This window comes from Salminus brasiliensis, chromosome 17 (genome assembly GCF_030463535.1).
Source record: "Salminus brasiliensis chromosome 17, fSalBra1.hap2, whole genome shotgun sequence".
NCBI classification, from domain to species: Eukaryota; Metazoa; Chordata; class Actinopteri; order Characiformes; family Bryconidae; genus Salminus; species Salminus brasiliensis.
The window spans coordinates 11,422,094-11,487,432 of NC_132894.1; the positions used below are offsets into that span (position 1 = coordinate 11,422,094).

Here is a 65,339-nt window from a genome sequence, read left to right on the forward strand (position 1 = left end):
AACTTTGAGTCAGTTCCTTAACATTGCTTCAGTTCATTAACATTGATTCAGTTTGTTAAGATTGGGGTTTAGCTCATTAACACTGATTTGGAGAAGTGCTTCTACTGAGTCACACTTCTTCTGCATATTCTAAATCTATTTTTAAATAATAAAAAAAAACATATGAAATAAACAGGAATTGCTGTACAATGTGTCGATTTTCTTTATATTTATATTATATTTATTCATATGTTTCTTTGAACAAAACCAACAAAATGTGTCACTTGACCCAGAGGGGGACCAAATCAGTCTTTTGCATATAGCAATCTTATTGTCCATTCATAAAATAAATAAACTAAGTAAACTAAATAAATACTTTATCAGTGATCGCAGTTCCAGTTAATGAAATTTTAATGATGCATACCATGTTTAGGCCATGTACCCTATACTAGCTGAGGAAATAACAGGATGTAAATAGGCGAACTAGGTCAGAGAGCCACGTTCACCATGTTTACACACATCCCATTGTGTACGAAGCTTATGTGGGAAGAGGTCAGCTTTGATTTTACAGAACAGCAGTAGGGCAACCTTGCAGTCCCTTTTCTAAGAAACTCTGTAGACTTCGTGATCTCGTTATGGGCCAGCCCAGCTGTACTTCTGAGAAAAGGGGAGGTTGCAGATGGGGAAGAGGCTAATGATTATTACAATAAGGAAATTATAGCCAGGATCAATGAAACTATAAAATCTCTTCCGACAATTATGTGGAGATCCATGCTTTTGGCAGGGTTAAATGGCAGGATGCAACTTCAAAGCTGAGATGTTGTGTACATGCAGGTAGCACATTACAAAACGTTCAAAAGCAGTCACAAACCCTTCCAGCAAACTACTGTTCTAGGGACAATTTGATTACAGACAACAATGTACTCGTGGGTGTACAGTGAAAATATAGCATTTGTTTTTTGTAACCCCCTCCTTAAAAGGTTGCAGTATAATTATTGGAACATGATCAGAACATGGTGAAAACATTTAAAATGTCTTTTGTGCAAATATTACTAGTAAAAATCAGTTATGTTATTCATTTAAGAAAAATGTACACTTATATGTTGCATGCATTGGTCATCTGCAAACAAACACAGAACCTCAATCTAAAAAAAAAAAGTTTGAGAAGGTGGTCATGTGTAAAAAATATTTTCTTTTATATAATTGAGTCCATGGGAAATGTAGTATGTGTAGTGAGTAACCATCATTGCCCTTCCCATAGAAGACTAGGGTTTCTTGGGCATGTCTCTGTAACACTACATTTGTCTACATGTGTACAAATAAGAGTGTCCCCCAAATTCTTTAATGTACATGTATTCAAAATTGAGTTAATTTAACTTGTGACGACAACTACTACTACACAACAAGGGTTCAACAAGGGCTTTTTTGTGCAATTCCATAAAAGAACCCCTTTACGTTCCATTTCATTGGATAGTCCGTTAAGCATCAAATTCCATGTCCAAGAAGAATCATCTAAGTTGACATAATTATGTAAAAGTTATTTTGCAAAAGGTGCAACCTGCAGCAGAAATCCAGCTGAAGACCAGCTGTTGCTGGTAGCTGGTTTCGGGTGGTCTAAGCTGATCTTTGATCGTCAAGGTGGTTGAAAAGCTGGTCATCACAAAAACATACCCTATGATGGCAAGTTAGCTAGTTAAGCAGCTCCTGACCAGCATAGTTGTGTTGCATTTGATTTCGGCCATGCTCGGTCATGCAGCATGGTCACACGGGTCGATCAGCTTGGTGAAGCTGATCAACAAGCTTGGTCATGATGGTTGTTTAGCTTGGTCAGGTTGATCATGCTTGTAGACAATGAGCTAATCCATCAAACCCCACTTAACCAGCTTAGATGTTTATTCTCTGCAAGGGTTCAAACCTTTTTTTTTGACATTATTTTTTCAGGGCAGTTTTTTTTTTTGTTTTTAACTTTAGTGCAGGAGACCCACTGCACAGTTTTAACTATATATAATATAGGTTCTTTGCAGCACTTTCATTTTAAAAGTGGAAGGTGCTTTTATCAGGAGTGCAAATACAGACCGTTAATCTTTTGTTAGAAAGGATTTGTTTAAAGTGAAAGTTAATGGTATGTTTTAAGCCAGAGATAACAAGGATACTGTCCATCTGGGACACCTACCCATCACATTGAGAGGACACATCATTTTCTTTTTTTATTTTATTTATTATTTTGTCTTTTTCTCCACCTGAATTGCTCTTCTGATTCTGTGATGAAAGAGGATATGCTGAGGTTATGTCAATACTACAATGAACAAGGAGGACCGAAATAATCCCAAAAGAGCACTGGGACACAGTGCTTGATAGAAACTGTCAGAAGGCGGCTTTTCAGGCTTTAACCCCCGTTATCGAATTAAAGCAAAGAATATTCAACAGAGTAAAACAACATTCAGGCCACAGCAACATTTAGTTCATTCTAGTAGAACAGACAATCTGTCTATATTCACTGACTGACCACTAGCTGTGAGAAGTCATTAGGTAACAAAAATATACAACTAGGTATGAAATACAGTGTGCTTCTTGATCTTTTGTTTGACCTTTATAAACACCTGGGGGGATTTCACAAAGTAGGACTTCTTAGTTAGCCTGATAGCTTCAGACCAAAGTGAATTACTGTCTAAAAAATGTTGAGCACTCACTTTTGGGATCAGGTTTGCTTACCTTACTTCACCTCATTCTATTGGCTTCTTTTGAGAGTCACGTGTTTCACTAAAAACTGATTAAGTTTGTTTCATTAACTAAAGAACAATTAAAACAACAGAAGACACAGAAACAAGTGGACAGACAAAAGTAGTATGAAGGTGAATTTGGTGAAAAAAGTCTGTAGCAGTCCACAGGCAAAGATCCTTTCCTTCAAATGACCTCTCTCATGAATAGGTTTCTCTTCAGCTTCCTCTGCTTTCATTCAAGAGGTGACCCAAGGGGGACAGAAAGGAACATCACACTGGCAAGACTTAGCCCTACCTTCTTGTCCGGGCCCCATGAGTATGGCTGTACAGCAGTGTCAACACTGGTCCTGGAGTATCCATGCTCTGAACATTTTAGCATATTTTCCAGCTCCAAACACACAAACCAACTAAAGAAGTGCTTGCTAATTTTTAATAATTGGTTAGGTACTTTAGAGCATGACCCCCCCCTCCCCCAAATCTGCAGGACAGTGCTACTCCAGAACCAGGACATCTGAGTATGTACTCTAAACTGTGGCCTCAATCTCTTGTGGATCATCGCCCTCTAGCAGGCTGTAGGAGGCATGACTTTGGAAGGGCCTCTGCAGTGGGTGGCAGAGGAGTTTAGCCATGCAGTTGTAGAGCTCGATGGCAGGGCTGCACAGCGACACTTCGAAGCGGTAGCACATCCCTTTAGAGTCCAAATTAGAGAACGATGCATAAATATCCTGCACAGAGAACATGGAGTCAGAGTATGAAGATAAACACTGTAACTCAGAACTCTGAACCAAAAACTGAACATATTTTACATTTTAGTGCTTATTATGGGTGTAAAAATGCACCAATGCATTGTAATACACTGGTTAAAAAATTCCTTTAGCTTTGGGCAAACCTTTAGTTTGGGTTTGGATTTTTAAATCCTACAAATGAAAAGTCCCACAACTTAAGTAAGGATAATACATGCTGTTAAGTAACACTTGTAAAACACTGCATTTTTAGTGAACGAATTATGTAACTAGTTAATTTTGTTTGGTAGCAACTTTTTAAATTACTGTTTTAACCTTTATAGTATGTTTAATATTTCATAATCCAGTCTGACTTCAGCCTGACCATTCAGCACTTAGTTCCTTTAAAAAAAACTACAGTCAAATCACTGTGTGTGTGTGTATTTGTATAATGTGGAACACATTTTAAACTGATAGCTGATTATCGATTACTTATGTGTAAAAATTGTTTTCTAGTGTGGTGATTTATTTAACTGGGGAGAAAAATCTTCTTTTCAAGTCAGCCCTGACCAAGACTCAATGAGCAGTGATTAGCTTTTCTAGCGTTTGTGCATTAAAGCATAAAACAGCATAAAACAGCAGTGGTTTAAGTAGAAGTGGTTTAAATCATTATTTTGTGACATATTAACTAACAAATACTTTTAACTGCTGTTCTGTGTACTATTTGTTGTTGCTGTGTAACATTTACAACAAGGCTCTGAGCTGAGCTAAGCTGAAATAATCTGAAGTTTTGGTGTACAAAACAAAAAAGAGCTTTATTTGAACTGATAAGTGTGGTAACATTACCAATTAGCAGCCAAAACAAGGCTTCCAATTCTAATTTTCCATTCCACCTTAAATAGTGCAGCTGTTATTGTGTACATTTCAACAGAAGAAGGTAAATGCTGCATCATTTAAGGCTGAACAGAAAGTTTGAGTAAGAGGACAACTTCAGCCTTAACATTACACTCAGAAATCAGTTCAAATCAAGCTCTTTTTTGTTTTATTCACTTTAATAAGGTTTAGGGTAGTTTTCGAGTTCCTCGAGGCAGCAGCTAAGAATATGTCTGTTAATGACACCTAGAGGGCACCAGAAGGCATTCTGCTCCAACAAAAACCAAGGATCACAAGTCCATCAAAAATGCCCAGATCGACCTCAAGTCCAAGTCACTGTTTCAGATCGGGACATCCTTACTTTTTGTGTTTGATATGTCTATATTTTACTACTGTGCCTTCTGTAATGTGTGTATTTAAACATATGTATGCAGAATCAGCATTTAATGAGGCACTGAACAATCTTCTAAAGACTCAATCTAAACTGATCTGAGGTCAGATATTCACAGTGAATATTTAGCAGGTCAAGTGCATAATGCAGAAATATCAGAAATAAAAGTACCCTCCAGCTGTTGTCATCCACGTGCTCATCTGTTCCATTATGAAGGTAAATGACATCGAAGAAGAAATAAGGAGAACGCAACATTTTCTGGAGAAAGAGAACAGGAACAGCTAGAAGTAAGCCAAAGAGTTCATGGCAACTTCAAGGCTTAAAAATCTAGTAAAGGCACGAGTCATGTTTACTCACGCTGACAGCATCTGACGGGTTGAACTGTAGCTGGCCTGCATGGCGACTGTAGATGAGAAGAGTACGAACCACAAAGGGAGGCGGAATCGTCTGAACATTGTCCATCAGAGGAAGCTCAATTTTCTGGAGACTAGAAGCAGAAGTTTTCGATCATGTAATAACATTGTTGTTAAAGGACCCAAAACCAGGCTCATAGTGCATTCTTTATGAAGGTCATATTTCATAAAATAAACTTACATTACATTGAGAAGATCTTCCAGGTCTAGATTCAAATGTTAAGGGATTAATGGTTTATGGTTAGCTGACAGATCTTCCATCTATTCTCCAGTGGAGCTATAAATACAATAATTCTGAGCATTACAGGCACCAAAAAGGATACTGAAGGATTCACAGACATTCGTTTCCAGGTCATACAAACAGCTGCATAACTCCCGTGGGTCAGAGGTGAAGCCTGACAACTGTACAACAGGCGCAAAAACAAGATCACCTATATACCAGACCAAACGGACAATGTGGGGTTTCTATTATTTTACACATCACCTGTGTTTTACTAAAGCACCTAACCCACACAGTCAGTATCCAATTCTTCTAGGTAGATGCAAACCATGTCAGAATACTCACCCATAAGGCATCATCATTGACCACCACCAAGGCAAACTCGTGTCTTTTGTCTATTTTATGCTTCGTTCTCACAAACATCTCAATCATCTTCTGGGAAATGTTGAGGGCATTTGTCTTGGATCTGAAGATGAGTAACACAGTGGTTAGATAAGCATATTTAAACTGGAGCCACAAGACTTTGCAAAGAAATGCACTTAAACCAGGCTAAAACATATTACCCATTGAAGGATTCCAGCTTCTGTAGAGACATCTCCTCTGATAAATCCAAACAGATGATCTGATTGAGAGATATAATGAACTCAATCACCACACTACCTCTAATCAAAATAATTCACTGAGCTCTTAAGTGCTTTACAGACTACTCGTCAGTCTTGAGAACTATTAAGATACTTTTTCACATATAGTATAGGCATATGGTATGAAGGTTTGTTGCCACAGGACATCCGTAATATTATTGGGTACATTCTGATATGTTACAGATGGGTGTGTGTCCATACAATTTACCTCACAACTTAAGAATTAGTATGGTACACATTCATAACATAGGTATCCATACCTTTGCTTCTGCACACAGGCCACATGACTTAAGTCATTTGAAGTCTTCTGATTTTATTTTAGATACTTTAGATAATTACTGACTTAATTAAGTCCACAGAGACTGCAAGTGCTTTATTTAGTTCCTATACAAGAGGAACGAGTAAAAACAGGGCCTGTCCCACAGGAAATAACCATATTTACCAACATCTCAGTTCATGGGGTTGACATAACGTGGGGTTATTTGTATAGTTTTTTTTATACCTAAAAGTAAAAGATCCTGTCCAATTAGTCAGTTTGACTTACCACTTTTTCAGGGCAGTTGACTCTAGGCACTCGTATCTGAAGCTCTGCAGGTGGAGGGATCTGGGGTGGCACAGTGGGCGGGGTGGCTTTGGGCCTGTCTTTGGCAGCAGACACCGGAGCGGCTACGCTGGCTGTAGTTGTGGCCACGGCGGCCGCAGCAGGAGCAGGGACAGTTGTGGTGATGGTGGATGTGGAACTCGGAGCACCGTCAGTACTAGAGGCCTCTCCCTCGCCCTCTACTCGACTGCCCACCGCAGGCTGGGGTGGTGGAGTGCTGGTTAAACTGCCATTACTGCTGCGTCTGTCCTCTGCTCCCTCAGGGTTTGATCGGGTCCTAGGTCGCTCCTCTCCATCTGCTGGGCCTGGATCTGAAGTCTCCATAGTGCCGAATCACTGGTCACATGCAGATGATGTTAAGAGCTGCTACAAGCAGGTTACATTTTTCACAAACACTAGCAAAAATACTGATGTTAGTACTTTAAGTATTTCCAAAAGATAGTTATCTTTATTAAAGTCCTGTCTGTGGAAAAAGGAAATCAGATTGTCCTTACTGAGGTTTCACATTCAAAATGAATTGCTGTTTTGGGCTGTGGTGTTGGTTCAGGACCCAGGCTACTTTGCTGTTAGTCACACATTTCACAATTATGCTTTAGCATTTTTTTTTTGACTCCTAAGTAACAGCAAACGCTGATTCTCATGCTAATAAACACTAGCTGTACTTCAACAGCCAGTTCAAAAAGGAACTTCTTTAGTACTCAAATTGTTGTTGTTCTATTTTTTTTTTTAAGTTAATATATATCAGTATATAGTCGCAGCCGTGCATAAACTTTGCTTTACCATATTTGGCTGTTTTTCATACACATCTGACAGTTTTGTCTTTACATTTCATCAAAAAAAAACAAGAAATGATCCAAAAATTACTTGGAATTAAATTGTTTTACATAGGGATGCACCGATACATTGGATTTCGGTCTCAATACTAACAAAATTAGCTGGATCAGGTATCAGATCATAAGTCTGTTTCAAAGACCGATCCGTTCACAGACCCGATTCTCGCACTGCCGGTATTCTAGACTTCATAACCCAGGAGCAGAGTGACCTACAGACATCATAGCAAACAGCAAGACTCCTTCTATCTAACCAGCATCCTGTCATCAACTATCAGCGAGTTATACAGCTCGACTTCCATATAAGGAGACCCCAGAAGCTGCAAGTTGTGAGCTCCTCTTTAGTCTCACACTTCTGTTCATTGGTCACTAAAATAAATAACTGCTGGACCTCGGCATAGTGTTGTCTGGGCTCTGGACTTTTATTCTGAAATTCAAAGCCTGTGAGCTCCTCTTTAGTCTCACAGGTTTTGAATTTCAGAATAAAAGTCCAGAGCCCAGACAACACTGTGCCGAGGTCCAGCAGTTATTTATTTTAGTGACCAATGAACAGAAGTTAAATCATTTATATCTGTGTTCATTTGTTATAGTTTACGTTAGTAAAGTAATAATTTTTTGTCCCAGATGGTGAGGTATCTGTATCATATTATGTATTATTATTATTATTATTATTATTATTTTAAATGAAAGCAAACATTAATGCACTGTTACTTTATATTTGATTAACATATATTAATGTAGTGATTGAAGTATTGTCACCAGACCGGGAATCAAAGCCCAGTCTCCCACATGGTGTAGTAGCTCACTGGCAGGTAGTGGTGTTATCTGTTGCGCAACACCAACCACTTATTTTTACTTCAGCAGAATATCATCGTTGTCCAATGAAAACCATGCATCTCCACAATGGTGACTTTACAGAAGAGAGGTAAAGGAAGAGGTATAAAATAGTCTTCACTTTGAATGGAAGTCAATGTAAAATGAGAGTCTATTCCAAGTAATTTAGCAAATTTCTATTGATTTCTTTATCCAGAATTCTTCACACAGTGTACAGAGCCGCTATAGGGCTCAAACCATAAAGAACAATATGATGATACATGATTTTCATTGGATAACAGCGATATGTAAATTGGCCAGAGGTGCCCATGCACCCGTATAAGAAGACTTAAACTTCAGAAAGCTTTAGGGCTCTTCCCTCCTCTATAAATCACCAAAACACAAAAAGACAACACATCCAGCACTGTCTACTGCCCTAAACATGCTGTGAAGAACCAAACATGTGGTTAAACGACAGATTCTCCACTCCAGGACTGTCACTGACAGGACGGTCACAGGCTGTCAACGAGAAAAGCAACACACCTCAAGCTGGATGGACATGAACCGGCTAGCTAAGTATTCTGAAACATCGTTTTAGAGCAAATAGGACAACAAGTATGACAATCAATTAAATAATAAAGGTACAAAGCTTTAAGAAACCAAATGACCCCGAAATCCTATCTGCTTAATGCAGTTATTTGTACAAAGGCAGTTGTTTACACCGGCTAACTAATTAGCATCAGTCTGCTAAACTCAATAGCCTGGAGCAACATTACTGTGATACGAGCAGCCAGAAAGGGTTTCCATAACGTACAGCACGAGGTAGAAAGGCCCAATTCCGTCCCACAGCGTCAACCCAAGGATATATTCAATTCCACAGTTTACCTAAAGCTTTAAATCACAGCTGGCTTCAGAGAAGAGCAGCTACTGTTCCTCAACACTTCCTCATTCGAGTCTACTTCACTGGAGGCTGGGAGCGCAGGCAGGAGCAGTCGCGCCATCTACGGGTCCAGCGATATACAGCCATCATCAACTCCTAATCTCAATTCCCAAAAACCTGCTGAACACATTAATCTAATGTCAAGGTTAGTGTCAACCAGCCATTCTGCCCCTCCCTGCCACAGTTAACACATTAACACAGTTAATGCTTCTCCTCTATATTACGCTGTATTACAACAGACATAGCCTTTCATTTCTGCTCCCTGTTTTAGTCTAGCTAGCTGGCTATATTTTACAGGAACAAAATTGTCAGATGTTTTGGACTGTACCTTCAAATTTCTACAGCCCCTTAAGTATCAAGATATACCAATAATATTTAGATACATAAAATATTCCTCTGATTTAATAAACGGTTTCCTCAATTTAACAATCCGTTCCCTCAGTTTAATAAATCCGTTTATAAACCAGTTCCCTCAGTTTAATAAATCCTTCCCTCAAAAATAATTTCCTCAATTTGTTAATGAATTTAATATTTATTAAATAATTCCCTCAATTTAACAATTTGTTCTATAACTTAAATAATTTAATAAAATTTTCTCAAATTATCAATGATTCCCCTCAATATCACAAATAATTCCTGCAATTCAACAACCAATTCCCTCAATTCAATGAATAATTCCCTTAATTTAACCATCTATTTTCTAAAATAAATAAACCTACCCATCACTGTAATAAATTATTCTCTTATGTTAACAACATTTTCCTTCAAATGAATAAACCGCTCCCTCTATTCAACAATCTGGAATAATGGCACAGAGGCAGACCAGATGTTCACTCAGAACTTAAAATAAATAGATAAATAAATAAATAAATAAATACATTGAAATAACAAGAACTATACAACAAAGCTCTTTGCAAAAGTTGTTCACCAGACTGCTCTTCTGCTGTTTATTTTGCTGTTCACTTTGATTATGTGGACTTCTTTTAGTAGAAAGACTTGATCGGCATAATAATATTACAATATTTATACTGCTTTTATCAGCAGCTGGAACATTTTAAAAGTGGAATTCCACCACGTTTTCTCTGCCTCCATGCTAGATTTGCAACCCTCTGAAGAATGGAGAAAACAATAAATGATGAATATTGGATAAAAGAACAGTTTACCAGATTTTAAACTCAAATGCTAAACCTTAAATGATCATGTCACGTAATATCATTTTATTTCTATTTCTATAAGTGCGTGGGTCAGGGTGGAACGCAAAATGCAAGAACATGGATTAAATTCTTACATCTAACTTAATGTTTTTATATTAGTTTCACATACATTGTTATACATCAGTGTGGGAACAGAAATTGACCTACATCTGAGCACAGCAAAGATACAGATCAGATACAACAGCAAAGTGTTGTTAATACAACATACTGTTTATTTAATTCTTTTTGAGATAACTTCATGTCTGTCTATGTGGACATGTACAAATGCTTGCATAAACAAATTGTACAAAATAATATTTTTTTCTTGCTTGCAATAAAACAAACTTACACCATGTTAACAAGTAAATCTGCGTCAATCCTGTCTTGAACAGAGACACTAAATCAAGTCCAAAGCAGGACTTCAACAGGAAAAGATCTCACAAGAGCATGGGTGGGGATTACCACCATGGCTTCCATTAGCTAGATACCAGATGTCTTTATCACTGTATGAGGGGAGAGTAAATCCTCTGTGGATTTCTTACAATGCTCAGAGCTGAATATCTAGCAGTAACTGGCTAGCAAAAAGGAGGGTTGGGTTTTCAAAAAAACAAAAAAAACAAAAAAAAACTTTTCCTGGTCTGACAGCAGCAGCGCATGCCAAGAGACAGGCAGAGTGTGGAACTACTCAAGACTATAATCACATAGAGCAAGAGGACAGCGGCAGCAGCAGCAGCAGCAGCAGCAGCAGCAGCCCCTGTTCATTGGCTTGGGCTGTACCTGTGTTCTTTAGCAAGGAGGAAGAGTAAAACAGCACAATGACAGAGGTGAGTCTTTTTAGCTTTGCGTGCTGACCTTTGACTGATTGACGTGACTTATTATTCTCACTGTTTTCCACAGGCTATTTTTAACAGCCTCTTCATTTATATTGAAACTTGTCTGGTCAATGCAAGAATGTTCAAGTACAAGTCAGGCCTAGACGTAGGAGCTTCAAAGTAGGGTTTGGAGAGGAACCATATTCATAAAGAACTTTCATATCTCATATCAGAGCAGTATGGCGTGACTGCACTGCCTGATTTTGGTATGTGTTTTTTCCACCTGCCATTTTGCAAGTTTAGTGACAACTTCAAGCACTGGTACAGCAGAAATTATCCCTTTTAGACTGCAGATGCCTGTGTATGGGGCCCACGCCTCAGTTCCTCATTTTTTCCATAACTAGCTACTTAAAAACTTTTTCAATTATTAAATGTACGGTATTTACAGAATAATATGTCTCAGGGGTAATAACATATTAATAAGCCTGCATGTTTGTTGGCTATGGCTAAAGATCAGATATCTTTACCTCTATAGCAATAATTAAACGAAGCAAGGATTAAGGATTTTTGTGAGCTGAATTTGTGGAGAGTGATTACAGAAGCAGGAAGTGGAGCTGCAGGATGCGCCTGCTTCCTCTGTTTCCTCTGTTCAAAACAACAGGCTGCAATCTGTACAGTGACTGTTTTTCATGTACCCTATACGTATTTCTGCTGACGCTCTTGTACTGTACCAGAATCACAGCACAGGAGTTCATCTGAAGGTCCTGATTCATACATGGGGGTGCCAGTTTTTAGGTGCACTTACAATTGCAATTACTGGCTGTAACCCATCTGCTGTTACACGTTTATCCACCACTGTCAACACCATCCATCACTGGATAGGGCCCATCACAAGAACATCAATGACTAGTGGTGGACCATTTTCAGCAGCACCTATATGGTAGCAGTATGTTGGTACAAGAGTAACAGACATTATGACACCGTCCACCTGTAGTGGTCCCTTTCTGTTGATGAGTTGATGAGGTTTTCCTACAAAGTGCACTTATAAGGGTGCTGTTCAGAAGTGTACCATTGCAAAAAGGTTTAAAATAAATAAATAATTAGAAGTGTTTATCCGCTTGAAGATACACTACTAGCATAACTGTTACATTAAATACAAAACATAATACAAAAGGTAGTGATTTAACGTGTGTCAGTGCGTCCAATCAAAAGCCAGGAAGGCCAGTCTGAGCTATAATTATACATGCAGTAGCTGGTTTGGCTAATCAGTGTTTCATTCAAGTTAAATCAGGTGACCTGCTGATGCAGTTGAACAAATCTGTGCTATGGCTGGGGGACATTAAGGAGAAATCTGAAGCCAAACCTTTGTATTTCACACCACCTTAGAAATCAAACAGATTTTTCAGAAAAACAAGAAATTATTTTTATTTTTTTATTTTTTTAATGCATTTAAGCTTTTTTGTGTTTATTGCAGTGTTATAGACACTGAAAACACTGAATATTCATGATGCAGTCGGGATGTGCAGTTGCAAATGATTTAAATATGTTACATTACATCATTGATTACATTGATGACATCAAATCACATTTGACCAATACTGATAAATGGTTTTAAACAGTTTGCTTAGGTGCAAAGACCATTGCACAGTACTGGGTTATACACTGGCATATAGACTCAGCATATATGTTGTATGAGATGTATTTGTATTTTCTCCCACAGAAGGCTGACAGTCTGGCATCTGCTGACTCTGAGCTAGCCCAGTGCGAGGAGGAGGTAGGCACGTTGCTCAAGATTTTAGCTGAGCTCAATGTGAAGATGGGCGCCTTGCAAAAACCACGGTAATCACAAACTCAATGCAGTTAAGACTTATACTAGATATTGCTCATATTACATTTATAGAAAACTTAAAGTGACAAAACACTTCCGCAGAAGAACCTCATGTTTCTCACTAGAATATTTCAGTGGATGGTTCTTTAAAGATATATATATATATATATATATATATATATATACAGTACAGGGCAAAAGTTTGGACACACCTTCTCATTCAATTCATTTCATTCGTCTCATTCGTTTTCTGTATTTTCATGACTATTGCATTCTCACTGAAGGCATCAAAACTATGAATGAACATATGAGGAGTTATGTATTTAACAAAAAAGGTGAAATAACTGAAAACATGTTTTATATTCTAGTTTCTTCAAAATAGCCACCCTTTGCTCTGATTACTGCTTTGCACACTCTTGGCATTCTCTCAATGAGCTTCAAGAGGTAGTCACCCGAAATGGTTTTCCAACAGTCTTGAAAGAGTTCCCAGAGGTGTTTAGCACTTGTTGGCCCCCTTTGCCTTCACTCTGCAGTCCAGCTCACCCCAAACCATCTCGATTGGGTTCAGGTCCGGTGACTGTGGAGGCCAAGTCATCTGCCGCAGCACTCCATCACTCTCCTTCTTGGTCAAAAAAAGCCCTTACACAGCCTGGAGGTGTGTTTGGGGTCATTGTCCTGTTGAAAAATAAATTATGGTCCAACTAAACGCAAACCAGATGGGATGGCATGTCGCTGCAGGATGCTGTGGTAGCCATGCTGGTTCAGTGTGCCTTCAATTTTGAATAAATCCCCAACAGTGTCACCAGCAAAACACCCCCACACCATCACAGCTCCTCCTCCATGCTTCACAGTGGGAGCCAGTTTTTTACTGTAGCACTTGATGGTTTTTGTGACTCCACTTGGGGACACATTTAAAGTTTTTGCAATTTTCCGGACTGACTGACCTTCATTTCTTAAAGTAATGATGGCCACTCATTTTTCTTTAGTTAGCTGATTGGTTCTTGCCATAATATGAATTTTAACAGTTGTCCAATAGGGCTGTCGGCTGTGTAGTAACCTGACTTCTGCACAACACAACTGATGGTCCCAACCCCATTGATAAAGCAAGAAATTCCACTAATTAGCCCTGATAAGGCACACCTGAAAACCATTTCGGGTGACTACCTCTTGAAGCTCATTGAGAGAATGCCAAGAGTGTGCAAAGCAGTAATCAGAGCAAAGGGTGGCTATTTTGAAGAAACTAGAATATAAAACATGTTTTCAGTTATTTCACCTTTTTTTGTTAAGTATATAACTCCACATATGTTCATTCATAGTTTTGATGCCTTCAGTGAGAATCTACAATGTAAATAGTCATGAAAATACAGAAAACGCATTTAATGAGAAGGTGTGTCCAAACTTTTGGCCTGCATTGTGTATATATATAATTCTATGCCAGCTTTTCTTTTCTTAGCCAAGAACCATTTGGGATTTCTAAGGGTGTGTTTTTTTCTTTAGGGATCCAAAGGACTATGAAAAACAGAAGCAGGTCTGCATGACCGGTTCAAACCTGAACTCTAGTCTTCCGGCACCACCAGCACCACCAGTACCACAGGCCAGCCCAGCGGTGGACACTGGCACAGCATCTGTGGAGTCCCAGTCAGTAAGCAAGCAAGGCCGGCAATCTGAAGGCATGTTTTATTTAAGTCCCAGCTTCAATCATGCTAAACTCTACATTAGAAAAGGCAGGGTAGTCTTTAAAATCGTGTGTTGGAAGGCCTTTGTTTTCCTAAGTGAGGTTTCTCTGCTCTTTACACTGTACAAAACTAAGCACTGCACTACAAAATACTCTGATGTTTATTATGCGGTCCTATATCTTAGCCAGGTCATTTGCACAGTAGTTAGTGTAGTTACTAAATAATAAGCCTGAAGTAGAGGTGGATTTAGTGGTTTGAGAGCACTACATACAAAAGACAAGAAAGGTGTCTCTTGGATACACATTTTTAAAAGCACTGATTACTATTCTCTTATACCTTGTGTCGCCAATTTGCTTTACAAATATGAAGCTACAGGCCTAATGTAGTCTCATTAACTAGACTTGACTAGGCTTGACTCTGTGAGCTTTGGTTTTATTGAATCTTATCAAAAACTCCCAATCCAGTCAGTTCCTGATTTCATGCACAGTTGAGAGAAAAGTTGACATCAGCAATGTTTTCAGATGTGCAATATTTTGGAAAAGGCTTTGTGTGTTTGGCTTCAGCTGACAGCGAGTTACATTGATTAGTTAGATCACTTATAATCTGGCGTTTATCTTTGGTCTCAAGATAATACAGGTGTCTACTTAAATGTTACTGGCCAGAAAACCACAGAGGAATTCCCTCTTCAGACTGTAGTTGACCATTTAGTAGCCTTGCTTGCTGTAGTCACATTTTTACACAACTCACTCAGAGTGAAATATATTAGAATTAGGCCTGACATCATATTTTGTTATTTATTTAATCATGGCTAATATTTGTCTACAATCAGTCAACACAAACATGTATTGTTCCCTTTTGTTATCTATATCCAATTCTGTAATGCACTTATACGATTGTAGGTGGCAGTGGAGAGCTATGGACACAGCTCCAGCAAGTTCTGTCCAGTCTGGAGTTCTCAGCCAGCAGGGGGAGAACACTGGTCATTCCCCAGATTCACAATGATGGAAAAACCCAGGCAGAGCATATTACTGCAGCCCGTGAGAGCTGGGTTCAGGCCACACAAGTAAGCCTTCATTTCAATGTTCTCAGGAACATAAGATACACCAACCCCAAATAGTAGTACTGAAGAAAGTCTAGTAGAAGCCGGTTAGATAACCGGGCCTAGATAACAGGTCTCCATTAGCTTCTATTCATAATCTGCCATTTTAAATGAGTAGTTCAATGGAAAATTAATTTGCTCCTTACGCCAAATGTAACTGGTCACCCAAGATAGGCTACTCTATATAGCCAATCATTTGTAGACCCCTGCCCATCAGTTGGTTCTTCTTAAAACATGGGTGTTAATGAAGAAATTGCTCTCGATTGCTGCAGTAACCACCATCTATTGTCCTGGGATGTCTTTACACTAGATGTTCATGTTGAATTATATTCAGCCACAAGAGTATCAGTGAGGTTCATCGTCCTTATGTTGGACGATTAGCTCTGTATCTCAAAAACCTCTCCAACTCATCCCAAAGGTATTAAATGGAGCTCCATCACATACAGTAGAGGGATTCATACCCCTTTTGCTGATGCTAGTCAATGGGCATGGTGACCTTATCAGTATGCAGCTGCTCCAGAGCATCCCATTCTGTTGGCAATGCTTTTCTTTGGAGGTTATACAAGCTGTGTGTGCACAACTAAACACCTGGGTCAGCGATAGGCTAACCTCAGAGAAACAACAAACCTTTGGATATATAGTATTTGTATATATATATATATATATATATAGGTGTTTTAGTTGTTACATTTTAGTACTGTATATCTTAATGGGTCGATTCTCCATTGAAAGGAAAATATAGTCTACAGAACTAGGTTTAATTCATGCCCAGGAGGCCGTGTCAGAAACCACCTAAGTCGGTTTACTTAAGGTCACTTGATAGCTCAACGTGGTTTGTGATGGCTTACGAACACAGTTTGCTGAATGCTAACCTGGTGCTTATGAGCTTCCATTACTTGCCATGTTAGCCTCAGAGCTCCTCTGCAGAACTAAGGCGCCACACGTCAGATACAAAGCATAACTTGGCTGATTGACTGCATTTGGGGTAAGGGGGAAATTGTGTGAATGTTTTGGGGGTTAACCTTTCCTTAACTCTGCCTCAGGTGTTGGAGGAAATGGAGAGGGAGCTTGGAATCGCATACCCATCTCCATTACCTCCTGAGGAGCGTCAGTCCTATCAGAAAGATGTTCTCTCACTGGATAAGCTCAACCGAGATCTCAGTGCAAGCCTGCAGAGTCGTCAGGAGGAGCTGAAGAACACAGAGGGAGCCATTTTGGAGATGGAGGAGGAGAAGAAAAGACTTCGAGAAAAGGTTACATGACACAACATAGTCTTGAAGATTTGTTTGTCCTTAAGTCATTTAAAGAGCTTATATACTGTATTATGTTCTTAAATTGTACTGTTTGGACCCTAATATCCACTTCCCACATTTTTGTGTCATTAAATGAATGCATTCTGCTACTTGAAGTTGCACCCACACAGCTTGTCTAGTCCCTGTAGAGAACTCCTGCCAATAGAATAGAGCTCACTGGAGTGGATAAACATGAACCTATTGGCATCATGCCTAATGCCACTTACACTTTTGTTGCTGAATACAATCAAATCCTCCTAGCCATGTTTCAAAATCCAGTAGAAAGCCTTTCCTGCACAGTAGACACAATTATGCCAACAAAAGCAGAAGCACAGAAGCAAAACTTGTGTAACCCATTGTTTTCACAATAAATGCACAGGTGTCCCAATACTTATGTCCATATAGTGTATGTTCTGATTGGCTGGCTTGTATGTATGTGGGTTCTTTAAAAAATAGTAACAAAGTGACATGTCCATTCACATTTAAACTTTATTTTTGTCCATAGCTGGAAGAGCTCAAAAGGAAATGGCTGATTGCGGTCAGTTCTTCTCCTCCCAGAAGCCCATCTTTGTCCTCTAGTAGGACCCCAAGCCCCTGCTGGTCTTCTCCTGTGTTTCCTGGGTCTCCTCTGCTGTCTCGCAGGCTGTCTGTCTCACCCCCCAGCTCCCCATCCCAGCTACCACGTGCCCAACCCACCAGCACTGTGCTGGAGACCGAGACTGAGAGGCTCCAGAGGTGAGGCCTGATTGCCTTATGAAAGCATTGAGTCCTCCTACGTCCTAAAAGTTTGCTGTGTACGTTTATAGAGCAAGGTAGATTACATAACTGCCGTCATGTCTAAAAGTATTCAGACACCCCTTCTAACTAGTGAATTCAGCTACTTTAAGGTGCACCCATGCTCTGAAATAGCCACACATGAGCCTAAGGTCACTGTGTTCAATTCCATGACTGGGCTAGAGCGGTAGTTTTTCTGAAGTAGAATAGCTTCATCTGGGGGGCTTTATACCCCTCTGGCTGACACTTGGGCATTGGTCTGTGGAGTAGTGGAACTAAGTTATCTGGAGTGATGGAGCTCCATTTGAAATTTGGGATATGTTGGAGTGGTGTTTGTGATCTAGAACTTATCATCCAGAACCAGTACCTGACCTTACCAATGCTCTTGTTGTTGAATGAAATTAAATCCCATAATCCAGAACATCACAGTAATGTTCTAAATCATGTTGTGTCATGTTGTATACAGTATGTTCACAGATGGTGTTTTAAACAGGTGTCTGGAGAGGCTGAAAGCCAGGAACGAGCGTCTGACGGCGGCTCTTGACAGACGGAAGAGTGAACAGGAGCAGGTCAGCATGGCTCTCAGCCGCCACGAGGCCGACTGCTCAGCGCTGAACATGGCCCTGGCTTACTGGTGCGCTGCTGTGTTCTCTGCTTCAATAGTATGTATACGGTGTATATGCTGAAACCAATTTGGTTGTAGATGAATGGAATGGTATGGACATTTTCCCTAGGCTTCAAATAAATAACTAGATTAGACTTATAAGTAAATTAGATCATAATAATGAATGAAGCTGTAGAGTTTAAAAACGACTGAGAAAGCTTTGTAGTATCAAAGTTAATATATTAAAATGAATATCTGCCTTGGCTCTAAATTATTTTAAATAAATAATTACTAACGATGGCACAATGCTAGTTTTTCTTTTCTGATACCGATATTGAAACCATAAGTGTCAACTCAATAAACAAAATGCTTTTTTTATTTGAAGCACTTAACTTATCACATATCACTCCCATATCTTCAAGAAACACAGTTTCCTCATTTATTTGAGACAGAAGAGTTTGAATGCAGAAGAGATGGAATACGTAAACCTTGGCAAAGTTTCATAATCTACCACTGACACCCTAATCTATACAGGCCTTAAAGATACAACAACAAAACAGCGTGTTTAATTAACAGGTTTGTTCTTGGTTATTCTTGTAAAAATTAATTATAACTGTTTTTGGTTTCATAAACTTACACAAACATTCTAAATAAACTTCAGGAAAATGTAGAATATGTGCCCTAAAAGATGCATCTACATAGTTTAAATATTAATTCTATAATATTATATATTATAGTATAATATATATATATATATATATATATATATATATATATATATATATATATATATATATATATATATATATATATTATAGTATAAAATGATCTACATTATTGGCATGACAAATGATTGAACGGTTGTGTATAAACAGTTATCCATATCAGATCCTAGTTGCATTCGCATTTTTTGGTTATTTTCCTTAAATCTTACAGTTTACAACTTTAATTGTGAGAAAGGTCTCTGAGAGAGAAAGATTGAGAGAGACTGAGTGAAAGAGAGAGAGATACTAACATTGACTTTTTGACTGACAGTGAAGAGTGTGAAGAGGCCTACACTGATCTATTGTCCCTGTATGAAGCCAGGAAACAACAGAGTGCTGCGTTGGCAGGTGCTGTACACACTCTGCATGAGATATATGTGTCACATGTCAGGCTCATGTCACACTCACACTCACACACACACACACACACCCAACGGACATAACTCTTCTGTTTGTATTCTTTCCCTCCCTTCTCTCTCTCTCTCTCTCTCTCTCTCTCTCTCTCTCTCACTCATTATTTTTAGACCTATTGAGGATGTGAGGTCATGTGTTTGTCCTGAATGTGTTATATATATATGCTACTTACCTATATCTAATTATTTATCATTTTATATATACACAATTATGTATATGTTACTACTGAGTCTTTTTGTTGTTTTGTGTGAATCTGACAATTGATCTTTACATAAGTTCAAAATTTTCCTTCTACTGTGAAGTTTAAATTTCTATAAATTATTGAGATGCAAGGTTTTTGCATGACAGTGATGATATTTATTGCCTGTACATAGAACTATGATTTTGCTGTACAGTCAGGACATTTTTGTCATGTGTACAAAACAAACACACTCTCTCTATGTGGCTTTATCTTTCATTCTATCTATCATCTATCGCTCATTACAGCCCCATCTCCCCCAGGAAAGCCTGAGTGTTCGCTTACTGTCGAAGAAGTGTCATCCTGTCCACTAGTGGACACTGCAGAGTCCAAGCAGACCAGGTCTTTATAGAGCTTCCGCTTACTTCTCAATCTGCACTTAGAGTCATATTCGTGTAAAATTCTGTAATATTTCTCTTTCCACTGAGTCCACATATTTTTCTACTTTCTGCCACGGTTCTGTATCTTTCAGCTTGTCCAGAAATGTGTGTGCAAAACGTGTCTTTTAGATGTGAATTACACTTCCCGGCTAAAGAGGGTGCTCAGGAGCAACAACTACCATTTTTTGCACAATGCTGCTTTAAATTACATTGAAAATGCACGTAATCTAATGTAGTTCATTGAAACCTGGAAAGTAAATACAGCTAAAACTAGATTTGAAGGCCACTATGACTTTACATGGTGCTCAAAAAATAAAATATTAATTATTAAAGATTAATAATTGAATAATAAGCCTTGACGGATTCAGAGAGTAAACTCCATGTGAGGATTTTCATTTCATTTTAAACAACCCAACCTTATTCTGCTAGTTTGTCTGCAGAGGAGTTTGAAGATAAGACTGGAGTGGTTCGACAGAGAATTACCCGGCTGAAGCAGGACAGGGCAGCAGTGTGTATCCCAGAGCAGACGAGAACAGGAGAAGGGAAGCTAAGTCCTGACACAGGCACGCTGGCTGGGGCCAGGCGAAACAGCAGTGCCTCCTCAAATAACCCCAAAGGAGAGAAAGCTGCACTGCTGTACGAGCTCGTCACTGTCAGGGTGAGATATCGCTACACGCTATTGCTGAAATTTGGCTCAAGGTCGATAAGAGCCTTTATATATGTCTGTTTTTCTCTTTCTACCTGATACCGATATCCAACGATACGTCATGTTATGTCACCTCTAGTTACATTATATATAAATAACTTGCTTCATATGTATGTAATGTAAGACTCTGCAAATACTTGAATTAGGCTGTTTGTTAAGTTTAGGAAACAGTTCTGCCAAAATACTAAAAAGTAATACATTTTTAGGGCCTCTGTCAGTCACAGGCCCTATCTCCAGTCCTATCTAGTCCAGACCCCCAGCAGATGTAATTACATTGGACAATTGCAAATTGACAACTGACAATCACCTCTGTCATAAAAACGCAGTAACTTTTTTTTGGTTATATGAATATTTATTTCTTGAAATGACAGTTTCAGTCATTTTAGCCAGGCCTTACTTTACAAACAGTGTAAATCTGGAATCTACACACAGTGTCTGAAGTACCTGTCTGCTTTCCCTGTGCTGACTGGCAGGAGGAGATGTCAGAGCTGCGCGGGCTCATCAGACTTAAGGAGAAGGAGAGACGGTGTCTGGAGTTCTCTTTGATGGCTCATAGATGTCAGGACTCGGCAGGGGCAGCGATTGCAGAAAGCCTGCAAAAGGATCTGGAGGACAGGAGAGCAGAGCAGCAGGTGCTCCGTTAGCATTTGCTTGGAGTTATCAGAATTAGGATATGGCATGGTCCAGATCAAAGCCTGGTTGGAGTCATGCAGCCTACATAATTGCAAAATTTGTGGAGTTTGAGTACAGCATGTTTACAGGAGACGTGACGGTTTAACTTATGGTTTAACTCTAAAGGTTGACGGTGAAGATCTAAAGCTAACCAAGACTACTTCAGGTCTTCCAACACACACATACTACATTATTCCGAAGGAGTCAGTAGTCTGTTTCATCATGATAGCAAAAAGAAACCTAGAAGCCTAGCTAGTTTAATTCCTTTGTCAACGTTCATTATAATTTCACACTAATGAACAGCCAATTAGTAAACTGTCTCACTGCCAGCCTATAATCAGATTCAGCTAGTTAAACAGGTGCTTACATGGGCCGCTTAAGGCCAGTGTTGCAGGTCATGCATGTCGCAAAGGCTATGGCTGATGGTCAACACAGGCACTCAACAAAAGCAGACCAGCCAACAGTTTGGTTTGCCAGGCCCCTTAAGAAGTAAACAAAGCCATTTACAGTGATTTGACGTCAATAACCAGAGTTACCAGAAATGTTCACAGGGTGGTGATGGGTACCAGACCACCAGTCAGAGTTTTAGAGTTTGTAATTCAGTCATGGTGGAGAAGGTTGTAGGCAGAGCAACCCCTGTTTCCTATCACAACCACTATTAAGAAATATATCTGGGTCGTATGTTTCTCTACAGTGAAGCATTTCTCCCCAAACCATCTTAAATGACTTGCAGTACAACTATTAAATTATGCAGAAATTGTGAACAACTCCCATTTTAAATTAACAGCATATTGTAGTTCTGGACTATGCAGCATTTTGAATGGGGATTGTCCACTAAAAGATAAATATAGTCATGACTAGGGAGGCCAGGGAGACCATCCCTTTAGTCTAAGAGGTTATTGCTAAGGGCATTTAGGTAGTTTTCATGATTACAGCATCATGCTGTATCTGCAGGCGTGCTGGAAGTTAAAAGAGTCAAATGTCACCCCAGTTGGAACCAAGCCTCTGTTTCTTTGTTTTAGAGGATGGATGAGAATCGGGCCAAGCTGGAAAGTGGAGGGGGAATTCCTGGGCCACGGAATCACGCCATCATGAGAGAACTTAGAGCAGCACTGCTAAGGTGAAAATTGGGTCAGGGGCTACAGGCATTTGAAGAATTCTTAAAAAAAAGAAAGTACCATAGTCAATAAAGAAATGACCCAAAAAACATAAAAAAGATAATATTTCACCACAGTTTTGGTAAAATTCTGAAATTATTTGTCAGTGGATGAACATTTTCCATAATTGTGGTTTATGGACTGATGTTCTTTTCTATTGACTTTGGCAGGGAGCAGACGATAAAGAGGAGAATGACATCTTTACGAGAATCTCTGGACTCCACCCTTGTAGACTGCACCACTCAGAGGAGAGTTCACAAGGAGGAAGTGGCTCGTCTCACACTCTGTCACAAGTACAGAATCCTGATTTCTTTTACAAAGTGAAATGATTATTCTTAATTAAAGAACTGGATTACGCTGAAGGTTCTGAGTTAAATGTGCATCCTGTCAAAACAGCCATGAAGTTATTTCTTCTTCAGTATCACAAAACTCATATATTTTCACAAGAGTATCAACAATGAAATATAATATCAAATCGTTTCATTATTATCAGTATTTACTGTGCCTACCCTTGACCTTCATTCTAGCTTTTCATGCATACGATTTTAGTTTTCTGAAGAAATCTGCGAGGAGATCTTTTCACAGCCCCAAAGTTCAGTCTTAGAAGGTTCTCACATTAAATGATAAGATCTCCTCTTTAGGGAGGTCAGTTAAGTTGTTCTCAGTAAGAACGTCTTGATCAGCTCCATGTGCTTTCAGACCCATTGTGTTGGTTGAGTCATCTTCTCATAGTGGAAGGATATTTCAGATTCGAAGCGAAAGTAGAGTTTGATGTTCTCCTCTCTCTCAAAGATAAAAGTTTTAAGCTCTGTTTAACTGATGGGGTGGTTTTGGAGGTTTATGTGGTCTCATCTGATCTAAAATGAAAAATGCATAGCATGTACTAAATAGCTACTTTGACTGGAATTAAATTAAATGAAGGTCTTTGGCACAATGCTTTACTGTATATCTATGCGTGGGATTAGTAGACAGACTCATTTTTTTAATCAGCTATGCTACAGCAAACATGCCATTGATATCAATAGAGTAGGCCTGGTATACTATTATTGTGCTCTCCTGCCTTCTGGACATCAATTACTATCCTTTTTTTTTAGATCTTTAGATCTTTTGTTTAGAGAAGCCCATGTTTGCTGAGTGTTAGTCTAAAAAAAGTCTCTAATTAGAGTTGTTGACATGCCTTACATCACATGGAGTGATTTGCTAATCAAGGCCAAGGGTGCCCAGACTTACGCAGAATACTGTATTTATTTAGTTGGAAACTGAACAACCCCTTTGTTTAATATTTTTAGTGCATATTTAGTGTATATTTTTAGAGTAAGTAAAGGTTGCATGGTGCTTCTTTTATATAGTAATTAAAACCATAGTAGCACACAGAAAACTTCAGTCTCACATGCTGATCTACTTCACTGTTTCGAACAGAGTCACTATTTGCTGTAACTGCTCAAGTGGTAGATGAGTCATTTAGATGACAAAAGGTTGACATGACATCACTCATAGTCTCTGTATGTATCATCATGTTAGGCATGAAAGGGTTGACATATGAAACGTCTCCACGTTGCTTTGAGATAATGGCTTTCTTATAGTGACAGCCTGGCAGCAATATACTCAAGTATTGCATTGTATTTGTAGGTAACGGTTTGTTACACAATGTTAATAACCTGTTTGAGAAGTCTGTTAGATGATTTAAGAACTAAGTGCAGTTCTCAGGATGCTAAGCGTTGTACTTAGGCTTCTATCAGTTAGCTGCATTAGCCTTGTAGCTCCAGCCATGGCTGATGATCTATAGTTGAGATAAGGAGCAATTGTGTGCATTTTATTTTTTGCAGAACTGTCATTGGAAAGCATTGGAAAGTAAATGGATTATTAATGGTTGAATTAATTGGAGGCATTGTTTTTCCTCAGTAAAGCCATGAGTGTGTACCGGAACACACGCAAGAAGCACCACGAGCAGCTGTGGAGGCTAGAGCGGCAAATGACGGCCATGACAGAGCGCCACGCCGCCCAACTGGCTGAACTTAAAGGCACGCTGGAGGCGCTGGAGTGGAAAAGGGAGGAAACCGTGCTCTGAAAGACACTTTGAAACAAGTCTGCAGACACATTGCGGTCCAAAAGCTCACAATGTACAGTACATTACATTTACAGCATGAAACCACAGTGAAAGCAGTGTAGCACTAACAGCTCTGTTCACTCCCTGTTAAAGATGTGACAATATATTTAAATATATACATGAAATTTAAATACATTAACACAGTACTTTTGGTCAGTATCATAAGGTACAAGAAAGGAATAGTTCATTAGAAGCACAAAAGTAAAAGGAATTGAGATAGTTTACGACCTTTTACAGCTGTTAATCAGGCAAGATTAAGATTTGAGGTTTGATTCTTGTGCTAAAGCTATGAAGCTAATATGGCTAACTCTAGACAAATACTGTATTTTCAGGAATTCAGACTTGAACATATCTGCTACTACTGTTGTTAGCAATGCAGATTGCAGAGTGCAGGCCCACTGTAAGTCGTAAGAATCAACTAATTTACATTCATTATATCCACCTATTCAGCCTAGAGCTGTTTAGCCCCGCCCAGGAGTGTTTCACCCTAGAGCTATCAAAACAACCAGTTTATATCTGAGGGATAAGGCAAAGTTAGAAAATGGTCATGTAAAATTTATTCTTTTGCCATTTTGACACAATATACTGTATTGTTTTTAATGAAATAGTAAACACAGCTTCTGTGGCTCTGTATCAAACATAAAGCCCAGTATTTCCAGCTCATCCTACTGCACAGTTAAGCACACTATGCTGGTATACTGGTAAGACAGGAATCAGGAGTCATAGGATGGGGACCGAACCTGCAACCTTATCACATAACTCATCATTTAAAGGATGCTACAGAACATGTTGAGAAGTGAGATGAGTTTTGGAAACAAGTGCTGTGCACTAATAAAGTGAGATAGATCTCTTCTCCACAACCAACAAAGGTATATTTGGAGGGGGAAAAAAAGAAACTGCATTAAATGAAAAGAACACCTTACCAACTGTGGATCTATCATGTTTTAAAGTTGTGTTGCTGCCAGTGGCACTGGCAGTATTACATTGGTGGAGGGATGAATAGATTCCACAGATTACCATCAAATCCTGGATATATTTCTCAAACCATCTGTTAAAACCGTCTGTTTTTCTTTTAGGTGAGTACAAATGTTCTCACAACAGTTTGCTAAGTTTGTGCTACAACAGCTGAAGTATCGGAACGCTTCTCAATGGACAGCCTAATTGCTGGGAAGTGTTCTTTTCGCAGGTCCTGTGACTATATTATGAGAGGCATATAATCCCGCTGTCTTAAGGGAGTCTTTGTGGAAACACTAGCAAGAACACAGGTTTAGGGAGCAACGTTTACCAGAGGTCATGTGTATTTTCCCCCTCGTGCAAAAAGCCACGCTCCGCGTGAAGATGTGGCCCTTCAGTCCGACTAAACAAAAGAAGGACAAAAGAGGCTGAAGCCAGTGGATCCCAGCTCAGCCATTTGTCTCCTTCTTCTACTGAACCCAGCTTTTCTCAGGCCCCCCCAGCCTCAGGCAGTCGGTTGCAGCTGTGAACGCTGGTCAGGAGGTTGAGGCAAAGGTTGAGTGTCACACCCCTAGGGGTCAAAGGACGGCCTGCGCCGTTGTTGAAGCGTGTGAATGCAGGGGTTAGGAGGGCGTGCTGAACTGTGGCACTAGCCTGAGCTTGCCCTCCCTGATAAACCAGATCAGAGGGGTGGCTTAGCTCTTTGGTCACATTTAGAGCACTAATCATCATGATCTTCAATGGCTGAATCCTCAACACCACAATTATCTCTATCTGTGGACATGGTAAATAGGGTCATGTGTACAAATAACAGTAACAGCAACTGTAAATGTAATAGTATAATTAATGACATAAATGCAGGTAGACTCTTAAAATGAAGGTTCTTGAATGCTTCTTGGCTTCTGGGGCAGTTTTAGGACAAATTGGTTTCATTGGTATTGCACATTTACATTTTGTGAGATTATCTAAACTTCTAAAAAAAAGCTTCTTCATCCTCACTTTCTTTTCAAAGCCTGTGATTTTGGAGATGATCTGACCCAGTTGTATAGCCAGCACAATTTGACCCTTGTCAAACTGCTCGGATTCTTATGCTTGCCCATTTTTTCCCTGCTTCCAATACGACCTGACTGTTCACTTGCTGCCTAATATGTATATCCCACCCCTTGACAGGTGCCACTGTAACAGCATAATCAATGTTATTTACGTCACCTACCTGGTTTTAATACACTAGACCTTCTTTTTGTATTAGTGACAGACCTGTTTGTTAATAAAATTTGGTTTTTCTTACTCTGCCTTTAAGACAAACTGATATATGTACATGAGCTCTGCTCTGATTGGCCCCTACACATTGTGTTGTATTAAAAAAGCAGTCCAGCTGAACATGTAAATATATTGTAATGCCCCAAAGTTTGTTATTGTGAAATCACAGAAACATTGCAGTAAAACATATGAATCATGAAATTAATTCAGACACTTTCTCAGCGTCTGTTCCTTATTAGAAGACCCAAGTGTTAGGTTTTGTAACGTGCAGGTGAAGAGAAAAAGGTACGGAAGGTCAATGCTCGGCTACACACTTAATTTCTGGTCCAACCATTCTGCATTAACCTACAGTTACCATGTTTTCCAGTATGTTGAGAAGCAGTAAACACATTAGGGTCTCTGTTTTAACTGTTGAGCTGCTGTTGCCGCAAGAGTCAAATATGTATGTTTTCTACGGCTGTGTCTGAAACAGTATTCTGAGAAAGGAAGGAATCTAGTCATGTATGCATCGAAGTTCAGTCTCCACACCTTCCTTAAAAAATACATTTATTGGGTGACAAAAAAACACTCACAGCTCACAGTGGGAGAATCTGATCAGTTTAGTTTTTATGGCCATGTCTGCAACACTGTTTTCTGGGGCAGGACGGAACCTAGTCATGTCTGCATCAAAGTTCAAGTGTCCAAACCTTCCTTAAAAATTTTGCATTGGGTGAAAAAATGCTAATGCTATAACAGCTAAATGCTAACTGCTAACACTGGGAGAAACTTTCTATGGCCGTGTCTGAAACACTCAAGTTCATCATCCTGAACTTCTTAGATTATTTTTACTGGGTGAAAACTGCTAACCCTAGCTAAGCCAAACAATATCAGCTAACAGTGGGCTGTTGATACCATGGCAACATCAGGACATATTGTTGTCTTTGTAATTTAATGACAGAGACCTTCATCACTACACCTTCTAAGGCCCTGAATTATGAGACAGCACAGGCAGCAAGGCATCGAGGCAACAGTTTCAGACAGTACCTCAGTAGCCATTAGTAATGTAACCACGGTAGTAATAACCACGGTGCACTTTCATCCACATTTAGCTAATGTGGTGACTTACAGTGTTTACTAGTAATCACAAGTGGATTATGGAAGATTGTAAAGCCTAGTCACTCCGAAATTCTACTTTTTAATTCAGATTAAAGATTATAACAAAAACACAGACAGACAGCCAAATACACTGTGTCATTAAATATCTATATCGTTACACACCTTACCAAAGGTTTTAGTTGAGGGGGTTCTGTTAGCAAGGAAGCGGAATCAGGAAGAGTGATGGGAAAACGAGGTGCCATAAAGCTCCAGCATCTGTTGAATGTGAGGACTTTGGTGATGCTCAGATGCCTGGGAAAAATCCTCAGTGCAGGGAAACAATGACAGAGGCTGTCAATCACAGGGTGGGCAATGGATTAATATGGACCCCCTGGTTCTAAAGCATACTTACTCTCTTTCTCTCTCTCTCTTTCAAACACACACTCTCTCTCTCCCTCACACATACACAGAGGGCACTGACCCACAGGGTTAAGGTCAACTCATTTACTCCAAACATCCGATTCTCATTTAAATATGGTGCCCCCACGAGTAGTATAAAGAGATCATGCTTCAGCCCTTCACTCTTTTTTTTTTCTCACAGATGTCAATACAGCCTGTTTCCTCCTTTTCACTGCCTTTTCTCTCCTCTCCCTCCCTCCATTTTTATTAATCTCACACTCATCCTCTACATTCACCTTTGCACCTTTTGCATTCTCAATTTAGCAGAAAAGTGCTGTTATTGAAAGAAAAAGAGAAAAAAGAGGTTTGACCCCAATCAAGCAACCAAACAAGCCTTGTCATTCTTACAAACACATTCACATAGACACACACAGACACACACAGGCACACCCGACATCCATCTCATAACCCCAACAACACCATATCAATGCAACAGTCTGAAACAGCATGAGAACTTCAAGGCCCATTTGTGTCCCCAATTAGCTCAAGCCTGAATACAAGGCCTTCACTGCCTTTAACTACAGAGAGGTGGATTAGCGGACTTTAAAAGTAAAGGGTGGGAGGAGGGGGAGGAGTTGTGTTACTGTTGGAAACAGCCCTCCAATCCATTTATCTAAAGAGATATCTTCATTGAGTCCATTAGAGCCCGACTGTAGAACCTCAGGTGACCTGTGAACTGTCTCAACCGTGACCACAACTGCGTCCACAAATTGTGTGGCGATAAGGACTTGACTCTAATGGTTTATGGGAAAAGAAAGGCCTGCCAGATTTAGCTTAAGTAAGTCACAACTTAAATGATTCAAGACAACTGAAAGTGCAGCACAAAAGAAGCGCGTATAAACCTCTTACACTTTGCTAGGTTCATTACATCTTAAGGATCATTATTCGGTCATTACATGGAAAAATTACCAATGTAAACAAAGTTATTCATACATTAGTTAATATGACTGGGGCCACCAGAAGTTCCATGAAGCTTCAGAGATGGTGAATAATGCAGTACAGTACTTAAATTACCACTGTTCTGTTTTTTTTTTTTGCATTTATTTTATTTTTCCTTCATTTTAACAATTGAACAATTTGTAAATAATTAACTAATAAAAACTATTTGTTTGCTACTGTGCCTAATTAAATTGGATGTATGTAAAGGAACTCCCTGTAAAGGTAGCTGCCCCCTGTCTAATTAAAAAAGCAGCACTCCTGATCTGTACTGTAATTTGCAGCAATTCAGTAATTTCAGTAAATACTGTCAATTAATAACATCATTTTTAATCTACTATGTAATTAAAATGTAAGTTATGTTGTTATGAGAATCAAGAATTAAAATGTCTTAGGAGAATTTGAGAGAATTTACTCCCATGTTTGCTTTTCTGTAAAAAATACATTCTGCACAATTAGGCATAAATAAGGCATATGTGATATGTAATCAATGTATTTCATAATTTATTATATAATGAATTGTTTCAAATATTATATTTTAATAAATAAATACTATAAATGCCTTCAAATTAAAATAAGAAATGCTTAACCTGCTCAGTATCAGACTTTTTTTTAAAGCTGATCCTGAATTCATATCAGTCTCCGATCAGCTCATTTAAATAACAATCGCTGGAGTGTGACTTTCCCACCAGGCGAGTGTGTGTTTGATTTAGAGTTAAAGGTGATATTGATCGCCTTTGCTCTGCCGTCACCCCAGCAGATGTTTGGTTTCAGCCTGTTGCAGAGCTCTGTTTATTTTCTGCTCCTCATCCATTCTCCTGAGGTCAGAGGGCCTCCAGAGCTGAGAGGGCAACAGCCGGAGCCTCACGTTGCACAGGCTTCATGTCTCGTGAGCCCATGAAATGGTTAAAGTTTAAACACACTGGCTGCATTCTTCCACACCTGAAGCAGCAGCGACGTTATGGCTGTTGTGCTCCATTAACTTTTACTGGACCCGCTTCCTCTGCCTTGCTGCTCTGGTGGGGTAAACCGTTGACTTTGTTGTTGTTTGAAATTTGTAGCAGAGGAAAGTAGTTATTCTAGGCAGCCTTAAACACAGACCACAGGATTGTGGAAGTTTTAGAGTGCCAGATATCAGGAGAAACCAATGTGTAACTAGCTCCTTCTGTCTTATTTCTGCTCACATGTGTGTGTGTGTTTTTTTAAAGATCTCTTTCAGTCGCACTAAAATGATCAAATTGTGGTGAATTTCACTATTCAAAATGCACTGAATCAATTCTCGAAATATAAGTGAATCAAATCAATGTGAGAACAGGTGGTATATCAGTACAGGTGGGCATCAGATGGTATCGGATTATATATCCGAGAGAAAAAGCATCTGATCCAATCCTGTAACAGATCAACTCTGAAATACACTGTTTAGTACTAAAAAGGGTTTCAGTAGTGTTGCTTTATGGAAGCATTTTAAAGGTCCTATATGGAACATCTACAAACGGTTTCCCACCATTTGGTAAGAACCATTACCAACTAGGCAAAGAACCGTTTAAGCATCCAAAGGAGTCTTTGAGTTGTCATGGAAACATTGTCTTTGCTAAAGAACCCTTTGTGTAGGAGCACACACCCACACTGTGTGATGTGACGTTAGTTGTGTAGCTATTCCTGTGAGGTAACAGAGACCCCGAATACACCTGGTCACTTCATGCATCTTGAGTATCAGGATTATAGCTGGATAAGCCACATAAAAATGCAAAAGTGTAAACGCACCCAAGATGCATTTCAACCAGATACAAATCCGATCCCTCAAACCACTTCAGAAGGAGGTCTGAGATGCATTTGAGCCACGTTACAGCAGTGTAAACGTATCCGTCTCTCCAGGACAGATTCCACAACTAAAACTCCTCCCAGTACAACCGAAATACCAGAAATCATTTTTGCATATGTGCAGAATTTGCATATTCTGCCCCACACAGCAACACGTATTTCAGTCTGACTAACCAGAGACACATTTGACTGCCAGTCCAGAGACTGGTCACATAAAGTGACCAGGAGTAAACAGGGTAAACAGAATGTGTGAGCAATTTGAGCATGACAACCTACCTTTAGATGCCAGTCTTACATGTAATGTTTTAAATAAAAAACAGCTCATTTTAAAGCACAGTATTTTTAAAGACGAAATATTGGATCAGGTTTGATAGACTTTTCCATATCCAGTAGTAGTATCCAGTAGTGAAATCTTAGGGTGGGGACGAGGGGACATGCCCCCCCTTCATTTTCATATGTATAGTATTGGAATACGGTAACTCTTCACCTAATTTTGTGTTTATAGACTACTAGCTACCTATGGTGGTCCCCTCACTTGTCAGACCAATACCGCACGCCTGTCCTCCCTTGCCTTCCATTGTAAAAGAAAAAGTGTTATGTTGACATCTTTGATCATGACTTTAGAAAACGACACCCCTGGGCCTCTATGTGGGCCCACTCTTCAGTTTCACACTCTCTTATATCACATGGTTTACAGACGTTTGCAAATATTTCAGAGAAACCACTTGATTATAGAATTATAGATTATATACTTTTCAGTCCTATTTTAAAATTAATATAATCAATAAGCCCAGATTCACCTTATTTGTGTAATTACAGAAGTACTACATAAGTACTACAAGTACAAGATCCTTGAGAAACTTAAGGATCTTATACTTATAACAGTGTACTAATTATTTTATTTCTTCTTGGAACTAATATATAATTTACATATTTATGCAAGCATGGAATTAAGGTGTTGTTTAATGGGTTAAACGGATTTACATAAACATCAAACTGTTGCTCCAGACTACTGAACATAAACTTTCTTGTCTTTGTTTAGTGTGTTTAGGGGCCGACTCGATCAGTACCAGTGGAGTGTGAGACGAGTCCTTTTGCCAGTAAAGGACTGCTCACTGTGTAAGAATGCAAGAATGCACAAATCCAAACTTACCAGACTCCAGCAGAGAGCAGCTGCATTCCTGTTGAGCAGTTCAAAGGCCAGCAGTCCAATCTCAAGAATACACACACACACACATACACACACACAGAGTCACACAACAAAGCAAACGAACAGGATTGAAGGCATACCAGTTCCAAAGCAAAGCACCATCTACTATTTCAACTGCCTGATCAAGAGTTACAGCACCTTAAAAGGGTTCTTTAGAAAAGGTAATGATGCCAAATAGAACTATGACAACTCAAAAAAATAATTTTTTGCTTGGTTCTAGGTTCTCCTGATTGATGGAAAACATGGTTCTGAGAGAACATCGCTATAGGTCAAATAACTCATTTCAGTGCCATGAAGTTTACTTAAAGTGTACATTCATGCTCAACATATCTAACATCTAATTGTAAAAACATGTATGTTTATACTAAAAATAGCTTTATAGATTTAACTGGTTTTATTTAAGTCTAATCAATACTTTAAATCAGCTTCTGCCCTTTTCCGTAGTTGTTTACAGTGTCATTTTTATTAACATCAAAGCTCACAATGTAAAAAGAAAGAAATGAAATATGGTTGAAAAGGGCCTTGTTACCACTGCAGTAAGCACCCTCGCTGAATGCATGCTAGGTTAAAAAAGGACAGAGATTGAATAGCTTTGCTCTGGGTGGTTAAATGAAGTTTTAGGATTAGTATGTAATTCATTAGAGGCTCAGTAAGGAGTGCAGTCAGGCCTGTTCTCTCCCCTCCTCCACACATGCTTAACTCAAAGAGCTGCTGTAATTCAGATTAACACTACTGAAGGCCCTCTGATGACCTCCCTCCACTCCAAAACCGCCAGAATCATCGCTCCCCCACCATGAAGTCGAGATATTGAACACCTTTTTAACTCTCGTATTTATTGTATAGCGTGAATGCTAAACTCGTACAGCATGAATACCTCTTTCTTAGAGGGGAATGCTTAATAGAATAGAAGAAATTGAACTATTCCTCTGTGGTATAGACCTCTGAGTTCAATTAAAGCCCAAATAAAGAAGTCTAGATTTGAGTTTTCTCTATAAGAAAATGCATTCAGCGGATTTTTGGAAAATCTCTGCTACTGGTGTGTCCTGTTGTATACACCAATAAGCTGTGTTCTGTGTAAAGAAGTCATCAATGAGGTGCAATGCAAATAATTACAAATGCAAACTAACGCTACTATGCAATAATCTGAAATAATAAGACTGGCAAATGCACTAAAATACATAAAAGCACTTAAAGCAAGAGCAAGTTTTATCCATGTTCGCCACCAGGCCCCACCGCATCAGAAAATTAACAAAAAAAACCCCAAAACAAATAAACAAACAAACAAACAAACAAAAAAAACAGGAATATACACAGGGTGAGAAATGTGGGATCAGTATGGTAGTGAGCCACACATGCAAGGGATAATACATTTGCATTTAAAGCAAACCAGGGAATCTGTCTGCTAAGTTTATCAGTCCACAACACACAGTGCATCCCTAAAATGCAGCTCATAAAAAACAGGGCTAATTAATGGATTCTTAATTAAAGGTGCACACAGACTGTCAGCAGTTTGGATTTTGAAACGAACAATTTATCTTTATATCTGACAAAATAATGAGGTACGTGCAGCACCAGGCCCCAACATCAGGCCTGGCGTAACTGTGGAGCTGTAGAGAATTTTCTTTTTTCCATAGAGAAAACGGCTCGGGTACAGATTTCCTTATATGGGCGCGATGGATTTAACTGACAAAATGATGCAGGTTTACAAAGGTCACTGCTGACAAAAAAAATTGACTAAAACAAAAAATTGTGCAAATTTAACTAATTACCCATCATCTTCACGCACAATATTAATCACCAAAATGAAAAGGTCACTCTTTAGTGCTGCCAGACTTTGCCTGGATGAGCAGAAACACACAAAAAAAGACGTTTTGGCTGGATTCACACTGGAACCATAACATTGTAGTATGTTAGCCTGTTGGCTATGAAGTAGCCCATAGGGTGTCCTCTCTGTTATGCCATGGCAGCGTTGGGGTTAACAGCCTCTGTCCGTGCGTGTGTGAGCGCGCGCGCGCGCGCCCGCGTGTGTGTGGGGGGGAAGCAGGGCCGGGGTCAGGGCTTTAGCGTGGACGGCAGCAGCAGCACATTCTTCTCTCTGGCTCTGAGTGTGTGTGTGTGTGTGTGTGTGTGTATATGTGTGTGTGTGTGTGTGTGTATGTGTGTGTGTTTTGAGCCCTCGGCAGCCCACTCGCTGCTCTTTGACTCCAATGGCCATATAAGGCAGGCGGCGCCATGGCAACCGCAGGGCTTGAATAGCAGTGTCAAATCCCTGAGCACACACACACGCACACACACACACGCTCGGAAAGAGAGAGAGGGAGGTGGGGGAAGAGAGAGAGAGAGAGAGAGAGAGAGGGGGGAGCGAGAGAAACAGATCAGGATTTGTTGACCACTCGCCACCACGGAGGTAGCTAGCTTGGCTTCTCCCCTCTCCTGACCAGGCGGAGGATTAGCGTTAGCCGGGTCGGTTAGCTTCTCGCCAGCGGCCGGAGCACATCGACTCAAGCGCCTCTTCGGTCCAGCTTCCGGGAATGCGAGGAAGCTGAAGCCCCGGAGCCGTTACTGCTGGATGGGCGAGCTCTGACAAAACAAGAGGGGGAAGGAGGGAGGGACAGAGGGAGAGAAAGAAAGAGGGAGGTTCCAGAAGACGGACCCGAGGTGTTGACCCTGCTGCGTGGTCAAGAAAGCAGCCTCGCTTTACTCCGCCGAGCGATGAGGTTTTGCCCTGGAACACGCGAGCAGAGCTAAGGCACAACAGGAGGGAGGGTGTATGTATCTGTATGTATGTGTGTGAGTGTGTGTGTGAGTGTGTGTGTGTGTGAGAGAGAGGACTTCCTTGAACTTTGATCCTTCAAAGAGAGCACGGGAGGCACCAGGGCAGAAAGAGAACTCTGTTTATCATTACCAGGCTTTCTCAGGCTGCTTATGAAGACAGGGTCTACTTTACCTCCTCACAACTCTGGGACTACTTTATTTATGTGAACTTTGAGGTACAGCGTCCATTACAGTGCTGTGAGACAATGTACAGAAATTCTTAAAGGAGCATAAGCTGGCTGTTAGGTCTGAGCAGGGCTGTGTGGCACAACAAGGAGCACTCCACACACTCCACACACTCTGCACAAAGCAAGAACTGGTTTGACTTGTTGGTGACCTGTAGGTAGGGCAAGTGTCCTTTGCATGCCTGAGGAAAGTGCCACAGCGTTTCTCGGCTTTGTGAGCTGAGATGTGGTGCTTCGCTTTGTTTTGAGAGGCTCTTCACTTTTGCCCCAATTTCCGAGTTCTGTTCTGTGTTGTGTGTGTGTGTGTGGGGGGGTGTCTGTACTGTGGTGAGTTGCTGGTTTATGTGTAATTTATTGTTTCCTGTAAAAGGGCAGGCTGTGCGCCTCACGCTCTTGACTGCGCTCTGAGCTGCCTTGTGAATCAGAGGCCTTCCAGGAGCCCAGGAGGACCTGTTTTGAAGTTGGCACAGGTTAAAGAACACTGCGAGTTAAAGAGGAGTCAAACAGCTGTGAAGGTATTTAAGCCCTATTTTTGAAAGGGATCTTAGGTGTGTTTGGGGACTTCACAGCATCTTCCACCACCGGTTACACATTTGAAAAGCTTGAGGTTGATACCTGCTGCCTGAACTCTCACACGCATACACAGTCTCCGGCGAGTCAGAACACTCAGCACTGTCTGGGGGAGGCTTTTCTGTAAACCCTGGTGGTGCAACACAGCAATGGCCATGGTGGGTGGGGGATGGGGCAACCCGAATGGGAGCACCAATGGCCTGGGGGACAAGGGCTACCTGCGGGGGGAGGAGGACGAGAGCTCCCCGCAGGCAGGGAACAGTGATGTGGAGGGGGGAGAGGACGACAAGGCCTGCGTGGTGGACTGCGTGGTCTGCGGGGACAAGTCCAGTGGCAAGCACTACGGCGTCTTCACCTGCGAGGGCTGCAAGAGCTTCTTCAAGAGGAGTATCCGGCGCAACCTCAGCTACACCTGCAGGTAAGAGAAGATGCTGTTCTACAAGAGCAGTTGGCACCAACAACCCTGTTCTTGTAGAAGAACTGCACGATACAGTAAACAAATTGTATTGTGATGCATACTGTGAATGGATGCCTTTATTCACCAAAATACCCACAGAAACAAGCACTTCAAAACAAGCACTTTAAAACAGTTATAAAAATGCACCACTGCATTATGGCACATCAGTCTGAAGGTTCAACCGCATCAATTTAAGAATATTAGAATTGATTGTAGGTGATATAAAGAAGATTGCGCTGCTGCTGCCGTCCACGCTAAAGCCCTGCCCAGCCCTACTTTTTTATTACACTACACATACAGAGTATACAAGTATGTGTTTTTAAAACAAGGTATAATTTTTAATACCTATGATGTGTGTTTATGTGCCTTTTAAAAAGCTTTCCTGATGGTTTGTACAATGAAAGAACATTGATATTGTTTTTCAGGCTGGGTGGTAGAACCATTGGTACTCTATGAAGTACATGGAGTTTAAAAGGACAGCTTTACAGAGAGATGTACAGAGCACAGGACAACAATATTAAGATAGTACTGGGGTATATTTAATAGATTTGAATCTTTACGGCCACATAATAAAAATTTCTGAAGGCAGTTACCTGCTATCTTTACCTTTTACAACTTACCTAGAGGGCACAATCTCACAACAATTGGTTTTAATTATGATTCTTTATAAATTGATTCAGTGATTCGTTAAAACTCAAATTTAGCAAGACATATTTAGATCTGATCTGATATTTTGATCAGAATAGTTTGGCACCATTTGCAATGTTTTTTAATATACTGAATACATAAATGTGACAGGAAGCACCAAATATCAGATCAGATGTTAATATGCCTTTCCAGAATTGAGTTTTAAGAAACCAGTGAAAAATTTCATTAAGAATCCTAATTAAAAACAATTGTTTTGAGATCTGAGATTTACACCCCTTAGTAACTCGTAAAAGTTAAAGAATGCAAGTCACTGCCTTCTAATGAACAAGGGATAGTGGTAGGCCTAAATTTTCACATGTTAATTATGTCACTCCTTAAGGCTACCAGTCCTTTCGGGACTGGTAACCAGATGCCTGACATGGTGACCTTAAGGCCTAATCTGTCCCTAGGACGGTATGCACCAGCACTGGGGTCAACAATTACCTTTTCCACTGTGTTCCCTCGACCGTACAGTGTATTATTACACAAACCTCCGTAAAGGAGATTAAATGTACCACTTCAGGCTCAATTTAGGAAGTATCAATAAATCTTAACATTTTAACAACAGTGAAGTAATACAAATTCCAGTGACCTCTCAGTGAACTCTGGATGTCTGCATTGACCCAGCTTGACACAAAGCAATAGCTGTTTGAACAGTGTACAGCTATGGCGAGAAATAATCATGACTGTTACAGTAAGTAAATATTACTTAAACTGTTGGAATACAGAAATACTGAAATGTTACAATATAAACGTACAGTGCATTAGTATTTTCCAGTGTGCATATACTGCTTTAGAAGCATTATGTTCAAGTGGTCTATGCCACACCACAGAACATCTCCAGGACTTGAAAATCTCATCAAATTGTGTTTAAAAAGCTATACATGTTAATCTTCTTCATGAAAAAAAAAATGCAAATGGCTGCAGATACCCCCCCCCCCCCCCATGAAATTTACAAAGGCCTTCACATTCACTGCAGTGCATAAATGTAGAGCTTTATATGTGTGAACTAATTGCCAGTGACCTGACACATCTTCTGCAGCCATAATCCCTTTGTTTACACTGTCATTACTCATTAACACTGGCAGGAAATCATTGTATTTTGGTTCATTATTGGGTAAGAAAGGTACTCCTGGGATTATAGCTTGTTCAAAGTGCACTGAAAATGTCATATTATCCTCAATAACAAGCAGATACACCAGAAAGCCTTCACAATTGGCTTCAAACTACTTATCATGTGCTCTTAATATTCGTCACATTCGCCAGCCATCCACAGGGACGTAGTGTCCTGTACTGATTTACAATTATGAAGGCACTGGGATAAAGATGCATGGCAGCTGCAGAAATGTCCAAATGGAATCACAGCCTTTCAGTGGTGTCAAGGTTGCTTGGGCTGATGATTTACCAAGGCCGGGTATTTGATAACTCCTTGAATACGGCACACCACCAAGGCCGGTCATCTCAGGGGTCGATTCATGGGGGTGCGTAGCAACCCGGCCACGCTCAGCCCTGACTCTTCAATTGCCTTTTGCTGGAATGCCTTCATAGCAGGCAGAGTAACCCTGGCCTGCACTGCTCATTACTGGAGTGGATGCTGGAGGATGCTCTTTGTTGCTGTTACTGAATACGCTGTCTTACATTCAGCTGCTTTTACTGCTTTGTATCTCTACTGAGGCTCTGCCAGTGTGTGCGGTGATAATTCATTTGACAAAAGAGGCATGCTAACCTTGTCAAGCAGTATCAGTCGATACATGAAAACATGCTTTTTGTGAAAATGCCACTGCCGGTATTGTGTATCCTTAACGCATCTGATCTGTAGTGGCTTGATTTAATTTGCCATTATGTCTAGATAAATGGCAAAGGGCAGATTATATATAGAGGAGCCATTCTCGATTGCAAAACTGTTAACAGCAGTAAACGGCTGAATGTGGTGGCATTAACCTGAAGAATAATGAGAACTGTCAGACTGGCAAGTACAATGAATGGAAATAGAAAATGATCATAGATGATACGCTGACTGCAGACCTAACAAATCAGCCCCCAGTGGAAGTCGTGTTAGACGTTAAGTTTTGGTTTTTTTTCTGTGTCGCAGATCAAACAGAGAATGCCAGATCGATCAGCATCATCGCAACCAGTGCCAGTACTGCCGTCTGAAGAAATGCTTCCGTGTCGGCATGAGAAAAGAAGGTAAGTGTCTCAGCCTTCACTGGACCTTTAACCTACGCTTTTAATATTGAAAGGTTCCTAAATGTTTTTTGGGGTTTTAGACAGGGGTGGGTAGAATGTGGCATAAATATTATATCACAATACTTTGAGACATTTTTACGATACACATTATTTGACATCTGATAAATAGACAAAAAGAGCCTGTGGTTTCACTGCAAAAAAAAAAGTTTATTTTTGACATTTTTCGCTTATTGACATAACGTAAATCTGGTAGTTCTTTATAATGTGCCAGAATTTCACAATAGAAATGCTCTAAATGAATGAAATGTCTTTCATTGAAAGTTCTTCTGTTTTTTTCTCCTGGTTTTTCGTCTTCTATAAAGTTGCATTTTTGGAGATATGAAGACTTTTGTGTGACAGTGACGATATTGTGATAACGATCATGATATTGGCCAACCATACATAGACCTCTGTGTCTATCCAAAAAAGAGCAAATTCGTGTAAGAAGCCAACATCTGCCTCGTACGTAGGGTGCGATATGTGCTGTGTCCAATATGTACTGTTACTTGCCTCCAACTCCCTCTACAGTCTGTACAGACCATTCTGATTCTGTCTTTCTACCCACGTCCTCACCCAAAGGCGTTTTTCATGTTTCTTTGTTTTGGGCCAGTGCGAATTGTGGCGCAAATCTGCATCTTCTAGGAACTCTGGGGCGAGTTCGGTTCAGTTCAGCAACAGGTTGAAGTCGTGTAGTGTATGATCCCTAGACATTTTTTCTTTTTGCCATAAAATTCTGCAAAACTCTGGAATTGTGAGAATCAATTTCCCAATTAATATGTGGTTAGACATATTCAGGATGTGCGTGTACCTGTGATTATGTGAATTATTATGTGAACTTAAATAAAATAGTCAGTCACTTTAAGAGTGAACACTGTTTAATTGTAGTATTTGTAGTAATTGTAACTGTGTTTATAAATATTTTCATACATTTGTTGGCTTTTTGATATCAGCAGTTGATGCTTAAGTCATTTTGATGGGTAAAAGTCGGACTGTTTGTTTAATTAACAGTCAACATCTTGTTATTAGACTACTTTGGCACTCAACCAATAGTCCAGAGCCTGTCCCTCTGTCCCTATGTGACCCTGTCAGGCTTGGTGCCAGAGTCGGTTCTCCTCTCTAAGCTGTGCTGTCCCTCTATGAACTGCCAGCAAGCTATAAATCCACATGAATACAGGATTAATGCTAGGCCAAAGAGTACAAAAAGGTCAACATTGCTTTGCTGCTTTCGTACAGCACCCATGACCAGGTTATCTAGGACACTAACACTTTAGCATAAACAGCTAATGGAGACAAAGTTCCTCTGTTCTTGCAAGCTGACGTCAGGAGGATCCAGTGTACTTACTACCTGGTGTCAGATTAAATCAATGGTTCAGTAGGCCCCCCTGAGGTTGGTGATCAGTAAAGACATGTTTGGTCTTCTTGAGAAAATGGACAAATGTACAAACAGCTCTAGCAGTCACCTTATTTGGCATCTATTTTTGTTCATATTTTGGAGAACAGTGCGCTATTTATGTTAGAACATAAGCAAGTCTATTAGAGGTTCTTTATTATCTCAACATGGTTTGACGCAAGTCTGTGATGATTAAGACATAGAGATTGCACAATACTAATTTGAGCACTTAAGCTTTCCTTACCTGTTACGCCTGTGAAAACCAAAGAGGCAAAGTTATCATAGCTACATTTAGGCAAAATAAGATATTTGGTCCTTGTTTAACACAAATGTCTTTGTGTCTTTATTCTTCTGCAATTCCTCCCTGTAGCAGTCCAGCGTGGACGTATCCCCCCATCCCACTCGGGCATCAGCCCCACTTCCATGGTTGGTGGTGGCGGGGGAGGAGTCGGCGGACAGGGCATGGGGGGTGACTACTTCAATGGGCAACCTGCACCAGAGCTCATAACCCAACTCCTGAGGGCAGAGCCGTACCCCAACAGCCGCTACGGAGCCCAGTGTGGCCAGCAGCTCGGTGGAGGCAACAGCGCTGTCATGGGCATCGACAACATCTGCGAGCTGGCAGCCCGGCTACTCTTCAGCACCATTGAGTGGGCCCGGAACATTCCCTTCTTCCCCGACCTTCCCGTCTCAGAGCAGGTGGCCCTGCTGCGGCTCAGCTGGAGCGAACTGTTCATCCTGAACGCGGCACAGTCGGCCCTACCGCTCCACATGGCCCCGCTGCTGGCCGCCGCCGGCTTCCATGCCTCGCCCATGTCTGCTGAACGTGTGGTCTCCTTCATGGACCAGGTGCGCGTCTTCCAGGACCAGGTGGACAAACTGACGCGACTGCAGGTGGACTCTGCCGAGTACAGCTGCCTGAAAGCCATCGCTCTCTTCTCTCCAGGTAACAATTTTTTAAAGATAAACATTAAAGTCATAATCAGACCAAAAAACACATTTGCATAAGTTTCGCCTTACACCAAATTTAGTTCATCAGCCAATGCAAGTTTGGGGTCTGAGGTTGCTACTTTATTTTTGCACTAGAAATAAGAGGTTAATGTAGTTTAGAAATAATGGATCCTTATAGATACCAGTTTAGCATACTGCATCACACATTTGCCTCAAACGTACAAAACTTGCATAAGTAACTTCTTTTTGTCTATTTACTTATACTTTACTTATATTGTACTTATACTTATATTTACTTACAAATATTGTACATACTGTATAAGCTAGTCTACTTGAGATTACTTAACAACTCTACATGGTTTAAGGGAAGTGTGTGATAAATTAGGCTGATAGTTTACACAGTTCTAAATGGTCCTGTACAGGTTTCCTGTACTTGTTAGCTACATTAGCCTTGTGCAAAATGAAAGCCATGTCAAACGTGTCTTGACTGATCAGTAAGGTTTGGGGTCATTTTGATTTTTTATCAAACTAAAACACTTCTGATCAAAAAAGAATCCTTGAAAATTGAATGATCTTAAAAAATCATCACGAGCAAGACCCTGCACATTCATCGCCCACGAAATGGACACTTGTTTGCTCTGCAGTGTTTTGAAAAGTGTGTGGGCTGGTCCAGTTCAGCTGAATGTCTACTGATCGCATATGAAGTTTTCCACTCGTCATTGTACGTGGCTGTTTTTCGATTGGCACTTACTGTCTAAAAGCCTGGTGGTTAGTAAGTTGACCTTGTGCTGAATAGGAAGTTGTACACTTTTTGTGGTGAGGTTAGGATGTAATGAACACTTTAAACTGATCAATTATTTATGTCAAGACATATTCAGGAATTCTGTGACTGCTGTGTACTAAGTTATGCAGAAAGTGAGGAATTGAGCTGTGGGTCATGTACAGATCCTGAGGATTCACTTGGTTAAGAAACAGTCTGTCTTACTGTAGTTTATCTCTCAGGGGTTAATTTAAAAAAAAAAAGTTTTATTAAAAAAGAATTTGCAGCAAATCTTAACATTTCTTAACATTTTAATTTGATTTATTTGAGTTTCTTTTTCATATTTTTAGTTATTTTAAGAAATACTTAGAATTCTTATGTGATTGGGAATTATATATACAGAATATTATAAAATATTTAATAATAAAATTTATTTTAGCCACTAACCCAAATTGATACAGTTGAATTTCTACCTTTAAATTGCATTTAGTATTTTATACTATTGTGTAATTGAACCACTGTGGGCCAGTTGTCTCCAAGAGTTTGGCACTGACCTACTGTGTGTGTGTATCTTTTAATAGACGCGTGTGGACTGACAGACCCAGCCCACGTGGAGAGTCTACAGGAGAAAGCCCAGGTGGCCTTGACCGAATACGAGCGCATGCAGTATCCCACCCAGCCGCAGCGTTTCGGACGCCTGCTGCTGCGTCTGCCCTCGCTCAGAGCCGTGCCAGCCAACCTCATCTCTCAGCTCTTCTTCATGCGGCTTGTTGGAAAGACACCCATCGAGACGCTGATCCGAGACATGCAGCTCTCTGGCAGCTCAATTAGCTGGCCCTACGTGCCCGGACAGTAATTGAGTTGACTAGCCGCGGTCACCCACTCAAACTCTTGACTTCCATGTTCTGTGTGGGCTTTATAGGTTCTCAGTACGTGATTTCTTAGTCGCTGCGTGAATGTTCATGTTGTGTTAATATTCTGCAACACCTCTTTGCTTCTCATTTAGTGTACATGGTGAAGGATAACAGGTGAGTATGCTGTCACGTCCTTAGGCGCATTAATCGAGCCACTCAAGTTTGGGATACCTCAGGTTTTTTACTTTAACAGCAAAACTTACAAACATGACTCTGTTGTACGTGCACAAGCACAATGGCAGACGAGGAACAACAAGTATTGCACGACTTGTAACCAAGGAAACAATGATGAACTGATGGGACTGCAGCCCTGAAGAAATGACCGATCTCTGCGCTGCGGTTTGATGTTGGTCCAGCTTTAAACGTGAGATATTACGGGAGATTTCTTAGTACCCTAAGAATAATTACTATATGAATTATAATGAGCGTAGTTTAGATCAAGACTCATGAAAGTTTTGTCATGGACTGCAATGCTATGTCAAAGAAATTTGGGAAGCCTGACCACTTACTTGAAAATTCAGTGATGATTAATGTGTTGTGACGATCGCATTGTTGGAATAGTTCTGTGTACTACTAAATAATTGGGTCCAAAAAAAACCAACCAAACATTTCATACTGTCAATCATTAAAAATATCCAATATTTTTGCATACTAATAATAAAGACAGAATATTCATTCAAGATCGCAGGGTATTTTGTGGAGGATTTTTGACTGGACTGGAATTTATTCTATAATCAATTAATTCTGTGCGACTTCCAAACACATTTTCCAAGTGGGTAAATGGAAAAAATGGAAAAAGTCATGATTTAGTCTGGCTTTTTTTTATAGTGAGAACTATTTCAGGTTGGACTAAGTACCATTAAAAGCAGATGCAAATGGAGCCTTTTTAAATTATGTTAATTTTAAGACCATTAGACAACACTTTACGATATTCCTAAAGCTACATGTCTCCTACATGTGACTTATGAACACATGGACCTTCATAAACCCCTCTAAAGGCTTATTCCAAGACACATCAATTGTCATAAAGGCTGCATTTGTCAGTTTTGTTCCCATTTCATTCATGAAAATGAAGCTGACTTATTAGAATAAACCTTTATACATATTTATATAGGTTTATGTAGTTGTGTAACCTTCTGAACATACCCCCTTTCCAAAAGTGTTATTATTATTTGGATTAACACCGTTTTTCTTGAGGTCTTTACTTTCACACACAGTTGGCAAACAACATAGGGGGGCCTTCTGTCTCTGCGTAGACTCATTAGATTGATTCCCACAAAGATTCTGACATGGCCACATGGTTGCTGGCTCATATCTGAAATGGTGCTCTGAAATTTGAGGAAGCCCTAGAGAACAAGGACTGTGCACGCTGAAGCTGCTCTCTGAACAGATACATGTGAAAGTAAAATGATGCCAAAACTGCATGTTTTTATGCATGAAATACTGGGTAAACTAGTATGATATTAAGCACTTGACCTTCTCATTAGCAAATGAATGCACTAGCTAACAATGTCGAAGTGTAGCATTTACATAGCTTATGGTTACCTTGTCCAGCAAGCTTACAAGGCAGCACTTTGATGAATCCAATGGAGCTCAATGAATTCAATGTAGCTGCTGATACACAAGGTTTGAGAAATGTCTTGTGTTATGTAATAATTTTACATAGTTTTTGATATTATTAATATTCTAGAAATTTGAAAAGTGTAGTGAGTTACGTGAAACTTGGAAAATGACACAAATGAACATATTAGCTCAGAGCTCTGGCACAGTGTTTTGTTTGAATTAATCACCCATTGAAAAGACAGACAGTAAAATCAACATTTTTTCCACAAATAGTTTCATTTCAGTGGTAATTGCCAAGATGTTTAAGCTTTAAAGTCTCTGGTCAGCCACAGTGCTCTACATAGTGTTGCAACTTCCCCTGAATCATGTAACTGCCCAGTAAACACAATGAAAGGCCAACCTGCGACCCTTTTGTGCCCTCTGTTGGCGACTAGTTTTATCGCCACATTGTGCTAAAAAGCTCACAGATGTCCAAATATTTGTGGACACCCTTTCTAATGACTGCATTCAGCTATTTTAAGTTTCACCCATTGCTGACACAGATGTGCAAATGAACACACACAACTCTCTGGAGCAGAAAAACATGACCCTGTTGGCACCACGCCCAAAGCCAGGCATGGGTTAGAGGGGTATAAAGCCCCCCAGCACTGACCTGTGGGAGCAGTTGTGTAATAATTCCTGTGTCCTCTGGAATGATGGATGGTGCTCCATCCATCTGTTGGGATGAGTTGGGGAGTTGGACATGAGGTGAGGTGGTGATTATCCAACATCCTGGACATTGCTAATGCTCCTGTTCCTGAATGCAATCAAATCTTTACAGCAGTGCTCCAGTAGAGGCAATAACTCCAACAAAAACAGGATAAATACATTTTTAGTACCCTTGATTTTGGAATAAACAATAAATGACCAGGTGTCTCAATACTTTTGTCCATGTAGTGTCCATATAGTGCCATAGTGTCTTGCTCAACTACAGACCAGACGATGAATATCAGTCTATTAACTGACAAGGCATTTCTGCCCCTACTTGCATTATCACCCCCCTCTGCCACTGCCACTTTATATCATACCAGAATAATTTATAACATTAAAAAATCAATAGTCCTCATGCGACAGACCACCCACTCCTCCCCCAGACACAGCTGATTTAGGTGCGGCCGCCAAATTGTGTGTAAATCCCCATACTGGGTATTTAACAATTTCTAAACAAAAGACCAGAAGACTTTGGGCTTTAGACATGCTGTAAATTATATGTAATATGACTGAACTTTACTACTGTAGCCTTTCACAACAGTGTGATACCAAACGTCGCCAGCGGGGGGCACGAGGGGGTCATTCTTCGCCCCTCTATTGTTTTACTGGGCATCTACATGATTGTGTGAAGCGGCTTTGTCTTCCCAACAATGAAAGAGCACAGTGGCTGAGCTAAGACTCTATTAAATCTGAAGAGCTCGGTTAAGTACTATTTTTTTTCTTTTTTTGCCATGAGCAGTTTATTTTTCCAACTTGTTCAGGCAACAGTTTTGTCTGGAAGTGTTTTTCCGTGGAATCAGCTCTTTCATTTCACTGAAATATCCACAGAGATGTGATGGACAGCATTTAAACGTGTGTGACCAGGGCTTGTCTCTGCTGAAATCCACAGTGAACTCAGATCATTGTAGAACTCGAGGCTTTAACTGTAACATACACCTGGCCTCCGATATGGGGGACATCCTAGCCCTGTGTAGACTCATTAGATCGATTGTCTTTGGGGCTCTATCTACTGATATAGCCACATGGTGAATGACTCATATCTGATATGGGGGTCTGTAATTTGAGGACCCCCTAGAGAACAAGCTGAAGCTACTTTCTTACTGAGAAGAAAGTAGAAGTGAGATGATGTGAAAACAGCATGATTCTCCATTACTCAATTCATTAATGTAACCAAATGTAACGTAGCCATGGATTTGTACCAGTAATAAGCTTTTAGGAAGGTGGACACTGCCCGTAGTTACCAATATTAGTCCAGATGTAAGAGTATTGTTAAAATATAGCATTGATATAATTTGTGTTTGTTGAATTTTTTTAGTAATATGCCTCACTGTAAATGCTCCAGAAAGCCTGTTTAAGCCGCATATTGGAAGGTGTGGGAGGAGGGCTGACCGTGTGGGACACGGATCTCTCCTTTTCTGGTTCTGCCCCCAGCATGTCATCTGCATGTTGTCATTCATGGGTGTAACCACAGACCCTCGGTCCTAAAAATCTAACAGGAGTTCATTGTTTGCTGGCTGAGGGGAAGGAAATCTTCTGTATTTAATATTTAATATGTCTTTCATACCAGGACAACCTGTCACCGCTGTAGTGGTGAGTTTTTTAAGATAAACTGCAGAAAGTTTGCAGCTCTCAGCTCTCAGCTCCAGCTCAGTTATAACTGGCTACCGCGTATCCATTCGCCTCCCCCTCAAAGAACATTAGTAGGCTAAGCAAAGTAGCGAACCTAGCTAACGGGCTGTTTTGTCGTGTTTTGGAAACCACAATCTTGTAGTTGTTGTTGTTGTGTGTAAACTATGGACTATGTGTGTTCTTGGATTTTGCAAGTTAGCTACTTCGGTTGCTTTGCGGAGTAACGTGACCCTGTGTAGTTATCTATCTACGTTAGCCAGCTAGCCAACCAGCCTTAGCTCGCTTTGTAACACGGGTTAGCGCCTGGTTAGCTCAAATATAAGCTAACTTTTCGTGGCTAATTTGAATGACGAAGCCGTCAGAAATTAGACTCACTATCATGGTTGGGCTAGGTTAAAGAAACGGGGTTCTAGATATCCGTTTATTTAAATAAGGAGTCAGCAAGCAACTGTCCGCAGCAGTTAGATTGCTAGCTAGCAGCTAGCTAGCCAGGTCAGTGAGAGTCTCTATACGTAGCCAGCTGAGAGTAACTGTGGGGAAGAACTGCTCCCTTTTCTTATGAAAAAAGCAGCATCTTCTGGTAAATGGTAGCTAAGTCGAGTCAACGTGTAAATAGACCATTCATTAGTAAATTAGACGTACATTAGACGTCTAATTGCAGCATTACAGGTAAGGTTTAGGTGTGGCTTAGGTAGCTAGAGATAAATTACTCACAGGTATCTAGTGCTGTGTGTCCATATAAGGACAAGCAGAGAGGTAGGTGTTGAGGTTTGATGGTTTCACTATGCTGGTGATGAGCTGTAACTCTGTAACTGTTTTTTTTTCCTTCTGTGTTTCAGCAAAGAATTGAGATTCACAAACTGCGAGATGGTGATAATTTAATACTGGGTTTTAGCATTGGAGGAGGCATTGATCAAGACCCAGGTCAGAATCCATTCTCAGAGGACAAGACAGACAAGGTGAGGAGTCTCAGATACTGTCGCTGTCATGCATAAATGTTGTATCTTCATTTTTTCCCTCTTTATATCGTGTCCAAATTTCCATTGAAAGTTAAATATGTCCAGGACCCTACCTGTTTTGCTCTATGTACATTTTTCTTCTGGATCCTGAATTACAAAGTCGTTAAGGAGTCAACATTTCAGTATTACTGCATGTAAGCTGCACTGAACTGAAATCATTAGACTTCAATGAACCACACAAACCAGCATGCTTTGCCAGTGTGGTAGTCCAGTGCTATTAGCAAGTTTAATTTCAGAAGCAGTTGTTTACCATGCCAGTCTATCAAAATGACCAGCTTGACCAAACTGGTCAATCATATAGGAAACACTGATAGACCTGTTAAACCATCAAGACCAAGACCTGTTTTTACCAGCATAGGGTATGTTTTCTTCTGCATGAGCTTTTTAATCACATTGACCATGAAGAACCATTTTAGTATAACACTGAGATTACAGATTAGATGCTCGCAGATAAACAGTAAGAAGGGATTTTTAATAATAGAGGATGAAGTCAAACCCATGTTACAATGGAAAAGCAAGGTCAAAACCATGAGAGAGGAAACCAACAATATGGGCAAGGCAAGGCAGATGTATTTTTTGTATTTTTGGAGATACAGGGTTTTTGTCCAGCTTTGGCAGTATATTTATTGATTTATACATACTGAGTGATATCTCTTTAAGAGTGGTCACCAGCTTCCTCCTCCAACGCTGTTCATTTAGCTAGTCAGTAATGGATCAGGTGTGCTTGTTTGGGTTAGAGGGTTAAGCTGTACAGAAAGATAAAACTCCAGAAGCAGGGTTGGTGACTGCTGTTTTACAGCTTGACAATAAAGCTGTCTCTCATATTCTTGATGAATATTGTCTGCATTTTTTAAATCAGGGCATCTATGTCACAAGGGTGTCAAAGGGAGGACCAGCAGAAGTTGCAGGCCTCATGACTGGGGATAAAATAATGCAGGTAAGGAGACTGCGCAATGGATAATCCTTGTGACTACGGATCAGAAGACTCAAAGTTTGGCTTGGCTCCTTTAGGGCAGTGGTGGCTCAGATAGTCAGAGTGCTGGGTTACTGATCACAGGGGTGTGGGTATGATGCTTATATGAGTATGCATCTACTTAACGGCCACTGTTTAGCCCTTGAACAAAGCCCTCCATTTCTCAGCTTACCCTGTGCTCCGACCCTGACTGGTTTTTATTCTAATTTAATGTTGTTGTGCTGTGTGTGTGTATGTGGCTTATTTATTGCCAGTTTCCTAAATGCATAATTGTATTTGTGGGTACACTGTTTACCCCTTTTTCTTTTAAAGTATTCTGTGAATCACTTTAAGCAGCATTTATGTATGGAAGCTGCTATACAAATAATGATTAATATTATTTGTACTATTATTGTTATTATTATTATTATTATTATTATTAGCATTATTTTGAAAATAAACCACAAGAATAATAAAAGAATATATGTAAATGTAAGTACAAAAATACACATACATTTGAAAAAATTCCTATTCACTTTTTGAAGTAGTTTCTTTTTTAGAATCTGGGTTGACCACCAGAGGCTGCTATCAACCTGCTGTTTGTTTTTCCACCTTTGATTTCAACTCTCAATATGATCGATCTATTAGGCCATTCAGTGGCACACACATGTGAAAGTTTACACTAGGTCAGATTCTACCCAGTCAGTTTGATGATCTTGAGGTAATTATACTGTTGCCCTAGCAGTAGGGCAGCGCTACATTCGCTACAGAAATGGTAAAACGAGACCCTCTGTGGAGATGTATGAGGGGTGTATATGCCGTAGTTTATTTTTTATTTTTTATATTGATTTGTTACATTTTCCGGACTCAGCAAAATCGTTCACCCTTCAGTTTTATGTGAGTGTACCATTAACATAAACAAGACCACTTACTGTGTCACTCCATGTTGACACGTAGTTGTTGGGCTTTTTATTTCACCAAACCAAATGCAGGATAATGATTGATGGATAGATTGGAGAAGTGTGATATTGTGAAGTAATAACTGCAAACATGTTAAGTCATATTTAAGAATTGCTACTTAAAGTTACTCAAGAAATCAAGTTACTGCACTGGAGTAAACAGGCCAGGAACCTGTTCATTTTATAAAAGGACATGCTGGGAAAATTCTTTTCTTATTTAAAGGTGCACCAAAGCTTGGCTTACTTAATCCTTAATCTCAAACAATTCAGTTGTCTGGATAGGTTGTAACAGTTACCCCAGTTTTCATTAGACTTTTCTGTAACTGTGATTGTGTCTAAAGTATAGTGCCATATTAATGGTGAATAATTTCTCGAATCCTCTGTATGTCTATTACAGGTGAACGGCTGGGATATGACCATGGTGACTCATGACCAAGCGCGCAAAAGGCTAACAAAAAAGAATGAAGATGTAGTCAGGCTACTGGTGACCAGAAAATCTCTGCAGGATGCGGTTAGACATTCCAAGATGCCACACTAATAGATATCTGAAACACACTCCGTTGAATGTCATCTGATAATCATGCAACAGAATGTGCTTTTTCATTTATACTGTAAACCAATGAAGCCAAAGAACAACAGCGAGCTATCATCTTGAAGATGGACTGACTATTTTTATTTGGAGTGATTTTTCCAGACACAGCTGAAGCCTAGGGACACGTTTAAATACAGTGGGTCTTTCCTGCAGCTGTATTTTGTTATGGTGGTGCTTATATCAGGATTTCTCTGCACAGTATAAAAACCCAAATCACTTTTGCATTCCATTGATTTTCAGTTTCATAGGGCTGATTTTCAGCCTTTTCAGGAACAGTTCCGCATATTCAACACTAATGGTAAACTAATAACAAGTATAGCAGCAGCGTTACAGCGACAATATGGATACAGTTGATTGTGAGTGATATGATGACTTATTAATGCAACCTCTCATGATATAACACTCAAACATATTCAGTCATTAATTGCAAAATTGAGTTATACACAGCTAAACCTAAAACACTTATCAGTCATTACCTTCAGTGCCGATTGTTTCTTTTTTTTTTTTTAGACTTTTAGACTGATTTTGAGTAATGCCAAGGAATGTGTGTATCAATTCTACTTAAAGACCACTAATTTTTTCTTTTATTTTTTTTACGGGATGCCTTTATCTTATGCATATACTACTTGTCTGCCTGTTTGTCCTTTTTGTTAATTCCTAATCTCTGCTACCAAATTAACATGATTGTTTCTCTTTATTGCCTGTCACTGAAAGAAGAACATAAACATTTTTTTGTGACACAGTAAAAACACTGTTTGTATTTGATTTTTTACAACCCCCCCCCCCCCCAACGATTTTCTACACTGTTTTTGATTGATTTTGGCATGCGACTGTACAAAAATCTGTATATTTTTTTCCACTTAAAGAAATAAAAATCATTATTAGTCTGTTATGTGTCACCTATGGTGTATTAACACCCATTATCACAGTTAGTCATACCATACCATGGGTATGGTACAATTCAGAAACTAAGAGACCACCAGAAAATTTAGAGAAATATTCCTTCAGCTGTTCCACGTTTGTATTTGCTGTCATGGATCTAATTTTGGCCTCTGTGGCGTCTTCATGTGCGGCTGAAAGTAATCAGGTGACATTTCAAAGCATCAAATCTATTTGACCTGACCTTTCACTGTTTGCTCAGTCATTTCAGTACGGCAAGGTCCTTCACTTTCATCTCTTAATGTAGCTATAGGCATTCTCCTTTTGTCACACTCGTAAGTTTAAACCTTTTACTGCCACTCTGTGGTCTACTTGGATAAAAGCAGCAATGTATTACATTATAATACACTCTTCGCTATTTTATTTGATCTCTTTTAAAAGAGATGCAAAATGAACTTGAATAATTTGTAATTAATAAAATTGCAATTACTGTTTTGCAGAGTACCTAAACCTAAATTACCTTTCTCTAAGAGAAATAAATCATTATGAAATATTAATCATTTATTAAGGACTGACCTAATGTGTGCATTCATGTGTATATATATCACTATGTCAGTTGGACTGCCCTTCACGCAATCACTTGTGCGTTTATAAAGTATAATATAACAGCTGATTACTGGCAACTTGAATACATATAACAAAACCTCCATATAAACTCTTACTGTAAAGGCGAATTCTATGTTAAAAAATGTACATAATTCAGTCAACTAGACATCAGTTAGGCTGTATTACGCTGTTCTAGAGAAATGTACCATAAACAACTGTGCCTCTGTTGAAACGAGATGCATTCAATGCGTTTAATCTAAAATTGAGGTAAAAAAAAAAATTATTACACCAAATGGCTACAAATACTGTCCGATGCCTGACACATTTTTACAATAATTGTAAAAATTGAGAGAAGATTGTCTAAAAATGATTTTTTTTGGTATGTCCTTGACATAGATTACTTACACAAAGACACGTTTTGCTTTTTTCTGAAACAAAGGGGTTATTATTGCACATATCTAGTCAAAAATATACACATTCACACGATTGATTAAGTTGTGCTATACAATAGGAAAGTTCAAGGAGAATATCCGAGAATGACGATGGTATGATGGTTGCTAAATTTTTTTGGGGTCAATAAAGAATCTATCTAGATCTATATCTAGATTCTGAAATGTTGGTTTTGATTAATCGCCCAGCATTTTTCCTATTCTTCAGCAGACATGTCCACAGTATTCCATATGTCCAAAGGTTTGTTAATATAATCTCAGTGAAAACACGTTAGTAGTAACAGATTTTATAGACTTTATAGTAATTTATAGAATGTGTCTATGTTCTTTCTAGTTTTTATGCATAAAAAACAGTAGTATGTATAAAAAGGAGTAGAGCACTCGTTTGTAGTTGTCATTAAGGTCCGTTGCTATGTTGATCTGTAGAGCTTCAGAAAGAGTGGAAAATGTACAAGAGAAAGTAATCAGTGTATTAACTGCACAGACTGCACTCAACACGTATGCATGTAAGTCATGCATTAGTCGTAGCAAGAATGCATAATTACTACAGCTAAATGTAGATCATACATGCTCTACACCTCCCACACGTTGGCAGGTTCATTGTGTTTCCATAGTGATACAATCTGTTACCATCACTTTCCATAGATGATGTGAGCCTTATGGCGAGTGCATGGCAAGCCACTAGAGAAAGCTTGGGGATTCTGTGTGGATCTGAGATGCATGTAGCTCATGTAGCTCAAGGCTTTATTTAAGTAAGCTTGCTCCTCGTGACCTGATGGATAGTGTAAGGGAACCTTTTAATGTAGTGAAAGGCTCTTTTAACTGTAGTTCCCATGTACTTTACAAAAATGATTCACACAAACCACTCACTTTAAGGTTTTTTAGGAATCCAAAAGTGGCTCTTATATAGCTGCAAACTGAATTATTCAACCCCTGTTGTGTTTGCTTTCAACCTTTTCAAACTTTCAAAGTTTCATTCAACACAAAATGACACTTTTAATGACTACTGCAGTCTCAGAATTATTCAACCCCCCTGAATAGAATCCCCCAGATCTCATAAGACCACAGATTTGCAGGACAAGCCCTGGACTAGCTATGGGTTTGTTGACTGGGAGATTTGATTGCATGTTGGAAATATGGCCAAGTCAAGAGAGTTGTCCAAAAGGTCCAGAGATCACTGCCTTACACAAACAAGTAAAAAAAATTATAAGAGAGCAAAGGCATTGAATCTAAATCCCAAGCATTCCTCAAAGTCCACCAAGACTTAGTTTTAGAATAAGTCCTGGAAGATTCTGGAGTGGCCATCAGAGTTGGCCGACTTGAACCCCATAGAAAATCTTCGGTGAAACTTGAAGAAGGCAGTTGCAGCAGCAAACCTAAGAATATTAGTGAACTGGAGGTCATTGCCCATAAGCTAAGATTCTTTAGGAATGCTGCCAGAAGCTGGTGTCACATTTGCTGCAGGTCATAACAGCAGAAGCTCTACCAAGTACTAAAGTACATGCTTTTTGACAATCTGAGCACACCTGATGCTACTAATTGAAGCTGTTTTTGCAAATCTGTGCTCTTATGAGGGATTCTATGCAGGTGGTTGAATAATTTGGAAATCACTTGTTCTGTTAGTTGTGTTAAGACATTTAAATTGGTCTTGTCTATTTGGTTTACTGCAAACAGCTGAAATTTGCAATGGGATTTGTTCAATTCGATTGCAAATGTATGTTTTTTCTATTGCAGCAAAGACCCTTTATTTTTAAGAAGGGTTGCTTCAAATTTAACCTTGCGGTTATGCCCAAAATATTGGACAGGATTTATATTAATTTCTACTACTTTTGGAAGCTGGGTGATATATAAGCTTCTATTACATGCTAGCTTGTCCATTTTTGTTGTTTTTTACTTTTTGACATAATTTGAATCTGGCAGTTATTCTTTACATTGTAACTTAATATACCAATAAATGGACCAAAAGAAATGCTCCAGAATTATATTAAACATTTTACCTTGACCTCCAAAGATAAGAAGGTTTTTCATTATCCTTCCTAAGTTTCCCAGTATGGAGATACAATGTATAAAAGTCATGATAGCTTTGTAGCTCTAAAACAACATAAGCAAACATGCCTTATATAACTGCATGCATAGATATTGGGGCAGTAAAATAAAAGTTTAAATATCACCTTTTAATTATGCATAAGCTTTGCCATACAAGATAAACTATGTTGAAGTGATATCAGTTTTGTGTTATTATCACAGTTTTGTTGATATACGTACTGAAATTTATTTAAAGTCAATTAAAGCTATATTGTATATTATGTCATTTGGTATTTGGTATTTGGTCACATACCCTTTCCACGCAACCATGATGAAACAGTGGCATTCTTAAGGCCTTAGTTTGTTCCTCAGTTGGGTCAAATAAATAAAAAGTAAATGTAAAGGGTATAAAGATGTTAAGTATTTGTTTGCATGCCCCTCACATGCAGTGACTAGCTCAGGGCTGCAAGCTATTGATATCACCAGGCCCCTGATATCTATTCTTGAGCAGCTCGGCCAAACCTTAACGGCTGCTTCGTTCATTTGTTATTTTTGGATTGTCGTCTTGCTGCATTATGAACTTTTGTCCAATGAGTTTGAGGATGGACGGCAATATGTTTCTGTGTTATCATCACCTAAATGATCACTGAAGATCAGAAATGCAAGTCAGGATACAGCCTTTCTCTATACCTTTCCCTTTTAGCACTGTTTTCCTCACATCTGTCTATAACTTAGTTCAAGAACTCGTCTGGCACATAGATGTCTACAAACCATAAATAGTTTAACTTCAATATTAATATTGATTCCATCATGAAAATTGTTGAGATAGACATAACAATAACTTAGCTCTGGTTACTAATTGGTTGACAGAATGTTTACTTACTAAACTTTAGGCAACTAGTTTATTTAATGGGACTTCAAATACCACATTATGTACAACTTAAACCCCCCTAAAATAATATTTCTAGACGTGTTAGGTTAAGTAGGTTAAATGTATCAACATATCAAAATCAAAAGACAATTCTGGACACAATGAGAAAGAAAGTTATTGGAATTAGGAAATGTGGAAAACAATTACAAGGGTTTGTAAAGCTTGGAGACTCCAGAGAAAACATAACACAGTAATGACTCATCAAATCACAGAAGAACCAAGAAGAACATGTAAGGAACTGGAGTCACAAAAGAACCAAAGGAACATGTAATGAACAGTCACAAAAGATCCAAAGGAACATGCAATGAACAGTCACAAAAGAACTAAGAACATTCAATGACTCACAAAAGAGTCACAAAAGAACCATGAGGAACATGTAAGGAACTGGAGTCACAAAAGAACCATGAGGAACATGTAAGGAACTGCAGTCACAAAAGAACCATGAGGAACATGTAAAGAACTGCTGGCACAAAAGAACCATGAGGAACATGTAAGGAACTGCAGTCACAAAAGAACCATGAGGAACATGTAAGGAACTGCAGTCACAAAAGAACCATGAGGAACATGTAAGGAACTGCAGTCACAAAAGAACCATGAGGAACATATAAGGAACTGCAGTCACAAAAGAACCATGAGGAACATGTAAAGAACTGCAGTCACAAAAGATCCAAAGGAACATGCAATGAACAGTCACAAAAGAACTAAGAACATTCAATGACTCACAAAAGAGTCACAAAAGAACCATGAGGAACATGTAAGGAACTGCAGTCACAAAAGAACCATGAGGAACATGTAAGGAACTGCAGTCACAAAAGAACCATGAGGAACATGTAAAGAACTGCAGTCACAAAAGAACCATGAGGAACATGTAAAGAACTGCAGTCACAAAAGAACCATGAGGAACATGTAAAGAACTGCAGTCACAAAAGAACCATGAGGAACATGTAAAGAACTGCAGTCACAAAAGAACCATGAGGAACATGTAAGGAACTGCAGTTACAAAAGATCCAAAGGAACATGCAATGAACAGTCACAAAAGAACTAAGAACATTCAATGACTCACAAAAGAGTCACAAAAGAACCATGAGGAACATGTAAGGAACTGGAGTCACAAAAGAACCATGAGGAACATGTAAGGAACTGCTGGCACAAAAGAACCATGAGGAACATGTAAGGAACTGCAGTCACAAAAGAACCATGAGGAACATGTAAGGAACTGCTGGCACAAAAGAACCATGAGGAACATGTAAGGAACTGCAGTCACAAAAGAACCATGAGGAACATGTAAAGAACTGCAGTCACAAAAGAACCATGAGGAACATGTAAGGAACTGCAGTCACAAAAGAACCATGAGGAACATGTAAGGAACTGCAGTCACAAAAGAACCATGAGGAACATGTAAAGAACTGCAGTCACAAAAGAACCATGAGGAACATATAAGGAACTGCAGTCACAAAAGAACCATGAGGAACATATAAGGAACTGCAGTCACAAAAGAACCATGAGGAACATATAAGGAACTGCAGTCACAAAAGAACCATGAGGAACATATAAGGAACTGCAGTCACAAAAGAACCATGAGGAACATGTAAAGAACTGCAGTCACAAAAGAACCATGAGGAACATGTAAGGAACTGCTGGTTTTGGTCGTCTCAGATAAGGTTAGCAAAAAGGATGCCCATTGTAGAGTCACAAAGTTACAAACCACTGCTAACCAGGAGGATCATCAACCAGGAGGCAGTGACCACTGTGTAGTATAGCTCTCCAGAATCAACACAAATATAACATCTGCAATGAAGTGGAACGTGTTACACCTCTGAGTAAAATACGTTCAATTCATTTGCTGATTTCAGCTTATTTAAAAGCAGAAAATCTCAAATCTAATCCTGAATGTTCATGAAGCTAGTTTTTTGAAGTGCTGTAACATCGCATGTAGCACAGCAGCCCGTAGGGAAGGTTTTTTTTTTGAATCCACACCATTGGGAATCTCATATAACGGGCCTTAAGACTTTGCGTAGGCGGGTGAGTGGGCAGATGGGGGGTCCAGGGTCATTAATTCATGAACCCTCTCAGCTACAGCGGCTGGACCTTAAGGAGAGCGTGGAGGTTGGTTGTCATGGTAATGGATGATGGTAGTATGTTTTCCCCTCTCTGGCCCCATAAGCACAGTAATACATTAGTGATTGTCCTTCCAGCAAATGCACTCATTCTGAGAAAGGTACTACATAGCCTGCTCCATAAACAGCAAACCGGTGTTCCTCTCCGTACTACAAGTGAACCGCCTCCTAAAAGCTAGTTACTACTACTAACAGGCTCCCCCCCCCTTGTCTAACGGCAGCAGGTGGCTTTTCTTCTCGCCTTGAGAATCCTTAACCTCCTCTTCCCACGCAAACCTCTGCTCGCTCGTTTTCTCCACAGGCTTCACAAACCGCGGACAGTCTGTTATTGGCGAAGTCACACAGGAAGGCTTACTGCGGCGACTTCAGGCTACTTCGGTTAGCGTCTCTGAGGTGAAGACTTTCAACCGACCGTGGGTCACCTCCAGCAAGGTAGGTGTACATTTCTAAAACTAACCGCTCCAAATGTTTCTACATATTTTACAACACTTGCATTTTACAACACAAGCTAGCCAGTCTCCTGTATTTCACATGAGCTGTATTTTTAACCCCCCTAAAATCCCACTGTTCAGATGAAAGCAGCCTCAGCTGAGCTCAGATGCTGCAGTTTCGGCAAAGGAGCTCCACACACTGCTGTTCACTATGTATGTTGAGGAGCTGCTATTTCAGGAGTTTTGTTGGAAAGTGGTGAGGTAGGGGGGCAAGATCAGAATTCCAGGCTTTGTAGTGTGCTGCCCTTTTTAACACTGACCCTAGAGCAGTTTTGTCGTTGCTCATTGTGTTAGGGCTAGGATTTAAAAACAGGTGCCCCTGGTCCACGGCCAGTGTGCCCCAGACTGATGCCCAGCGTGTGCTCATGGGGAGGGAGCACTAGCCCTGTGAAGGTCAGTACAGGGGAGATGACACACTGTTTCATGTTCAGTAAAGTGTGGTCAGTGGTCAGTTCTCAGCCTCAAGCTCCTGTGTGAAGGTTCAAGGCTTTTCTTTCCCAGACTGAGAAGAGACAGAAACTACTTAAGCTAATAATGAGTGGTGAGTATACCCTTTTTTCAACAGGAAAAGCCCAAAGTATTGGAAGCTATAACTTTTACAGCAATAAGTTATTATATTCGACTGTTATGGTTGAATCATTTTTAGGATGTAGGCCATGAACAACTGTAATGGTCAAATGTAGGATGTGGAAACGGTTCATTTGGGTAAATAGCAAAGCACTTTTGTAAGTCGCTCTGGATGAGAGCATCTGCTAAATGCCTTAAATGTAAATGTAAATGTTATAGTTTTGTGTAGTAAGAATGCACTTTCGGTTGTTATTTTCCTAATAATTATTCACCAGTACCTTACCATGCTCTCATATTCTTCAGCTGAAACCCATGCAGATCCAGCCTTCCATTCCTCACCACCATTACCTGACATATGAATTGGCTACAGTAGTCAGTTTACATGGTTTTCAATGTAGTTACTACATTGAAATAAGTCTTAAATAAGTCCAGTGAATTTAGAGAGATACTGTTTAGTAATCCAGTACATTAATATTTTTGCTATGATTTCTAATATTACATGACATATGTGCTACAAATAAAAATGTAAAATTTGTCTGATTTATGAACAAGGAAAAGGTTGTACCTTAACCCATAAGAAAGGCTTGAAATAGGCCGTCAAAACAGTTGCTAAAAAGTCTGTTACATTAATGCAGAACACTTCTATTATTAGAAATATTATTACTAAGAATTAGTACTATTAGTAAGTATACTAAGTATTATATACTAGTATTAGTAATAAGTATTATTTGACACAATTTAGTGCTACAAATATTAGCATTATATATAAATATGATATATATATATTATAATATATATTATATATTTATATACTACATATATAGGTTAAGAATATGATTATATGCATAAATGAAAGCATAAACAAACTTCTAAATGCACTTTGAAAGTAGATTTACTCTGGAAGCTTTACAAGCTTTTACAACCCCAGACTGTGGAGGCTGTACTTTAGCCTGGCAGGCTGTCATTGAGAGTTGTTTTATGCTTGGTTACAGGCACCTACAGGGAGAAGAAATAGGAGTGAATTATATACTTCAAAAGTTGAAAAGTTGAAAAAACTTTAAAAGTAACATTAAGGGTGTTTTTTTGAGAAATATCTGTGCGACTGCAGAGGATGTTGCAACAGGACTAAGAGATGATGGCCAAAAAGCATGTTAAACTCGAGGTGTAACTACAGAAACTACGAGGCTTTAGGATAGGTTGTACCCTGCTAACCCCTACACGGTTGTCTCCTATTACTGTGAGCTTTGTGATGATCAGTTAGCCATGACATTTTCACACTGCTGCTTGAAGAGCCTCATGTAACTCGCCATATGTGTGACACATTCATACAAATGTGTCTAATTACAAATCAGAATCAATAATAAGATTTACTTTTGTTGACTCTAAAGCCAAGGAGCCCATGGGATTGAACGAGAATTTCATTAAACGTTCACCTTCTTTAAGATTTTAATGAAGGGTATTAATTATGTGTATAAAGTGTGTGAGCCTTTTGGAAACTCACCAGGGACTCAAAGCAGAATACAGAGCAGCATCTTCTAACCAGGAGTTCATGCAGCTTTAATTTAACCCAGTGCTCAGTGATAAGCACGGCTAAAAATCATATTTATACAATTGTTCTCTTACTCCAGATGTAGTCCATCAGCCAAGACAAGTTTGTTTCTTTAGTTGAAGAAGCTGCAAAGCTAAGGTAGCTAACAAGTGATATGGCTGTACCCGTTTGGCATTAGCATTGTGCAAACCGTATGGAAAGAGCATCACACACTTGTATCAAGCCGTACCAAGTTGTGAAGTAATCTCAAACAGACTCTTATGTGTATTTATTTGACAAAATATTGACTAATTACCAATAACATAAACTATACTGTTCTAAGGGAAGGATGTCTGTATATCATTAGATTTAATAATAATAATCTGTAATGTTCTGTATCTTTCTTTTTCTCTTGATCAGTTTCCCATGAAACTTGCCTCCTGGACCAAGTCTTGGAGTTGATTATGAATGAGAAGCCCCCAAACAGCAACAGCCTCTTCCTGAACGAGGACTCAGAGAAGCCCCATCTCCCTGAGAAAGACCTTCACTGGCTGCGCAGAGCAATGCACAAACGTGTGTCTGGAGCCAGAAACAAGATGTGTTCCATCACCCGAGAGAGTGTTAAAGCCTTTCTGCGCCGCAACACCTTTGTGCTCTTCACCATGGCGGCAGTTGCAGTTGGTAAAGTAAATTTAGGGGTTTAATCACACCATTATCATAGCATTAGTGATACATAGGGTGAATGAAAGGGTTAACTGACCTAGTTGTTTATTTTGGATATGGTTTGTTCACCACCTTTCAGGCAAACTCTGACAGTGTGGTGACATTTGACTGTCTTGTATCTCTCTTCAGGAATCATGTTGGGATTTGCTCTGCGTCCTCACAATTTGTCCGCAAGGGAAATCAAATATTTTGCATTTCCTGGAGAGCTGCTGATGAGGATGCTACAGATGCTGGTTTTGCCGCTCATCGTGTCCAGTCTTGTTACAGGTACACAAACAAATTGCATATGATCTGGTATGTAAATGGGTGCAGTATGGTTGCTTAGTATGACACTAGCAGCTTCTTTAGATGCTTATTTGAAGTTTTTGATTTGGGGAGCTTCATTTAAACCAGTTTGACTCAGAAATGTGGTTTTATAGGATGGCCATTCACTCTTTATTTTCCTTTGCTATTTTTTTTTACCAGGTATTTCTTCTTTGGATAGTAAAGCCTCTGGAAAGATGGGAGTGCGGGCCATCATTTACTACATGCTGACCACGTTTATTGCTGTGTTCATTGGTATTGTCATGGTGATCATCATAAGGCCTGGAAAAGGGAACAGAGACAGCCCAGTGTCCTCTAGTGGTAGCATTGAATCAGTGCAAGCTGCTGATGCCTTTTTGGATCTTATCAGGTGAAGAGAAACACCTGTACTTGTACTTTTGATGGCAATGTCATGCTGTAACACAAGGCAAGCATATATTTGTTCTTTTCTTGCAGAAATATGTTTCCACCTAATTTAGTTGAGGCCTGCTTTAAACAGGTATGGATGTTGCATACAGAAAAAATAGAGTCTAAAACTTTAGTTTTGCCTTCACCTAAAGAATGTCTTATTTTTTTCTCCTCTTCTAGTACAAAACCCTTTACAAGAAAACAGTTTCCACCAGGAACATCACTGTTATGGTTAATGCAAGTGAGGGCATCAATGCCACAGATTCCAACCTTTTGGGGAATTTCAGCACAGTCCTGCAGATCGTCCAGGAGACAGTGGAGGAGACGATTCCAGTGTCCGGCTCCTCTAATGGGGTGAATGCTTTGGGCCTGGTGGTGTTCTCCATGTGCTTTGGCTTGGTGATTGGGAATATGAAGCAGCAGGGCCAGGCTTTGCGGGAGTTCTTTGACTGCCTCAATGATGCCATAATGCGATTGGTAGCTATCATTATCTGGTAAGTGTCAGGTCGTGATTTGCTGTGAACTTATGATTTTGAGGAATGGTTTACCCTGTCCCATGGATGCTCCTGCCTTGTGCACAATAATTCCAGGTAGGCTCTGAATTCCAGGTAGGCTCTGGAAAAGAAGATGGATGAATGGATGGATATGATGGTTGGTTGATATGATGGTTAATGGATGGTTTACTGAAAAAAATCTGTATAGCCTTTCCTCTTAACCCAAATGTAATATATTACTTGTGTCACCAGTTCTAAACTGGGGCTACAAGGCTTTTTTTAGGACCAGGACTTATATTAGCTGTTAGCTCCACTTCTTCACAATCCAAAGAAACACATTTTAGACATCAAACATGATTTGGCCAGTCAACTACACTGAGTATAAGGAGAAAATGGTGTAAATATGATTTGTGCATTATGTTGAGGATGCAGTTACCTAACATTTGTCTTGTTTCTTTAGCTATGATTCAACTCATTGGCTGCTTTTCAAGTTCCTAGTGTGCTAAATTAGGTGTAACACTAAGTTTTATGCAGTGTTAAAGATCATTTAAGGGTGTTTTCACCTTTTTTTCTAGACACTGGTTTATTTGCTCAGAATAGTGGTGTGAGCATTTGCACTGAGAATATCGCATAAATGGCACATCTCATGTTCTCCTACATGGCTAAAAAGTGATAGCAGTTCTTCTTTTGAGTGTTGCTGTACGAGTGTTGCTGTACGAGTGTTGCTGTTTATTATTGTTTGAGTGTCTCTAATCTACTACAGGAATGTAACCGTATTAAAGGAATGAACTTGTTGGCAGTTGTCATCCATATATTGTCAGGTTTCAAGTATGTATGAATAAAGGTGACGTATGAAATTGCGCAATAGATTCACAGTTGGGAAGAAATCCACCTGTGTGAAAACAAACCTGTGAAAAGAACCCTCCCCCCCAAACCAACACAGAATCAGTCCTGGGTGCGGACCCCACTATGCAGGATAAGCATGAAAATGCTATTAATGGTTGATTCAAGACTTTGATTCCAGGCAAACATTCCCAGGCACACCCATATGATTTAAACTCTGTGTTACATCCCAAATAATAATGCCAGATGCATTTTATCATCCAATAAGAGAAAAAGTGTTCAGATGTAGTTCGCATCTATGGAACATTGATTATTAGAATCATTATGATACATTCAAGTTTCTCCAACTGTGGCATGACGACTTCACCTATCTCGTAGGTACGCTCCAGTTGGCATCCTCTTCTTGATTGCTGGGAAGATTGTTGAGATGAAAGACCTGGCACAAGTTGGAGGGCAGCTGGGCATGTACACAGTGTGTGTCATCATTGGTCTGCTCATCCATGGCCTCTTTGTTCTGCCCCTGCTCTTCTTCCTGGTTACACGGAGGAACCCATTCACCTTCATTGGTGGTCTGCTCCAGGCTTTGATCACTGCTTTAGGAACATCTTCCAGGTAAACAGAATTAACATGACGATATAAAGTAGTACACTGTACAATAATAAGGATGATAGTAGTGTTTACTCTTGTTTTCAGTTGAGTAAGTTAAATACACAGCATGGAGTTTAGAGGGTAAGTCTCCAGGGATTCCAAACAACTCCCATTATTGTTCAAACTCAGCTCTCATTAGATGAGTGTCCTTGATTGCTTGTTCCAGGTGTGTTGGGAGTGAGGAATAGAGAGAAAACATGGACTGCTGGGGTTGGGAAATGCTGCTGTACTGCTGTAGAGAACTGTCATTTTAGTGGAAGGCTCAAATTGAATGAACTGAAAGCCGTAATTGAAAAGAACTAGATTTACTAACAGACTTTTACACTATTTACAGAATTAGAATTTGATTCTCTATCCTTCTCTCTTTGTGTTTTTTTTCCTCCAGTTCAGCCACCCTTCCCATCACCTTCCGTTGCTTGGAGGAGAACAACCACGTGGACAAGCGTGTGACACGCTTCGTGCTACCAGTGGGAGCCACCATAAACATGGATGGTACAGCTCTCTATGAAGCAGTGGCGGCAATTTTTATAGCCCAGGTCAACAACATGGACCTGAACTTTGGGCAGATCCTTACCATCAGGTAAAAATGAAGGCTGTGAACACTTTCAAGTTGACTTTTTAAAAAGCAAACAGGACTGTTCAGATTGATCAGAGTGATTTTCTCAACAACCACCCAGTGGTCTTCCTCTCACACTGCTTCTGTGAAGTGATGCCCAGAGCTGTAGGCCATTTCATTGACGCTTAGTGGAACCCTCAGTACATGTTTTGAATTTTCTGTCTACAATCAGACTCTTTGTTCACTTCTGCAGTACAAGTTCCAACTGTTTTTTTCTGCTTATTAAAATGCCCTCTTCCAGTATCACAGCAACTGCTGCCAGCATCGGAGCAGCAGGCATCCCTCAGGCTGGTCTGGTAACCATGGTGATTGTATTGACATCGGTGGGACTGCCCACCGAGGACATAACGCTCATCATTGCTGTGGATTGGTTCCTGTAAGTCTTAACTAAATGTCACATTGAAGCATCCAGCTCCAGCAGAGAGCACTCTTTCAAAAGGTTATTTATACATAATGCAGACACATAATCTGAGAGAATACAGGATATGTTTTCATGTCAATAGAGCTGCCATTAGAGTGGGTAAAGAAGTGTTTGGCTACATTTTAGCATTATTTATATTCAGATTGTCTTGTTGTGACTGTTGAGTTTGCTTGACACACTTACTTTATCAATACAGAGAGAGGGTTCTTCAGACGATGCCATAGAAGAATCACTTTTAGTTCCAGACAGCTTGTTAATGTTTGTAAAAGAAATGTGTAAGTGTAAAAAAACTTTTACTT

General features: G+C 39.7%; 5 protein-coding genes across 9 annotated transcripts in view; 4 read left to right on the top strand and 1 right to left on the bottom strand.

The window, feature by feature from the left end:
- Positions 1–267: 267 nt before the first annotated feature.
- On the bottom strand, positions 268–9,167 carry babam1 (BRISC and BRCA1 A complex member 1). Of its 2 annotated transcripts, none has more exons than XM_072660919.1 (9): positions 9,089–9,167; positions 6,504–6,896; positions 5,882–5,940; positions 5,664–5,784; positions 5,422–5,500; positions 5,280–5,304; positions 5,043–5,172; positions 4,857–4,943; positions 268–3,424 (listed from the first exon to the last, which is right to left on the bottom strand). In XM_072660919.1, exons 2-9 carry the CDS (start codon positions 6,882–6,884, stop codon positions 3,224–3,226), a joined length of 1,083 nt encoding a protein of 360 aa, XP_072517020.1. In that variant the 5' UTR covers positions 6,885–6,896; positions 9,089–9,167; the 3' UTR covers positions 268–3,223. The 2 variants fall into 2 exon arrangements, with proteins under 2 accessions (XP_072517020.1, XP_072517021.1); XM_072660920.1 differs by having other exon boundaries at positions 9,018–9,150.
- Positions 9,168–10,839: 1,672 nt separating this feature from the next.
- ushbp1 (Usher syndrome 1C binding protein 1) lies at positions 10,840–27,278 on the top strand. Its single transcript, XM_072661195.1, has 14 exons — positions 10,840–11,160; positions 12,869–12,987; positions 14,474–14,646; positions 15,552–15,715; positions 16,795–17,004; positions 17,549–17,778; positions 18,311–18,451; positions 19,457–19,533; positions 20,086–20,179; positions 20,647–20,875; positions 21,397–21,555; positions 22,618–22,715; positions 22,923–23,045; positions 24,655–27,278. The coding sequence occupies exons 1-14, from the start codon at positions 11,152–11,154 to the stop codon at positions 24,818–24,820; spliced, it is 1,992 nt and encodes a 663-aa protein (XP_072517296.1). The 5' UTR covers positions 10,840–11,151; the 3' UTR covers positions 24,821–27,278.
- A 7,601-nt stretch (positions 27,279–34,879) lies between these two features.
- Positions 34,880–44,207, top strand: nr2f6b (nuclear receptor subfamily 2, group F, member 6b). 3 transcript variants are annotated; one of them, XM_072660344.1, is made up of 5 exons: positions 34,881–35,341; positions 35,943–36,560; positions 39,379–39,473; positions 41,273–41,848; positions 43,195–44,207. In XM_072660344.1, the coding sequence occupies exons 2-5, from the start codon at positions 36,292–36,294 to the stop codon at positions 43,467–43,469; spliced, it is 1,215 nt and encodes a 404-aa protein (XP_072516445.1). In that variant the 5' UTR covers positions 34,881–35,341; positions 35,943–36,291; the 3' UTR covers positions 43,470–44,207. The 3 variants fall into 3 exon arrangements, with proteins under 3 accessions (XP_072516447.1, XP_072516445.1, XP_072516446.1); XM_072660345.1 differs by having other exon boundaries at positions 35,948–36,560; XM_072660346.1 differs by having other exon boundaries at positions 34,880–36,560; positions 41,276–41,848.
- Positions 44,208–47,290: 3,083 nt separating this feature from the next.
- tax1bp3 (Tax1 (human T-cell leukemia virus type I) binding protein 3) lies at positions 47,291–51,878 on the top strand. Its single transcript, XM_072660274.1, has 4 exons — positions 47,291–47,430; positions 48,309–48,428; positions 49,348–49,425; positions 50,797–51,878. The coding sequence occupies exons 1-4, from the start codon at positions 47,392–47,394 to the stop codon at positions 50,935–50,937; spliced, it is 378 nt and encodes a 125-aa protein (XP_072516375.1). The 5' UTR covers positions 47,291–47,391; the 3' UTR covers positions 50,938–51,878.
- Positions 51,879–58,106: 6,228 nt separating this feature from the next.
- slc1a6 (solute carrier family 1 member 6) overlaps positions 58,107–65,339 on the top strand; it is a 9,711-nt gene continuing 2,478 nt past the window's right edge. The window contains exons 1-9 of one of the 2 annotated variants that reach the window (XM_072660095.1): positions 58,107–58,430; positions 61,005–61,265; positions 61,437–61,574; positions 61,773–61,980; positions 62,067–62,109; positions 62,199–62,512; positions 63,734–63,967; positions 64,389–64,583; positions 64,861–64,995. In XM_072660095.1, the coding sequence (XP_072516196.1) occupies positions 61,049–61,265; positions 61,437–61,574; positions 61,773–61,980; positions 62,067–62,109; positions 62,199–62,512; positions 63,734–63,967; positions 64,389–64,583; positions 64,861–64,995 (1,484 nt within the window). In that variant the 5' untranslated portion in view covers positions 58,107–58,430; positions 61,005–61,048. Of the gene's footprint in view, positions 58,431–61,004; positions 61,271–61,436; positions 61,575–61,772; positions 61,981–62,066; positions 62,110–62,198; positions 62,513–63,733; positions 63,968–64,388; positions 64,584–64,860; positions 64,996–65,339 lie in introns of those variants that run through there. The other variant, XM_072660096.1, reaches the window with a different exon arrangement.

What these genes read in the sequence shown, in the direction of transcription:
- babam1 (XM_072660919.1), bottom strand. Translation starts at nt 6,884, where the DNA reads ATGGAGACTTCAGATCCAGGCCCAGCAGATGGAGAGGAGCGACCTAGG. An exon ending in TCAATGATGATGCCTTATGG is followed by an intron (nt 5,501 to 5,663) that starts GTGAGTATTCTG and finishes CCTGTTGTACAG; the next exon opens with TTGTCAGGCTTCACCTCTGA. An exon ending in TGGATGACAACAGCTGGAGG is followed by an intron (nt 3,425 to 4,856) that starts GTACTTTTATTT and finishes TTCTCTGTGCAG; the next exon opens with GATATTTATGCATCGTTCTC.
- nr2f6b (XM_072660344.1), top strand. Translation starts at nt 36,292, where the DNA reads ATGGCCATGGTGGGTGGGGGATGGGGCAACCCGAATGGGAGCACCAAT. An exon ending in AACCTCAGCTACACCTGCAG is followed by an intron (nt 36,561 to 39,378) that starts GTAAGAGAAGAT and finishes TCTGTGTCGCAG; the next exon opens with ATCAAACAGAGAATGCCAGA. An exon ending in TGTCGGCATGAGAAAAGAAG is followed by an intron (nt 39,474 to 41,272) that starts GTAAGTGTCTCA and finishes TCCTCCCTGTAG; the next exon opens with CAGTCCAGCGTGGACGTATC.
- tax1bp3 (XM_072660274.1), top strand. Translation starts at nt 47,392, where the DNA reads ATGTCTTTCATACCAGGACAACCTGTCACCGCTGTAGTG. An exon ending in CAGAGGACAAGACAGACAAG is followed by an intron (nt 48,429 to 49,347) that starts GTGAGGAGTCTC and finishes TTTTTAAATCAG; the next exon opens with GGCATCTATGTCACAAGGGT. An exon ending in CTGGGGATAAAATAATGCAG is followed by an intron (nt 49,426 to 50,796) that starts GTAAGGAGACTG and finishes TGTCTATTACAG; the next exon opens with GTGAACGGCTGGGATATGAC.
- ushbp1 (XM_072661195.1), top strand. An exon ending in GCTGGGTTCAGGCCACACAA is followed by an intron (nt 15,716 to 16,794) that starts GTAAGCCTTCAT and finishes ACTCTGCCTCAG; the next exon opens with GTGTTGGAGGAAATGGAGAG. An exon ending in ACAGGAGAGCAGAGCAGCAG is followed by an intron (nt 21,556 to 22,617) that starts GTGCTCCGTTAG and finishes TCTTTGTTTTAG; the next exon opens with AGGATGGATGAGAATCGGGC.